Here is a 59836-nt window from a genome sequence, read left to right on the forward strand (position 1 = left end):
GTTTGAGCAGCAGGTACAGTGACAGGCGTGGGCACGGGGCTGTTCGCAGCCGCCCACCGCCTCTCTCACTCCGACACCCGAGGGCGCCGTTCGTCGTCATCGGCCCCTTTGATGTGTGGGGCGACTGAGGCCTTTCTAGGTACCAGGCTCGCTGGGCGAGGAGCTCCCGACACGCCAGTTTGTCGCACCTGCCGGGGAGTGGCAGAGCCCTGGGCGCAGCGCGGGACTGGGCCGTGGGGACGCGATGGCCCTGAGAGCACCGGCGCGCGACCGCTGTGGGTGCGAGCCAGGGCCCGGGGCCGGCTGGCGTGGTGCCTGCGCGCCTTGGCGTGAAACAGGTCATTGTGAAACTTCTGGGAGAGGTGGCGAGTACAGGATGGCGCACGGGCCGCTGTTAACTATGGTTTCCTCGCATGCAGGTAGATTGCATAGACTCTGCCAGATCTGACTTCTGTCCAACTGGAGAACACATGTGGTTTAAAAAATCAATTATAATTGCCCTGGTAGCTAATTTTTGAACACCACCACCCTGTACCTAACACAATGTCCCCGGTGCAGTAGATGTTCTGTAAATATTTGCTGAAGTTAAGGAATGGGTAGTGCTCTCTGTGTAATTTTGTGTTCTATGTAGTTTGCTCTTTCTGATCATAATTACAGCAAACAGTAATTAAATATCCAGATAAAGTCCAGGACACTATTAGGTCTAGAGTCTCAATAATACAATAAGATGAAAGAAAGACAGGACAGATGATGTTATTGTGTTTTCATTTATTTGCTGGATATTCTTGCATGTAAAGAAACCAGAAGAATTATCCTTATTTTAAAGTCTGCTTTGTGACACAAAATAGGGACAGTAGTTTCAATAATTTTATTACTTTTACAGTCTTCTCCCACATTGCCACCTGTTTAGAGTTTGTGAGGCTTTTGTTTTGGCTTCTACTTTAAATAGCCTCAAGACATTGTAAGTAAATAATATATATCTGAAAATTTGCATTTTGCAGCATATGAGCATTTTTTAATTCCATCATCTTTTCATTTATAAACTTACTTTCTCCTCTTCCTTGTTTCCTTGTGATCTACTACCATGCTTTTTAAACTCAAGAGTCATTACACCATCTAGTAAAAGGTCTTTTGAAATTTTTCTTTCTCTTTCCAAAAATCTCATTTCAGGTTTTCAGAGAATCATCTTCTTTCTTGGATCATTAGCATGTAGAAAAAGTAATACTGAAGCATGTCCTCTATGAGACATTTTTCTGACCCAAAATTTGTCAGATAGACAAATAAACCTACCACTTCTTACAGTGTAGTTCCTATTTTGACAGCAATTTATGTTACAGAGTTACTGGCAAAATCATCATCTGTGATTGTGGAAATAGAACGGCTAAACAATAAATGAGAATATATCATAAAGTAGTATTATTTTTCATTTCTTTCCAGTTTGGACACCCTAATTAGGTAGTCACCAGTAACTAATAGTTTTTTTTTTTTTATTTTTATATTTTTTTGGAGAGGTTTTCGCTATAGGGCGCGTGCGATCGCCAGACAGACAGAGAGACATAGAGACAGAAAGCGAGAAATCACCCCCCAGAGGGGATTGTCACGCCGCAGTCCCTTCTCCTCCATTCTCCTCCTGGGATCTTGGGCACGCACGCACACGTGCCCGGCATGAGTTTTAAGCCACCGGGTCCGGGACGCGAACCGCGGTCAACTACGTGGGAGTCCAGTGACATAGCCATTACGCTAACTGCTGGTTCCCACCAGTAACTAATAGTTTTACAAGGCAGTAAATATTAAAACATAATGATCTTGTATTACACAAATTGTGATTTCCTTTGGTGTTATTCTATTGCTATTAAGATTTCATCTTGTCTTCATTTTTTAATTCTTAAAAATTATATACTTGTTTAAATTCTCTTATTTCATCTCATTGCTTTCTTTTTTGTCCTACCCCAGCAGACAAAATCTCCAAAGGTAAATAGTTCAGATTTGGTGATACTAAGTTTAAAACTCTGGAATTATTCAAATTATTTTGAAATTATTTTTCCCCCAGAGTTATCTTTGTTTTCATTTCTATCAAAAACATTTTTTAACAAATTATTTTATTTTAATTTGACTGGGGGGTGGGGAGAGTGAGAAAGCAAGCCACCCGGTCTGGGAATCCAATTGCAGACAGCCATGTTGAAGTCCAGTGCCTTAACTACCACACCACCTGCCGACTTCTCAAATACATTTTAAACTTAAACATAGATCCCATTTCAGTAGGTTAAAGAGGTATTAAAGTTGAATATTTAACAGATCATCTATAATTTGTTGTCTTTTTTCCCTTCTATTTGCAGAAAATTCAGAGCTGTGTAATTCTAGGAAATGAAACATTAGTTCAGAAGAAGACAGTAGATTGCCTTACAAGTACATTTTGCTGTTCACCATGAAATTAGGAAAACCTAAAGGGGGTATTTCTCGGAGCTCAAGCCAAGGAAAAGCCTATGAGAACAAACGCAAAACAGGCAGGCAGCGGCAGAAATGGGGAATGACTGTTCGATTTGACTCAAGTTTGAGTAGGCTGAGAAGAAGCTTGGATGAGAAACCCTATAAATGTACTGAATGTGAGAAGAGTTTTAGTCAGAATTCTACTCTATTTCAACACCAGAAGATTCATACTGGAAAGAAATCCCATAAATGTGCTGATTGTGGGAAAAGTTTCTTTCAGAGTTCTAATCTCATTCAGCATCGACGGATTCACACCGGAGAAAAGCCCTATAGTTGTGATGAGTGTGGAGAAAGATTTAAACAGAGCTCAAATCTCATTCAGCACCAGAGAATTCATACTGGAGAGAAACCCTACCAGTGTGATGAGTGTGGCCGTTGTTTCAGCCAGAGTTCCCACCTTATTCAACATCAGAGAACCCACACAGGGGAGAAGCCCTATCAGTGTAGTGAATGTGGCAAATGTTTCAGCCAGAGCTCTCATCTGAGGCAGCATATGAAGGTGCATGAGGAAGAGAAGCCTCATAAAACCTGGGGTAAAAATATCAGGGCAAAAACTCACTTGGTATCTTCTTGGAAAGCTGGTAAAGGAAGGAAGTCAGTGACAGGTCTCCGCTAAGTAAAGGGCACTGCTTCAGCCCTCTTTAAAAATATGTAAGTAGAAAAATTGAAACTGTCTGCTTTAGAACTGGAGATGCTTTATATGAGAGCATTGAAATACTAATATCCTTCCCTAGCATGGAGACATTGGGAATTTAATGGCATTGGACTGAAAGAAACTACATGAATCCAGCTTTCCTCTTTATGTGACATGGAGCGCAGAACTGAAAATGTGCTTTGAAAGACTATAAAATCTGACCTCATTTGAAATTGCTTCCTGCACCATATTGACAAAAACCATTACATTTTGACAACACAGTTGTGAATGTGCAGACACACCAGTGATACTCAGTTTTAGGACTTCTGTGCAAAGAATAAGTAAAAAGAAATTTCCTTTTTCGAAGTTCTGCAGTAGATGAGAAGATTTTAAGTTTGTAAAGCTTTGTAGCATATTAACCATTGGCTTATGACTCAAGAGTCAGCATATTAGAGTGTATTCAAGTTCATAGATTTTTAATAAGGCCCGTCACTCTATGTTAGCTTTCTTGTATTTCTTTCCTTCTGCCTATATGGATAGCTATTAAAGGAGTAAGGATTTCCCTGTTTGTTTTGTTTTGTTTTTATTAAACCATATTCTTACTAAAGTATTATGGAATCCAAACCAAATTAGACCACAAGTTTCCTATTCCTGCTAATACTGTTCTTCATGATAGTGTTCTGCTGTGTCACTTGTTTTCCAGAAGTTGAGATGGATTTATGTTAATCCATTCCCATGTCTTTGACCTCTTTTTGCCACTCTCTTAAGCTCTGACAAACTGAGCCAGCCTTTTAGATCTACATGAATAAACAGGTTGTTTTTGCCAACAAAATCTTAGCTTGCTTCTTACTGATTAAAGATCTATAATTTACATGACTGCCTGCCATCAACACTGAGCTTTAGATAACCCTTGTTTTCTTAAATGTTTGTCAACAGCAAAAGTCATTTACTGTACATAACAGTGTATTGTATTTTTTTTTTTTTTTTGGATTACCTGAATTGTTTAAGAAGCCTACTAGAAACAAGTTTCTTAACTTCCATCAATGGGTGCCAGGTGTCAGACTTTCTGATCGACCTTCAGCTCAGGTTTTAATTTCTATTGAGTGCTAACATTCTTCCTTTTTTTTTGTATCTTTTATAATCATATCAATCCCTGCTGTATTAAAGACAATAACTCATACAAATAAAAAATGAAATATTTTGTATACTACTGCCTTCAGTTTATTTTTCTCTGGGGAAATTTAATGATTTAGACAATAGATCTAAAATTACAGCTTTTAGTAGGATCGTTTTGCCTGTTTGTAATTTCCTCACACTTGAACTTTGCCTCTCCTGGCCTTGAATTTAACTTGGTTTGAATGTAGGGTCATGGAAGATAACTTTGTTGTCAATAGTTTGATCCAACAGGGTATCAACAAAGTTTCATAGTATGAGGTGGTTGCAGTTAACTTTTTTACAAAAGATCTTTGACAGCTCTGTTGCAGCCAGGTTACTTTTTAGCCAAGGTACAGTGGTTGAACCTTTTGAGGATCTGTCATTACTGTCATTTATAGTAGTAGTGTATTTGAAATAGCTTCTGGCTAGGACCAACACTTTGCCTTGTTTGTTTGTTTTTAAGTTTTTGCCATAGTTCTGCAATTGCCACAGAGAGATTGTGAGAGGGAAAGTGAGAAATCATCCCTTCAGAGGGGATTGGCCACACCTCAGAGGGGAATGGCCACACCATTTTCCCCCTGGGATTTTGGGCACACACAAATGTGCCTTGTGTGAGTTTCTAGCCGCCAGGTCCAGGATTCACGCTGTGGATGACCATGTGAGAGTCCAGTGCCTTAACCACCACACCACCTGCTGGCCCCCCAACACTGCATTCTTAATTTTCAAAGATTTACCTATTTATTGCACACAGTTCTGGAACAGAAACACCTCTGTATATTGTAGGATTTTTTTTTTTTACTTTTTTATTTTATTTTTTATCAATAGATTTACACATTGTTAAAGTTAAGCAAATGCTCCAGTTTGTAATGTATTCCCAGTTTGCCTTGTTTTGCATTTCTTCATAGAGCCCTAAAATTGGGAGCAAATAGATGATTAACGCTAATGGTAGCCTTCTGTGGTAACTAGTGTGGTGCTACAGCTTTATGCTCCTTTCATGTGCGTTTTAATAAGAGAAAAGTCATAGCTACTATAAATAAGTAATATTTCACTACTGGAAGCCAAATAACTGAATCTGGTAGGCTTCTCTTTAAATACAGCTCTGTGTGTGAAAATATGCTGCCTCCTTTTCCTCGTTTCTGTGGGATTTCTATCATAACCCAGGTTTACCAAACTGAATTATTTTTGCAGACTTCTATTAAAACCCCCAGATGTTTTATTGGGGTGGAGAAACTCCAAATTTATTTTTTCTAAGGTATTGCCACATGTACAGCCACAGTTCAAGTCCTGAACCTGGTGGCTTGCTTTCTCACTTTCTCTGTCTGTCTCTGGTCAAATTAAAATGAATAAACAAAAATTAAATATTTTTTGAAAAATAAAGTATTGCTGAATTTATTTTTTACCCTGTACCAGTAAGTAGGTGTTGTTAAAAATCACGTGGCTTCCACATTGTTTTAATCATTTATGGAATCATTCAACAAATGAAGGAAAAAACTGATGTAGACAGTCTCAACTGTAAGGAATTTAGATTTTTTTGTTCGGTTGGTTTTTTTTTTTTTTTAGAGGTTTATGCTATAGGGGGCGTGCACTCGCCAGACAGACAGACAGAGACAGAGAGAGAGAAAGCGAGAAATCACCCCCCGGGGGGGGCGATGGCCACGCCACAATCCCTTCTCCTCCATTCTTCTCTCGGGATCTTGGGCACGCACGCACACACGCCCCGCGTGAGTTTAAGCCACCAGGTCCGGGACTCAAACCACAGTCAACTACATGGGAGTCCAGCGACATAGCCATTACGCTAACTGCTGGTCCCAGGAATTTAGTTTTAAATAGGGAATTCAATTGAAAAATTATGAGGGGACTTCAAAAAGTTTGTGAAAAAAAATATGCATTTATGTTGGTACCAAAAATTTTTGAAGTATATACATAGTTTTTTCATAATACGTATTTTTAATGAACTTTTTGAAAACTACTGTAAACTAGTAAATTAAGCATAAGGTGCTTACATAGAAATGCAAAGAAGGGCCCACTAACTTGTGGTTCTCAAGTTCAAGGAGCATTACAATCACCACAGGGCCTTTTCAAACAGATTGCTGGTCTACCCACCCCCAAGTTGTTTATTTTATAGGAATATGAAATACGGGCTGTGGCCAGGTAATTGGCATTTCAGGCAAACATCCAGGTGTTGGAGATAGGCTCATCTAGGACATACTGAGAACCGGGGCCGTCATCCATTATTGAGTGGTGTTTACGCAAAGTATCTAAGGTACATAATGCTAATTGTGCATAAGGGTAACAAGATTTAATGAACACGTTGGGCCCTGAAGTCAATCTTGGGGTTACATTTCAGTTAATTAACAGCTGGGCAATTTGAATTTTTTCTGGGTTGTAAATTGAAGAAACCCATGATTGGGTTGCTGGAGGAATTAAATAAACTAATACAGGTATCTTAGCATAGAACCTGGTGCACCGTTTAGAATTTATTGTTAACTTTAACATCATAAGAGGCAGAGACGCTATTGAATCAAATCTGAAATGGTTAGTACTACTGGAAATGTAAAGATGTGTTCCCTTTTATTCTGACTGAGTCAATACTGTCGGAGAAAAGGAGATACCGATAAAGGGCAAGAATCCTCTTAATTTTCTAAAGGAAACAGGAATCTGGGTTTTTGACATACCCCTTCAAAATGGAAGGATATAGCCACAAATAATATTTAGTCACCATGTTAGGAAAGCAAAATGTTCTTTGGTTTTTTTGAGGAAATAAAGGTTGAGCTCTGACCACTTGTAAAATGTTGGTAGAGACGGTAAATTGTGTTTTAAAATACAACATTAAAACAGTTGATGAAATACAGTGTGATTGCCATTCAAATTGAGGGCGACATTCAGATTGACTGGAGAGAGGAAAGAGGGGATCTTGAAAGGGATGATCTTTACACTAACTTTGGGACCTAGAAACCCAAAGTCCCCAGAATCTGGGCAGCTTAAAGGGAGAAGGGCTAAAAGTCCCCATCCCCAACACATCCCCATCAGAAAGGTAACACTAATTCAGTTTTGGCCAATTGCTGCTATGCAGAGACTCAGGTCAGGGTATGCTAGCTCTTTGGCTTTAAAAATGCAGGAATCCCGGCCTCTCCAGGCCCCGCGCCTAGACCTGCGGCGGGTCCTGCGCGGGCCTCCCGGGCCCTGCCGGCCCAGCGCCAAGGCGGCGGCTGGCGCACCACCCCCTGCCCTCTCCAGGGCGAACTTACAACCATAAGCAACAGAAAGAATCTTTAGCTATCTTAAACCAATTGAGAAATATACTGTATAGAAGGATTTTCTCTACCTATGGACAGTGAGAAGATGATGGTTACCAGCCCTGCATTACCTCAGGGAAGAACAGGAACTACTCTACCATTCTTAAGGAAGCCAGATACCCGAAGATAAGTCATGCTGCAGATCCCCACAACACCATTCCCGCTAATCACAAGATGGCTGCTGTGCCGCATCAACTGATGGTCATCTCTGCTTACCAGAACCAGTTTCCTGAAACTGTATTCCATGGAGACTCACCTACAGTTGCGGAACTGCACGAGACCCACCCTTGACCCAACCTTGAATGGAATCTATGTTCCCTATTGTTAAAAACTTTGGACTCGTGGCCCCTCTCCCTTTGCTCGCAGGTATCGCATTTTCAATGACCCCTCTGGAAGACAACTGTATATAGCAGAGATAGTGTAAACGGGAGAGGGGGAAAGGGCTGAGGGTCAAACATAGGATAAAAAACATATATATATATATGTATACATATGTATGAAAGTAGAAATGGAATATTATTGGTGATAACATGCTTGATTAAGACACTATGCAGTGTATCCTAGATGGGAAACTACATTTAGTGTGTTGTGATGATGCTCAGGGAATGAGTGTTAGGTAATATAATAAATTTAAAAAAAAGTTGCAGGAGAAAAAAAAAAATGCACATTTGATGACTCCAGTGAGCTGTATGGGCACAGCTGGGTACTACTTTATAGTATGTTCATTCTACTCACTGGGGTTTATGCCTAGGGTCAGATTTGGGTACATGTATAGGTATATGTCAGCTGTGCTAACTATTGGATATATTTAGACTAATTAAGCTCATTAGCAGAACAAATTGATGGGGGGGGGAAGGAAGGCATGGAGGGCAACCATGGATGCCAGGGACAATGGAGGAGGAAGATGGGACATAGCAGAGGGTGGGAGATGGGGAATCAGGGATGGCAAGACAAAGGGCAAGGTATGCAAGATGTAAGAATTGGAAAATTATTTGCTGAGAACATGTATGTTGATGTGCTTGATTGAACCAATGCACAGTGTATTTTGGATGGAAAATTCATTTGTGTGTTGTGATGGTGTATAGTGAATTAATAAAAATAAATAAATTTTTAAAAATGCAGTAATCCCATTTTTAAAGTTTGAGCCCTTATCAGTTTGCAACATCTGGACTCAGTTTTTAAAAATGTAAAGGCTGCATGTGTGACTATGTCTGTGTGTGTGTGACTGTGTTTGGGAGCTGCATGGGTAGAGGGGAGTAGCAGGGGTCCCTAATGGAACGGAAGCTATAAAGTGCAGAGGAAACTGCTCAGAGGACAACAGCAAGTAGCTGTTAGTATTGACAGTCCAGTTTCTCCAGGTTGAGGAAAGGCTGGATTTGGCCTCCAGGAGAACCTTAAATAACAACCTTAAGAGTGAAACATTCCAGTAAGATGGGATACATGAAGGATTTTAGAGTATGGGTTAAAAGGTGACGATCCTACAAGAAATAACCACATTGCACGAAAAGAGTCTTCCTTGGCAGAGAACATACCGGGGAATTGGACCTTCTCCCTTTGGGCCTCAAGGCTTATCTCCTTCTATCTCCTGCCCCAAGTGGCAGCAACTCCACACTGTTGTGTACCTTTGCTTGTTCTGCTTGACCTACCCCTACTCAGAATTAGGCCCCCAGGATGTCAGCCTTGCCATTTCCTTAGATACTCTTCCTTTAAACTGAATTGTAATCATCCATGCTTTGATCTCATTCTTCCTCTCTACTAGACTATGAGCTCTTTTTTTTTTTTTTGAGAGGTTTTTGCTATAGGGTGCGTGTGCTCGCCAGAAAGACGGAGATAGACAGAAAGCCAGAAATCACCCCCCAGGGGGAATGGCCACACCACAATCCCTTCTCCTCCATTCTCCTCTCAGGATCTTGGGCACACACACACACACACACCCGGCATGAGTTTAAGCCACCGGGTCTGGAACTCAAACCATGGTCAACTACACGGGAGTAACATAGCCATTACACCAACTACTGGTTCTGAGCTCCGACTTTTAATAGTCACTTAATTTACATATTCAATGAAGGAAGTGTCTAAAAAAGATTGGCAAAAGAGAGATAAGTTAGCTCTGGAAAGTTCCCAGCCTGGCTGTCAGCTATTATGCCTACCCAGTTGGGGACTTCCTGTTCGAACCCCAACTCCCATCCCTATCCCTGTTGTTATTATTTTTTTTAATTTCTCACAGTCTGGTGGCCAGCAGCACATGACCATGGCTGGTTCTAGTGAGGTCTCTCTTCAGGGTTACAGTTGGTTGACTTCTTGTTGTATCCTCACGTGGCAGAATGAGCGAGGTAGCTCTCCAGCCTTTTCTATAAGAGCACTAATTCCATTTGTGTGGGCAGTGCCCTCATGATCTAATCACCTCTCAAAAGCCCCCTCTCCTAATACTGTCACACTGGAGGTTAGGGTTTCAACATATGGATTTGGGGCAACACAAATCCATTGTACCAGGTTTTTGTTCTACATGTAGACTTCAGACGATCACTCTATTGCTTTATAAGTCTTGATTTACAGTTTCTCCTGGGGAATCAGTAAAAACGCCTGGTGTTTTGGGGAGTTGCAGAGGTGTGCCCCCTCATTGTTGTGGGGTGGGAAGAGGATGATGCAGTCTCCTGTAGAGTAACACTGGGTCATCGGAAAAGTCATGACGCATTTTTCTATGTTTCTATGTAAAAATGTATCATGACTTTTCTGATGATCCAATATTTTAGTAGGACCAAAAAGCTGTTCCAGTCTGGTGTCAGATCTTGGCAGGAGAGGCGATGTTGACTCTGGAAGAGCCGAGCATGAAGCAAATCGCAGTTGCTGCCCCTTCTGCTGGTCCTCTGCCAAGCCAACAGGAGTCAGACACCCAGAGCTACAGGAGTGACAGAGGGACAGGGCTGCACATCCTGAACCTCTCCTCTTTCTCACAGTGAGCACTCCCTCGGAGGGAGGGTATGGAAAGCATACAGCCTGTTAACGAAGGGGAAACCTGTGTGCCATGGTGAATGTTCAGAATGGAAAGGACCAGGCTGTGTGGGAGAGGAGCAAGAAGCCCTGAAACCAGTGATTCTGATTCCATGAAGAATAACTCTAGATAGGAAGACATTAATAACCACTTCCCATGGTTAAGGTCTCCATTGGGTGAGCACCTGACTTCGAGTTGTCCACAGAAAGCCAAAGAGGTGAGCAGGGCTGCATTAAACAAAAATCCCTGCCTAGGCACACCAGTTGTTAACATTTTAAAATATCCCCATGTTAGTTGATAATTGGTGTCATTGCCTCCAGCAGCTCAAGTACTCAGTCCCCAACCCACAGCCACCAACCAGTACCACCATTCTCTTATCCTCCCTTCTGCTGACCACCCTGGCTCCTTCCCAGAATCCCTTGACCTTCAGCAGTAACTTCATCAAGGCTCTCTCCTTCAGAAGAAGTGCACAACACAGTCACGTGCTGCATGACATTTCGTCCAGCAACAGACCACATGTATGACAGTGGGCTCACAAGATGATAATGGAGCTGAAAAACTCCTGTCATCTAGTGACATCACAGCCATTGTAATGTAGCACACACACTCACCTGCCTGCGGCGATGCTGATGTAAACAAGCCTGCCGTGCTGTCAGGCAGAGAAAAGCATAGTCATTCAGGAAGAATTCCAGACGAAGGTGTTGTTATTATAGGAGCTGACAGCTCTATGCATGGGGTTACCCGTGAGAAGTTACAGTGAGACGAGATGGGGAGGCGGGACACAATGATATGATGACTCTGACCATATGCAAGCCCAAGCTAACGTGTGTTTCTGTCTTAGCCTTTAACAAAAAGGTTTAAAAAGTTGAAAATATTTTTAAAAGCTTATAGGATGAAGATATTAAAAAATAAAATGTTTTGGTTCAGCTGTACAATGTATTTGTGTTTTAAGCTATTATAAAAGGGTCAAGTGTCAGCCAGCGGCAAGGTGGTTAAGGTGGCTAGATTCCATATGGCAGACTGCATGGTTTGACTCCTGGACCAAGAGGCTTAAAAAACATGCCCGGCACAAGTGCATGTATGCTCAAAGTCCTAAAATGAGAAATGGCAATGGCGGAGAGAGTTGTGGCTTGACCATGCCCCATGGGGGTGTTCTCTCTCTCTCTCTCTCTCTCTCTCTCTCTCTCTCTTTCTGACAAACACATGCATCCTCTGGCAAATTAAAAAAGAAAGTTAAAACTTTTTTAAAAGTTTATAAAGTTAAAAAGTTACAGCAAGCTAAGGTTAATTTATTATTGGGGAAATACATAAATGTAGCAGAGTCTAGTTTAAAAAGTCTACAGTAACATACAGGAATGTTTTCGGCCTTCACAGTCCCTCATCACTTACTGACTCACCAGAGCAACTCCAGTCCTGTAAGCTCCAGTTATGACAGGTGCTCTATCAAGGTGTACCATCTTTTATCTTTTAAACCATACTTGCGCTGTACCTGTTTATATGTAGATACAGAGCTACTTACCAGTGTGGTACAATTACCTACACTGTTTAGTTTGTAAGCTTCTCTGTACAGTTGGTAGCCTAGAAGCAATAGGCCATAAATCGTATAACATAGGTATGTACTAGGGCCACCATCCAGGTTTGTGTAAGTACACTCCACGATGTTTGCACAATGATAAAATGACTCCTCTCTCAGAACATGTTCTGGTCGAGTGACATATGACTGTAATCCACTCCAGTTTGAAATTGATCAGTTTTTCAAATGAATGATAAGAAGAGATATGAATGAATGATAAGAGACACAATTCTTAGTTGCATTTCTTAAAGTAAAACCAAGACTAATAGCACTCTTGCTTAGAATCACTGCATTTCTTTAAGTATAAGCAAGACTGAATCTTTCACACTTATTTTATGAGATCACTTTTTGTTTTCCTTTTGAGAGAGATTTTTGCTATAGGGTGCATGCACTCACTGGAAAGACAGAGACAGAAAGTGAGAAATCACTCCCTAGGAAGGATGACCACGCTGCAATGTCTTCTCCTCCATTCTCCTTTCGAGATTTTGAGCATGCACACACGCAGGCCTAGCATGAGTTTAAGCTGCCGGGCCTTGGCCTCAAACCACTGTCAACTACGTGGGAGTCCAGCGACATCACCATTACGCCATCTGCTGATCCCCAAGATTTTTTTAATCCTTGATTTACATGTTTGGTAATCTGTCAGAATAAACCCTATAGCATAGTCCTACTAAGAATGGCATTTTATCATTTTAGTGTTATGATATCCGACAGTATTTTATTTAGAGCTTTAGGGTGAATTGACTTAGTTACAAATTTCTTTTTAAGTGTTATCTTTGTTATAAATGTTGCTATTGGTTACATCATAGAGCATTTCAGAAACTGGACCAAGGATATTGTACCAAGTGACCTGTGCAATGTATCACTCTGCCTCTTATTCTGTCAAGAGAGTTCTCAGGCATAGATTGTTTTGTTTTGTTGCTTTTCATTGGGAATGTGGGACAACCATGTTGACTTAAATGTCACTTCTGAAATGAACTTTCTCCTCTGATCACAGACAGCTCCAGGTACATGTTTACATCAGGGAGTCAAAACGGTTTCATCGGACAAAAGAAACCTCTCTACTTGATGAGGGTAGAAGGCTAAATGTCAGATTCGGCAAGTGAGTCAGAAACTGCAATAGGATTATTCTGGGGCAAACAGTTGTGAAGAGACATCAGGGTTCATCAGAAAACCAGAGTTACTTTATATAGTCCAAACATGAAGAGTTTTTTGTTTGTTTGAAGAGGTTTTTGCTATAGGGTGTGTGTGCTCGCCAGAAAGACAGAAAGCAAGAAATCACCCCTCAGGGGGATGGCCACGCCACAATCCCTTCTTCTCCATTCTCCACTTGGGATCTTGGGCATGCACACACATGCGCCCGGTGTGAATTTAAGCTACCGGATCTGAGACCTGAACCATGGTCAACTACATGGGAGTCCAGCGACATAGCCATTACACTAACTTAGTCCTGTGAAGAGTTTTAATGTAATGAATTAGACTTAACATCTCTCAGTCACCTCCCTGTCTCCTTTTAGGCAGTATAATCCCCCAGCTCCAGTTTAACCTATTACCCACGTGTGGTTTTCTCTGAAACAATTGATCTGGTTTCTCTTTTCTTCTCTGGACCTTGACTGACACAGGAGTAAAATAAACAAACTAAAACTGCAAAAACCTACCATTTTTTACACAACAGATCGAAAGTGGAGCACACCTGCCGGTGAGTTTGTGGGGAGCCAGGCGAACTCACATGTTGAGGGTGGGACACAAAATGCTGCCACCCCAGCCGAAGAGGGATTTGGCAACGTCTAGCAGATTTATACAGACACGTACTCTAATCCAGGAATGATTCTTCTAGGACCGAGCGGACGGTGTAGTGGTTATGTCGCTGACTCCCATATTGCCGACCGTGGTTCGAGTTCCAGACCTGGTGGCTTGAAACTGACCCTGGGCTCGCATGTGTGCTTGCCTAAAATCTCAAGAGGAGACTGGAGGAGAAGGGATTGCAGTGGCCATCCCCACAGGAGGGATTTCTCACTTTCTCTCTCACTGCCTCTCTGATTAAATTCTGGGCTATAATATTCAACTCCAATTTTGTCCCTACAATTAGGTTGGCTATACATGCACCCAATAACAAAAAGCTCTCAAAATAAAAATAAATGATTCTTCTAGGAATCGTTCCCAAAGATACAGTATTGGAAATACAAAATAATATACGCGCATGGCAGCACACTTTTATAGGAAAGACTGTTCTGACATTTGGCCTCAGTGTAAACATGTCGTCTATTTGTTCAGGGATGGATGTCCTTTCCATGTGCCCTCATGACTTTGGCTTCCATGGCAGCAGGGCCACGACATTTTTTGTGGATTAGCTTGCCTTCTTTGACATGCCAGTGCTCTTGAGGAGGTTAAGTGTCACCACTGAGGCAAACCACCAGGTTAAATCCCTAGGCTCAGCCTGAAGACCTCCAGCCCTACCAGAGTGCAGGGGAGGCAAAGGGAAGGAAGGTATTCAGCCACGTGGTCTCCTTTGTTGAAAGGTGCTGGGCTTCTCACATGTTGCATTATGTAGAACTGTCACTAGAGGGCAGCAAATGAAATGTAATGGAAACAGGTCTGCAGTTTATTACTACATTCAACCGTATTTTCCTTTGAAAATACCATATTCAAAATGTTAAGTTTATTTATTTCCTTTTTTTTCCTGAAACATTTTTAATTAACTAAGTAATTTACATTAATTCCATGAGTATTATCACAGCATACAAAATGTAATCTCCCATCCGGAATATACTGCATAGTGGCTTAATCATACATGTTATCATCAATAATTTTCCATCACCCTCTGCCATTTCCCACCCTCCTCCCACACTATCTCTGGTGATTACAGTTTTCCATTCCTTTCCCCCCCACATTTTACTGATTCACAAAATTTCTTAAAGAATCTACTTTCAATAGCAAGTTCAGCTGGTATGTACATATCTGTGAATACACGTCTGACTTTAGGCATGAAACTCTGAGTAGAATGAATATACTATAAGGTAGCACCTAGCTAATGCTATATAGCTTACTATGGTCATTAAATAGGTATTTTTTAATTTATTTTTTAATTTCAAGAAAAGCAGTTTTAATTTTAATAAATCAAAGAAATGCTAAGGAATTTTACTTAAGACTTAAAACCAGGAAACAGTTTAGGATTCTGTTTAAGTAGTAGGTACATGAGCCTATCGACAGCTCAAGACAGGACAAAAACTTTTAAAACCAGAAAACAAAGCCTAGAAGAAAATCAGCAATGTTTTAGTCAAAAGTCATAAAATGCTATTTTACCTGTTCAGTCTCATGTACTTAATCTGTCTTCTACTGTGGCTCGATCTTCCTGATTAAATTCTGTAATATTCAATTCCAGTCTTGTCTCTACAATTAAGTTGGCTATTTCTTAGTTTTTGAACTCTTATTTATATGTGTCTGTATTTAATTCTCCTGGTATAGCACTCCCTTGAGAACTTCTTGGAGATCTAGTCTGGTGTTGGTAAATTCTTTCAAATTTTGTTTATCTGAGAATGTTCTTGTCTTTTTTTTCTACCTGAAGGATAATCTTTCTGGGTACAGTATTTTTTGGTGAAAATAGCTTTTCCCTTAGCACGTTGAATATATTTTCCCATTCTTTCTTCACTTACATTGTTTCTGATGAGAGTTCCGCTGTTAGCCTGATGGGATATCCTTTGTAGATAACTTGTCATTTCTCGCTTGCCAATCTTAGAATCTTGTCTTTTGTCTGTGGTTTTGGTCAATCTGGCTATAGCGTGTCTTGGAGAAGATTTTCTTGGGTTGATTCTTTTGGGGGTTCTTTGTATTTCTTGGGACTGGATCTCTGAGTGCCTCTCTAGGTTTGGACAGTTTTCTTCCAGGATTTCATGAAATAGATTATTATTGCCCTTATGAGTCTCTTCGCCTTCTGGGATACTAATTATATGAATGTTTGGACGTTTGATGGTATCTAGTATTTCTCGTATATTATTCTCTTTTTTTTTGGCAATTTTCTCAGTCTTTGTGGTGGATTTTTCTAGGCCAGCAACTCTATCTTCTACATTTGAGATTCTATATGTCTGAGATTCAATTCTCTGTATGATCTAGTCTGCTTTTAATACTTTCAAGGGAGATTTTGACTTCCTGTATTATAGCCTTGATTTCTAACAGGTCCATTTGATTCTTTTTTATTGCTTGTATTTCCTTTTAGATCTTGCAAGAATTTCCTCACCTCCTGGAACTCAAAAGCTCCTTTCTCCTGCCTTTTCTGTAGTTCATTGTCTCTCTTCTCTTCCATCTCTGTTAGCTTCATCATTAGAATATTCTAAATTCTTTATCAGACATTTCCATGATTTCCATTGAACTGTCTGTGAATGAAGAAGAGTTATTCTTTTCCTTTGGAGGAGAGGTATTTTCTTGCTTTCCCATATTTCTTGCGACTGTGCAGTGATTTCTAGTCATCTGATGGATGGCATGTTTCTTAATTCTCAAAACTCTATCTGAGCATTCAGGAGTGTGCAGGAGGAGATGATCTGGAATCTCTTTGCCATTCTGTTTTTATCCCTTTGTGCAGCAGATTCAGTGGGTATTGAGGAATATGTTAACCCTAATAGTATTTGGATGTTTGGCTATGGTTCCCTTAGATCCATCTAGAAACATAGTGAATGGAGATTGAGGAACAGAGTGATGAGGTAAAAGAAAAAGAAAATAAAGCAGAGAGAGAGAGAGAGAGAGAGAGAGAGAGAGAAAAGAAACAGAGAGAAAAAGAAGGAAAAAAATTAAAAACAACAAAGAAAATGTTTTTAAAAAAAGACTCCATGGAGGAGTCTTCATCTGAAGGCCTGCCTGTCCTGGAGGGGAGGGGAAAAGGGGATTATTAGAAAGATAAAGGAGGGACTGAAAGGCAAGAGAATACTTTACCTTAAAAATTTTCGAAAAGAAATAATTACCAAAAATATGAGAAGACAGAGACAGAGGCAGAGAGAGACAGAGACAGAGAGAAGGCTAGAGGGGCTCCCTACCACTATAGTTTGTGGGCTGGAGGCTGAATTATAAGTAGAAAAATCTTCATTTCTCTTTTTTCCCTGAAATCACTAGTTCTCAGGAGCCATGGAGGAGTCTTCTTCTGAAGGCCTGCCCCTTGCCTGTCCACTTGAGTTTGGGGGTTGGAGGCTGAATTATCAATAGAAAATCTTCATTTCTCTTTTTTCTCTGAAATCACTAGTTCTTAGGAGCCATGAAGGAGTCTTCTAATAAGTTTATTTACTTCTTACATCTATGAGTCAGAGGACATGCTCCTCCTCCGGTCTCAGCCAGCCCTAAATCAAAGGTGCATATGTGTCCTGCATCATCAGGGAAGTCTCTGATGGGAATCCAGAACCTTCCCTTGTGCATCAACCATGCAAAGCATCATGTTTTACCACTGCCACAGTTCAGCCTCCAGCATACTGGAAGTGTCGAAAACACGAGGCCACTCTTTGCGGTTAAGTCCACCATTCAGTCCTCATATTCTGCTTTTTGATCTTCCCTACTGGATCTTCATTTTCTGTTAGGAGTAAGTCAAGAAACATTATGATATTTTCTGAGCCTTCGAGTCAGTTGTCCAACATGTACTGTTTTCCTGTACTAGAAAATAATATTAGAGATACAAATCGATTACTGTGGGAGGGATACAAATCTGATTATTGTGGGAGGTGGGCATGAGAGTCCTTAAGCTGGAGAAGACATACCTCTAAGACTGTGTGCTCACAACTGGTTTGTTTAAAACATTCAGACAGTTAAGTAGCCACATCCTACTCAACATATGAGGGGACTTCAAAAAGTGGCACAGCAGTACAGCAGTAAAACACAAGCCTCTACAGGGCTGAACCTTGGGAAGGTTCTGGGTTCACATCCAGAGGCCTTCCTGAGCATTCTGAGCATCTGCATGCCCATGATCCAGGAATAGCCAAGGCTGGGGATGGATCATGGCATCAAGACCCCATTGGAAGACCAGCCCTGTAGTGCAGTGGATAAACACTGCGTATCAGGAGCTGGATACCAAAGGGCCAATCACAGTATGAATCCCAGCAGCTCAGAAAACACACTGTGTGTGTGTGTGAGAGAGAGAGAGAGAGGAGAGAGAGAGAGGAGAGAGAAAGAGTGCATGTACAGATACTGACAGGATGAAGGAGGAAATAGGATCATAGCATAACCAGAGGGTTCTCTTTCTCTCTCTTCCCATCTGTCTCTGTCAGAAAAAGATGGAATTACGTACAGCTTTATTTTGGTGCAAAAAATTTAAAAATCTATGTTTAGTTTTTTCTATAATATGCATTTTCCATGAATTTCTTGAAGACATCTCATAATTTATAAAGTTTTATCTTCCTCCACAACTTTCTACTATGTAGACACCAAGCTGCTGCTCATCACTGCTGTGACTCTGGAAGGGCAGTCAGTGCTTCCTTTTCTGTCTTTTAAGCATCGAATACTGATGAGCACTGTACCACTAGGGCCAGTGTGAGGCTCACTGGGTCATAGCCCCTACTAAAGGAGCTCTCTGCCTAGTGGAGAAGTCAGTCATGAGACAATGACTTGCCTCGGATGAGGACACGTGCATAGTGGAGACCTGCACGGAGAGGACCACCTCTGGCCAGGTGGATCAGGGAAGGATTTGCCAATGTAGCAGGAGAGAGGTGGAGAAGGAGAAGGCATGCCAAGGTAGGAACAATATGTATAGAGACACAGGTGGGTGAAAGAGCATGGAATATTCCCAATGTGTTAGGGGCAGTGGAGGAGATGAAGACAGGAGATAGGGAGGAGACAGATCACGCAGGGGCTTGAACCACCAGCTAAGGGTAGATTAATATTCCTAAAGACACTGTGGTATCATCAGAGGGATTTAATTAGGGGCAAGGAAGAGAAAGATTTGCATTTTGGGGGAAAGATTTGCATTTTTAGTGACTTTTTCTGGCAGCCCTATAGAAAAATGCCTCAAGAATATGCCTACTATATGCTTCACAGATTCTTTCCAATCTCTGTTTGTCCATCTTTTAATGGTGAGAGTATGTTAATCCAAATGACACCATTTGACAATCATAAATTCTTTTATTTCCCTTCTGAGATAAAAAGGGAGATTGACTGGTCTGTGCCTTTCCTTTCTGGAGCTGGCCTTTTAAACCTCCAAAGTCCCATAGACAAGACAAAGATTATGTAATGGATTGAAGGACTTGTTTATTTTCTACCAATATTTATTTTCTGAATATTTAATTAATTAATGCCTCACATGGTTCCAGAAGAGAAGGACCCAAGATGATCTTTACTTTTATGGCAATTGATTGAAATAGGATCCTGCTAATTAAGATAAAGCGGTATGTTAGGAGAAGACTGGGGAAAAGGGAGCTAAGTATGGGTCCCAGTAGGATGTACTACAACCTACTACAACAGAGAGGGCAGGCCTGTGGCAGTGGACCTGGTGCTCGCCTTCTGCTTAAATGAGGGAAGAGATGATCGTCATAAGTGAGAAGGAGAATTTTACGGTGACTGAGACATCTGACAGATACATCCAGCCATCATGAAATGACACTGTAGGAGTAAGCTGATAAAATAAACAAATTGTATTTCTCCAATAATAAGTAAATACCCTGATTTAACTTTCCTCCTAACCTATAATTTCTGCCAATACACCCAAAAAGAAGGCAGAGACTAGAGAACTCTATTGATATAGTCCTTCCTTCCAAAGCAGGGACCAAAGAAAGATATACATGAATTGAGCCCCAAACAGTCATAATACCATCTTATCTTTTTCATATCTGTAATATTTGCAGTGATATTCATGTTTCATTCTTGTTATTAGCCATTTGCATTTTCTTTCTTTCCTTTCTTTATCAGTCTTGATAGGGACATATCAATGTTATTAATGTATCAAAAAAGCTTTTTCTGGGGACCAGCAGGTGGTGTGGTGGTTAAGGTGCTGGACTCTCCCACATGGCAGACCACAGTTCGAGTGCCGGGCCTGGCGGCTTCCATTCTCCCTTTCCTTCTCTCTCTCATTCTCTCTCTTTGGTCAAAATAAAATAAATGAATAAATAAATAAAATTAAATAAATAATTTTTTAAAAAAGCTATTTAAAAAAGCTTTTTTTGTTGAATTTACTGACTTTTTAGTTTTATAGAATTTTAGTATTTTCTTTTTTCTATATTTCCTTTTCCTTTTCTTAAATTTAACGTACTTTTTCTAGCTTATTTACATGAAAGCCATTTACATAATTTTCAGATGTGCTTCGGTAAATATGTTTGAAATCATCATTTTTCCTCTATGTACTATGGTTTAGAGAACATACTTTGAATGAATAACTTTAATCATTTCCTTTTGAGATTTCCATTATAGCCAGAATATGGTCGATTTTCATAAAAGTTGCACTTAAACTTGAAAGGTTTTGTATTTCATTGTTGTTGAATGTAGAGTTCTATACACATCAATTGGGTTATATCTGTTAACATTTTTCAAAACTTTTATACCCTTATCATGTATCCTTTTTAGATTATGTTGTTGATTATTGAGAGAGGTGTATTATAGTCTCTCACTTTAATTGAGAATTCTCCATTTCACCTTCCAGTTTGTCAACCTAATTTTTTTATATTTAGAAGTTATATTATCTGAGGCATATAGATTGAAAATTACTACATCCTCCTGGTAGATTTATCCCTTCAGTATTATGAAATATTTTTCTTTTTATCTAGTAATTCTTTTATTTTTATATACATCTCTGCACAGTTTTCCTTTTTCATTGTTTTCATAATATACTTTTTCCTACCATTTTGCTTTCAAATTTTGTATCATTAAGAAGGTGTTCACTTGTAAGCAGCATTAGTTGGATTAATTTTCTACTTTTTAAATCCAGTTTGGTTGTGGTTTTTACTTTTATTTTTAATTGCCAGATGACATGTGTGCTCACCAGAGAGAGAAAAAGGAAATAAAGCACCCCCCAATGGGGCATGGTCATGATGTAATTCTTTCTTCTCCATTTGTCCCTCCTATTGGGATTTGGGACACACATGCATATACAGATGCCCAGTGGGTTTTTCAGGCCACTGAGACAAGGATTCAAACTGCAGTTGGCCATGTGGGATCCAGCCTTCTATGCACAGGGCTCAACCACTGCACTGTGGGACCAGCCCAAGTTGTATTATTCTTTAATTAGAGTAATTGCTTTATTTGGATTTAACATAATTACAGAGGTATATTTGTGTTTATATTTATTGTCTGTATTAGTTAGGACTCTCCAGAGAGACAGAACCAATCAAATGTAGAAAAAAAAGTTTATAGAGTAAGTATACAAAGAAAAAAAAAATTTTTTTGAGAGAGATTTTTGCTATAGGGCACATGTGCTTGCTGGACAGACAGAGAGACAGAAAACAAGAAATCACCCCTGTTGGGGGACGGCCAGGCCACAATCCCTTCTCTTCCATTCTCCTCTTGGCATCTTGGGCACACACACACACAGGTGCCTGGCATGAGTTTTAAGCCACTGGGTCCAGGATTTAAACAGCAGTAGCCTAGGTGGGAATCCAGCAACGCAACCATTATTCCATCTACTAGTCCCAAGAAACGTATTTTTGTACATGTGTACAATGTGTTTGGGTTTTAAGCTAAGCATTATCACAGAACAGTCAAAAAATATTTTTTAATTAAAAAGATTTATAAAGTAAAAGCACTACAATAATCAAAGTTTGATTTATTACTGAGTAAAGAACATTTCTAAAATAAATTTAGTGTAGCCAAAGTATACAGTGTTTATAAAGTCTACAGTATTGTACAGTAATGTCCTATACCTTCACATTCACTCACCAGTAAAATAAAGGATATAAAGAAAATATTTTTATACATCTGTACAATGTGTTTGTATTTTAAGTTATAAGAAGTGTTTACAAAAGAGTCTAAATGTTTTTTTAAAATAGCTTATAGGGACTAAGGCAGCTAGATCCCACATGGCAGACTGTGCAGTTCAAGTCTCTGATGCAACAGCTTTGAAAAATACACAAGACACATTTGCATGCACACTCAAAATCTCAAAAGAAGGAAGAAATGGAAGAAAAGTGACTGTAGCATGACCATCCCCTGAGGGAGGGTGCTTTCTCTCTTCCTCTCTCTCTCTCTCTCCCTCAAACATACATGCCACCCAGCAAATTTTTTTTAAAAAGTTTATAGACTGTACCAGCAGATGGCATAATAGTTACATAGCTGAACTCCCACGTAGCTGACCTTGGTTCAAGTCCCAGACCCAGTGGCTTAAATCTCATGCCAGGCACATGTGTGTGTGTATGTGTGTGTGTACCCAAAATCCCAAGGAGAATGGAAGAGAAGGGAATGTGGTGTGACCATCCCTTCTTTGGGGATGATTTCTCACTTTCTTTATCTCTGTCTCTCCGGTGAGCATATGCACCCTATAGCAAAAAATCTCTCTCAGAAAAAATTTATAAAGCACAAAAATTACAGTAAACTAAGACTAACGTATCATTGAAGAAACAAAATTTAGTGTGTATAAATTTAGTACCGCCAGGCTGCCAGGAGGCTACCCGTGGCTGAACCAGGAGTGCTGACGGGCTAGCAGGGCAGGTCTTGCCTAAACCTCTAAACATCCTCTGACACCCCAGCCAGCTGCAAATCCAGGTCCTGGAAGATGGTGGATGGGCTTGACCTAGAAAGAACCATCGGCCAGAGGCCACACTGCTCCCTGCACAGAGGATATTCTTCTCTCACAGAGATATGAATCAATCTTTTGATGTCTATGAAAATAAGAAGCCATTTTATCTGTACACAGCCCTCCTCCTTCTTCTTCTTCTTCTACTTCTTCTTCTTCTTCTTCTTCTTCTTCTTCTTCTTCTTCTTCTTCTTCTTCTTCTTCTTCTTCTTCTTCTTCTTTTTTTTCTTCTTCTTCTTCTTCTTCTTCTTCTTCTTCTTCTTCTTCTTCTTCTTCTTCTTCTTCTTCTTCTTCTTCTTCTTCTTCTTCTTTTCTGTAGGGTGCGTGCGCTCGCAGCATGAATTTAAGCCACTGGATCCGGGACTCAAACCATGGTCGGCTACATGGGAGTCCAGCAACATAGCCATTATGCTAACTACTGGTCCTGACAGCCCATCTTCTGAAGCAATACATGTTTGGCACCTTATCCCATTGATTTTCACAAAGTGGCTGCAGGACGTGTTTAACGTGCCCCTGGTCATCCAAATGACAGACAATTAGAAGTACCTGACCCTGGACCAGGCCTGCGGCCACACTGTGGAGAACACCAAGGACATCATCACCCATGGATTCAACATCAACGAGACGTTCATCTTCTCAGACCTCGACTCCAGGGGGATGAGCCCAGGCTTCTACAGGAATGTGGTGAAGGCCAGACGCACCTCACCTTCAACCAAGTGAAAGGCATTTGTGGCTTCACCAACAGTGATAGCATCTGGACCATCCAAGCCACTCCCTCCTTCAGCTCCTCGTTCCCTCAGATCTTTCGCGTGGTGTCAGACATCCAGTGCCTCATCCTTTGTGCCATTGACCAGGACCCTTACTTCAGACCGACAAGGGACATTGCCCCCAGGATTGGCCACCCCAAGCCAGCCCTACTGTGCCTCACCTCCTCCCCCGCCCTGCAGGGACTCAGACCAAGATGAGCACCAGCGACCCCAACTCCTCCGTCTTCCTCAGCTACTCAGCCAGGCAGATCGACACCAAGGTCAACAAGCACACCTTCTCGAAGGCAGAGACACCATCGAGGGGGACCAGCAGTTAGCGTAATGCTATGTTGCTGGACTCCCACGTAGTCGACTGTGGTTCGAGTCTCTGACTCAGTGGCTTAAAAAATTCACACCGGGCGCGTGTGCGTGCGTGCATGCCCAAGATCCCGAGAGGAGAATGGAGGAGAAGGGATTGAGGCATGGCCATTCCCCCTGGGGGGTGATTTCTCACTTTCTGTCTCTCTGTCTCTCTCTGTCTGTCTGGCGAGCGCACGCGCCCTATAGCAAAACCTCTTCAAAAAAAAAAAAAAAAGAGAGACACCATCGAGGAGCACAGGCAGTTTGGGACACCTGGCGAGTGGTTCATGTACATGGCCCTTGTTCTGGAGGAGGATGACAAGCTGGAGTCAATCAGGGAGGATTTCCACAGTGGACCATGCTCATCACGGAGCACAGGAAGGAGCTCATAGAGGTCCTGCAGCCCCTGATCGCGAGCACCAGACCCAGCAAGGTCACCGACAAAGCCATCAACAAGGTCACTGATGAGGTTGTGAAAGCATTCATGACCCCCCTGAAGCTGTCCTGGAATTCATATTCTGTGTCTGAGTGTATGGAGAAATGGTATTTTATGTATACCATGAAACTAAAGAGCACTTTTGGAAATCGAAGTGGGAGTGTTGCTATACACTTGACCAAAAAACCACCCAGCTTTAAAATTACTTTTAACACAGAAAAAATAATTTAATGTAGCCTAAGTCATTGACTCACTGAGATCCTACTCCCATTCTGCAAGCTCTGCTATAAGTGTTCTGTTTAGGTCTACCATTTTTATATGCATTTTACTGTATCCTTTCTATGCTTAGATAACAGAAATACTTGCCATTGTGTTCAGTTGCATACAGTATTCTGGGTCGTACAGGTTTGTTTGCTGCACCATGTAACCTCGGTGTAGAGCAGACCACACGGTCCACGTTAGTGTAAGTACACTCCAGAATGTTCAGACATGGACGAATCGCTAAGCGATGCATTTCTCAGGACGTACACCCATTGTTAAGTGATGCAACACTGTGGAACCTATTTTGCAAAATACAACAAGGGTACTGATTTTGTTAATAATTCTTTGCTTAAACGCCACTTATTTGTGAAACAACGTTTACTACCTGTTAATTTTTAAAATATTTCTAGGGTTTGTTTAGAGTAAATTTTTCAGTGTATTAAATTATGATGATTTTATTCAGCCAGATGATAAAGCCCATCCCACAAATTCCCAATAGCACAGCCTTTATTTCTTTTCATCCCTTTTTTTTCTTTTTAGAGAGATTTTTGCTGTAGGGCGCATGTGCTCACTGGAGAGACAGAGAGAGACAAAGAGACAAAAAGTGAGAAATCAACAACACAATCCCTTCTCCATTCTCCTCTTGGGATCTTGGGCACACAGTCACATGCATCCAAAGTGAATTTAAGCCACCAGGTCTAGGACTCGAACCACAGTTGACCACGTGGGAGTCCAGCAACATAACCATTATGTCATGTGCTGGTCCCAGCATAGCCTTTATTTCAAAAGTAAAAGGAAATACATGGTAAGCTTCTCTATGGTTTCAAGTTGCTTTATCCAAAGAGAGATTTCAGATGTGAAGCTACTTGTGACGCACACATGACAAGCGAGTGGTGGAGTGGTGTCCTAAAGTTGTCTGACTCCCTATTCTCTGTCTTCTTGCCTCTCTGTGTGACTCAGGGTCTCCATATTAATTCCAGCTGGGTTCTACTGGGTTGTTGGAAAAGGCATGATGCATTTTTGCATAAAGAAAAAGATGTCATGACTTTTCTGATAACCCAATAGTTACCTCCTTCACCACACTAAATAAATAGCATTTTGCCTGCATTTTATTTTCAAAAAAGAGAGTCTTGTCACCCAAGAGCCAATGAGGCAGTGGTGGAAAGGGTGGGAGAGGGAATAAGAGGAATCAATTTTAGGTGAGGGCAGAGAAAAAGAATCCCTGCTTTGTGTTGTGCTTAATCAAAGCAAGTGTCCTAATCCTGTAGGCTTCATAGAATCCTGCTCACTGTCAGCATGAGGGTGGGCAATTCCCCAAGCAAAGGGTCCTCTGCATCCTCTATGTCTCTTGGTACTCATTTAATCTGGCCTGTAGACTTTTCTGTTAGTTATCATAATTCCCCTGAACCACCTGTCCCCAGTCTAGTAGGGGAGATTTAACAAAGGCATCTCAGATTCACGGGTGGCTAGAAAACACCCTAGAGCCTCCACGCTCCCTGGAAGCACCCACTGGGAGGCCAACCTCCTTGAGATAACAAAGCCCATAGAGACAGATCACGGCCAGCCTCCCAGGTCCCTATGCTCAGGGCCAGAGCAATCTCTGCCTCCAAGGGCCAGAGGCTTCCTTTCGTCCCAGTCCTAAACTTTCTGGAAGTAATTAATACTCAAGAGAAACAACACTAGACTAGTTAGTCAGAGTTCCAGAAGTTGCCCTCCAGGGTAACTCTGACCCAAGCTGAGGAACACTGGCTTCTCTCCTGAGCTGTCTCGTCCGTCTGTGCCATTTCCCTCGGTACCGCCTCTGAGTGCGGCACCCTGGGAGACGCCAAATACGACGGACCATGTGGGAGAAGTCAGGGGAGAAAAGTTCGGAAATCCCATGTTGCCATGTTGCCATGTGCTTTCATATCGATAACTTATTTGCAAAATGCCTTTCCTGTATATCGGTTTTAATCTCCACAATGGCTGCAAGAATTTGCCAGGGAGAAGGCTGAGTCTGAGATAAAAATCTTTGCACACAGATGTATAGGGGCTTGAAGGGCTGTGGGATAGATGCCCAAGTGTGACTGCTGGGTCAGATGGCATGTTCTAAATGGCAGCAGGCACTGTCAGGTTCTGCTCCACAGGTCGCAGCAATCCGAACTCCCACACTGGAGGGGTGGGGCCTTTTTCCTGGATCTTCTGCTTGTGCTGAGCGTTGTGCTTCTTGTGCATGTTGGCCAATATGGTTGATAAAGTGTAACTTCACGGTTATTTATTATTTTAATTCATATTTTCTTGAGTACCAGCCTGGGTGATATGCACATTTTCTCTTCTGAGAACTGTCTCTTTTTATGGGCTGCTGCTTTTCCTATTGGATTGTCTGAGTTCTCTTAGAAGATATTTGCATATTAAGTAAACGAACCTTTGACAGGTAGTATGTATCATTTTGCACTTGGTTTTGTATGTAGGAATACACATTTCACTATGCAGAATCTTAATAATCTTACATAGTTAAAAATGCAGCTTTAGTTTAGTGTTTTTTAGCTTATGATTTTTGGGTTTCTCCTCTTATTTAATAAGAAGTATGGCGCAATCCTATAAGATGTCATGCACCTGTTTATTGAAGGAAATCACACTTCTCTAAAATCTAAAAAGAAAGTACTTATTTCAAAGTGTTTGCTTGGGTAAAGGGAAAACCAAATATGGCATTTATCCTTCTAATTAATTTAGTTACTTAAAGAATTATTTAATTATTTATTAATTATTATTATTATTACCAGTCTTTAATTTGTTATAGGGCACATGCACTCACCAGAGAGACACACACAGAGAGAAAGGAAGAGGGAGGGAGAATGTGAGAAAGTAAGCCACCAGGGTCTGGGACTTGAACCATAGTTGGCCATGTGGGAGTACAGCGCCACCTACTGGCATCCCCCAAACAATTTTCTAATCAAGTTCCCTATTTCAGATTTTAGTCTATATACATAGAGAACCGGGACTCTTTTACATTAGCTTTTGGGTCTATCGCAGATTGTTGTTAGAAAGTCTCTTGAAGATAAATTCTACACTCTTCTATACATTTGACTTTTTATTGTTTATAACATTAGATATTGATCTATAAAGGAAAAACTCAAAAAAAAGCCCTTATATAAGTTTTACCCTACTTTTCTTGTTCTCTGTAGCTATTGTTTGGCATTATGCATGGTGGAATTTAAAACGTCATTTTCAGTTTCCTACTCAGTGAATTTCAGAGATTTTTTTTTTTTTTTTTTTTTTTTACTATATCTGAGAGAGATTAATTGGTTTAGGTCTAGGATCCCTGGCCACAAATTGTGTAAAGGGATTCAAAATTCCATTATAATGCTTTCTCTTTTCTTTGTGGTTTTAGAAGTCCTTTATTATGGCTCTTTACCACAGCCCTAATGTGACTCTACTGACATTCACCTTCCAATGACTTACTTACCATTAAAAAAAAGGACCAATTTTGGTTTGTTTGTTTGCTTGACAGAGGACATGAGCACTCACAGGAAAGAGAAGGGGGTAGAGAAAGCACCCTCCCGGGGATGGTCATGCCACAATCTCTTCTCCTCCATTTCTCTCTCCTTTTGGGATTTTGAGCATGCACACACATGCACCTGGCAAGTCTTTCAAGTCACCAGTCTGAGGCTTGAACCATGCAGTCAACCATGTGTGATCCAGCCACCTTAGCCACTACGCCACAGGCTGGCCCAGGTGTAGCAATCTCAAGCGGATAGTGACTCGTTAATGCGGTTGTCTTTGGGGAAAGACCTGGAGGAAAGAAGTCTCAGTATGTTTGAGTTCACAGCAGGGCAGACCCTGATGAAGGTGCAGTGAGGCCGAACTGACAACAACTTGAGTAAAACATTTTCTTAACTTTGTTTTTTTTTCCAGAGAATCTTTGAATAAGGCTACAATGAGGTCAGCATTTTGTTCTGAGCCATCAGCATAGCAGGCAAACAAAGCAGGCCTTTGACTATTTGGTACGCTTCCTTCTTCTTTTCCAAAGTTTCTCAAAGGTCCATGTAAGGTCCATTGTCTTTGCCACTATAAAAGTTCCTCATAATGGCCTTCGGGTTTCTAAAGTTAAGAGAAATTACTCTGTTTTAGAGTATATAAGCACAAGACTTATAATTATAGAAGAGCAAATACAAGTTCTGTTTGGGAAAGTCTGATTTTTTTGTGTGTGTTTTGTTTGTTTGGTTGGTTTGGTTTGCTATAGGACATGTGCACTCGCTAAAGAGAGATGGCAGAGAGAAAGACCAAGAGAGGGAAAGTGAGAACCCCCTCCCCCCCTGACGGGGAATGGCCATACGGCAATCCCTGCTCTCCCGGGGGCCTGCTCCACCCAGGGTGGGTTGAGACTTGTACACAAGGAGGCAACGCCGGTGAACAAAATTAGGCTGAAATCTCAATGCTCCTTAGCATGTTCTCAGCCGGCTATAGCCAGAGCAAGCTCAGGACCGCAGCACTAGCGGCTACCAAACACACATACTTATTGAGGGATATCTTACAGGAGTAGGAGGGGTGAGGGGGAAATAAAAGATTTACTCTATTAAACAGAACTCAAGGCCCAGGAGGCTTGCAGGAAGCTTGATAACTTCAGTCCCAGGTCAGCTTGATAACTTCAGTCCCGGACCAGGGCGGCAGCGTTGCTGGCTACAAAGGCCTAGATAGAAATCTTGTCTTGTTAAGTAAAGACACAGTTAATATATGGAATATCTATATTACAACTAAAGGGGGTGAGTCTATTGCCCATATGGGAAGGGAAGGTGATTTTGTAGCTCAGGAGACAACACAAGATGTTTTCTTAGCAGTTTTTCAAAGTTAACAGCACACAGATGAGAAACTCTTTGTAGTTAAAAACTATCTGTTGCTTGCCCGAATTAGATAAGAACTTCCAGCTAAGATAGTTACTCTTCCTCCTGGAGCCTTCAGGTGTGTTTATTCTGTTGCTGTTAGCCAGATCTGTCCTTCCTCTATTAACCCACGATCCCCGTATTTTATTTGCTGAATTCTTTGTCTGTAAATCAGTGAATTTTTGTGCTTTATCTTTAAGTCCCTGTCATGGGTAGATATGCTAATTTTGACTTCACCTGTTCAAACAAGACAGACATCATGTTTTATGATCGTTGTTCCTGTGCCTTGAATTCTGTTTCATAGAGTAAATCTTTTATTTCCCCCTCACCCCTCCTACTCCTGTAAGATATCCCTCAATAAGTATGTGTGTTTGGTAGCCGCTAGTGCTGCGGTCCTGAGCTTGCTCTGGCTATAGCCGGCTGTTTTAGAGTATATAAGCACAAGACTTATAATTATAGAAGAGTAAATACAAGTTCTGTTTGGAGAAGTCTGAGTTTTTTGTGTGTGTTTTGTTTGTTTGGTTGGTTTGGCCTATGCTAATTTGGCCTAACATAAGTTAACTTTGGCCTGCAGCTTTAACAAGGGGTATTTACGTAAAACTAGCCTTAAACTAACTTAGTCTACATATGCTACTAACACTAATTTGTCTTATACTAACTTAACCTAACATATGTTAATTTCGGCTTAAAACAGACAGGTGGCCAGGGCAAAGGGGAGCGGTCGGGGGACTTCTGGGAAATTTTTAATAATCTTTTAATCTTATACTCAGGATGTATAAGAGAGCTAGGTAATTCTTTTATAGTAGCATATCAGGGAGTCAGAGGGGGGTTGCTTCCCAGCAAGGCTACCGCAATCTCTGGAGGGAACATCAAGCAGCCTTGCCAACATGCTGAGTCGACCCAAGCTTTGCTCAAAAGGTCAAAGGCTCAAAACAGATCCTGAGGCCCTACCGGGTCAGACTCCTCCACTACTCCTCCATTCTCTCAGGATTTTTGGGCATGCACGCACATGTGCCTGGCATGCTTTTCAGTTACTGAGTCCAGGACTCAACTCAGTTGGCCATGTGGGATCCAGCCACCTTAACCTCCACAAACAGCCTGCTGGACCTGTTTTGGTGTCTTTACAAGTCTGCTGGCAAAAAAGATTCTTAGTTTTCTTCATCTGGTAACACTATCATTTTGCCCTCCTTCCTAAAGGTACTTTTTGCTAAGTATAAAATTTAACTTGAGGGCAAACTCCATGGCCTGGGGGTTAAGGCAGCCAGATTCTACATGGCCAACTACATGGTTAGAGTTCTGGACCTAGTGGGTTGAAAAACATCCCAGGTATTTGTGTGTGCATGCCCAAAATCCCAAAAGAAGGGAGAGAGGGGAGAAGGAATTGTGATATGACCATTCGCCATAGAGGACACTTTCTTCTCTCCCTCTTTTTCTGTCTGTCTCTCTGTCTCTCCATCTCTCTCTGGTGACCGTATGTGACCTCTAGAAAAAAAAAAGAAGAAAAAGAAAAGGAAAATTATTTAAATTTGGTGAGGTTTTCTTTCTGTTTGTTTGTTTGTTTATTTCCTAACAGTTGAAAAATAGTATGTTATTTCCTTCTACAGTTTCTGGTTAGAAGTCTACAGTCATTTAGTTATTCTCCTACAGGTAATATGTCTTTTTATCCTGGTTGATTTCAGTATTTTTTATGTGTACTTAGTTTATAACGGTTTGGTTATGATTGGTGTAATCCTAGAGTTTCTTGGGTTTATTACATTTAGGGTTCATTCAGTTTCTTGAATCTATAAGTTTATGTGGTTTGCCAAATTTAGAAAGATTTCATCCATTATCTCTTGAAATGTATTTTTTATCATGGAACTCTTTCTGCTATCCTAGATTGATGACAAAAATGCTATACTTTTTGATTTTTAGTTTTCTTTCTTTTTTACTTTATTTACTTATTTATTTATTAATTTTTGAGAGAGAGATTTTTGCCATAGGGCTTGTGTGCAGGCCAGAGAAACAGAAAGCAAGAAATCATCCCCTGGGGAGATGGCTACACCGCAATCCCTTCTCCTCCATTCTCCTCTTGGGATCTTGAGCACACGTGCACACACATACGCACCCGGAGTGAGTTTGAAGTCACCAGGTCCAGGACTCAAATCGTGTTCAGGCAGGTGGGAGTCCAGTGACATAACTGCTACGCCATCTGCTGGCCTCCCTTTTGTTCTTTTCTTTTTTTTACCTTTTGTAAACTTTATTTAGGCATAATTTACATACCATAAAATTCGTCCATTTAAAAACAAAATTCAACAGTCTTTAGTAAAGTCACTGTTACAGGACCATCATGATCCAATTTTAGAACATTGTTATCATCCCAGAAATATCTCCATTTGCATTTAATCCTCATTCTTACTTCCAGCTCTTTTTTTATTTTTCATTTTACATATTTTCACTGGACATCACCACAGCATACAAAATGCAAATGTTTCTTGATATATATATATATATACATTCCACCCTCTGCCATTTCCCATCCTCTTCCCACCCTGTCTCTGGTTTCTGCAGTTGCTTTCCATTCCTTTATTCTTTCCCCCGTTTTTGTTATTTTCTAACAGGCTTCTAAAGCTCTGTTTGTTTGCTTTAAAATCTTTTTTTTTCTTTGATTTCTAAGTTGGATCATTTCTACTAATCTATCTTCAATTTCACCACTACTTAATCTGTCATCTTCATTATGTTTTCAAGCCCCTTCATTGATTCTACATTTCAGTTATTGTATTTTTTCAGTCCTAATTTTTATTTTGTTTTTTACACATATTATTAAGTCCTATTTTTCTATCAAGAGTACCTGCTATTGCTTGTTGGGATACTTTTGAATAATTGGCTTTGTCACGTAATTCCCACATAGGTGCCACCTCGGTGTTTGTGAATATTGATCGTCTTTCCCCGTGAGAATTGAGATTCCTTATCTTTTTCACTTGCTGAGTAATTTTGGACTGGTATATCACATTTTCAAAATTAGAGTCTTTTGGGACCAGCAGTTAGGGTAGTGGCTATGACGCTGAACTCCCATGTAGTCAACCACGGTTTGAGTCCCAGACCCAGTGGCTTAAACTCACGCCGGGTGTGTGTGTGTGCATGCTCAAGATCCCAAGAGGAGAACAGAGGAGAAAGGATTGAGGTGTGGCCATTCCTCCTGGGGGGTGATTTCTTGCTTTCTATCTCCAGGTCCAAAGTTCCATTCCATCTTCAATTAGAAGTGGTTTCAATATCAGTTCAGTCTTCAAAACTTTTGCAGAGCTGTTCAGATCCATCCCACATGTGTATCACCCAGCAGTAGCTTGGCAGGAATCATTCTGTTAGGCGAATGTACAAATCATCATTGTACTGTTTAGTACCAAACCCATTATGTGCAGTTCTGGAGTAAACCTTGGGATTATTTAACAATTTATTAGGGTGCTTTCCTGAGATCCCTCCATCATAATCTTCCCAGAACATTTCTTTTTTTCTTTTTTGGGGGAGGCTATCTTTTTAGATTCTGTAGCTAGAAGCCAAGGCCCCATATTTCTGGGCCCAATGTCACTTTTATGCTCATTTTATGATGGCACCTGTATCTGGTCCAAGATACAAGGAAATGGAACATAAAAACATGGTAAACTCTCCATTGACTTGGTGGGACTTTAGATTCTCATCTTCTTTTCAGTCCTCTTGTGACTATTCTTTTTCAGAGTCTTCTAACAGCTGCCCCATATATTCCAATGCACAGTTGCATGGGAGACAGGGTATAATGTGTTTTCTCCATCTCACCTGGAACTGATTTCTATAATTACTTACTTATTTCTTTATTGTCATTCTTCACCTGCACCCTCCAGTTTTTGAACACCTTCTATATTGCCTCCTTTTTCTTTGTTTCCAGGGAAGCCCCAACACTCAGTCACTCTACTGTTCAATGCGTTAAAAAAAAAAAAGAACTTTAAAAATTTTCATTTAATCACTGTATATCTTTATAATATGCAAAATGTTTTCTTTTTCCAGCATGACTACAGTGTATTTCAATCAACTCAAAGATTTTTCTGTTATAACTGCATGGCCTAGCCCTGCCTTGAGTTCATAGGGCAGCTCACTGAGATACTTAGGGAATACTCAATAACTATTTTCCTCCATCAATTACTTAGCACATCAGCCACATAATGAAGGCAAGATTTTATGATTTCCCATAAGCACATAAGTTTCACAGAAAACATTGCCAAACTGGACTAAACAATGGAGAAACTACTCTCTGAAGAATTACTTATTGGGAATCAGCAGTTAGCGTAATGGCTATGTCGCTGGACTCCCACGTAGTCGACCGCGGTTCGTGTCCCGGACCCGGTGGCTTAAAACTCACGCCGGGCGCGTGTGTGTGCATGCCCAAGATCCCGAGAGGAGAATGGAGGAGAAGGGATTGCGGCATGACCATCTCCCTGGGGGGTGATTTCTCGCTTTCTGTCTCTATGTCTCTGTCTGTCTGGCGAGTGCACGCGCCATACAGTGAAAATCTCTCAAAAAAAAAAAAGAATTACTTATTTGATCATTTATCCCCACTGGAGATGAACTTACCACCGTCCATCTCAAGTCCAAGTGGGCAGAAAATGCTGTGCGGCAGCTCCTTGCTCATAGTGTTCAGGAATGACTGGGTCTTAGGCATTCCAAGAGAAAGCTATCACAGCCCTGAAAATGCTACTTTCACAATTACCACTAATATCTGAAGTCACTTCTGCTCACAACATTATGGCCAGGTCACCATCTGCATGCACACCCAGCAGACTCTCGCCATCCATGACTGGTTTGGCCAAGTCCTAGGCTTGTGTGGACAAAAAGATGTGCCCACGGATGTCCTGGAATATGCTGTGTTTGAAAAGCACCCAATGAACTCCTGTGGGAGCTGAAGAAGGCATGGAAAGTTCATTCCTCCATGGGTACCCCCTATGCTGCCCATCCTTAGGATGGTGATGATCCCTGACCTCCAGCTGAAACCATGGGAAGACTCTAAGAGGCCCAAGGAGAGGCCCATAAAGCCTCAGCTAACCTGAGGGCAAAAATGATGCCTGGGGTAAAGCATGGGTGATGAGGCCGCCAGAAGCTGCAAAGTCATCTGTCTCTATCATGCCCTAGAAGGAACTCCCTTTGTTCCCTCCTCTCCTGCTTAGGTCTTTTCAGCAGACTCATCCTCAACAACTGTGGCAACGGCCAGGCCCTGGTGGGTAGCACAACTATGGCCCTCCTTCTCTTATAAGTCACGAGTCTAGCATCTGAGCCTACATGAAGGGCACTATGTTTCAGAGACCACTCGATGCAGTTTTTTCCACAGCCCAGACAATGGGAGTGAACTGGTAGCATTTTCTTCCTAACCACAGGGCAGGTATCAGAATCAAAAAGGAAATACTGTCAGGGTGTTGGATAAATTTGGGAGGTTTCTGTACATCGCCTAGACTCGGGCTGGGAGTAATCAGCCTCCACAGAGCGGAAGTGGAAGATGAGTCCAACTGTGAGTGACGTGACTTCCAGGAAATCTAGACTGGGGAAGAATAATTAGTGTTTATACAGAATGGTATCATTTAAGAGAGTCTTTTCTCATACACTCATTCACTGATGAATCAGTGTTTGTATTTTATAGAAGAATGTGAATCAAATAATTTATCCCTCAAAAAAGTTTTTAACATAACTCAACTTGCTATATAATACCTTGTTTTATAAGGTTTGTTTAGGAAAAAACCATCATTTATTTCATTTTTGTAAGTACTTTATGTTTTGAGAAAAAAATGTATGTATCTTCTCATAATTTATATAAAAATGTCAGCTTGTGTTTAACATTTTTCTGTTTCTCTTTTTGGGGGACATTATTTACATTTAATAAGAAGCCCAGTACATAAGTTTAAAGTTGGATTTGTTTAAAAGCTTCAGCTGTTCCCCACTCACTGTGTTGTTAGCTACGGGTTTCTCATACATGGCCTTCATTATATTGAGAAATGTGCCTCCTATCCCTCTTTCATTGAGTCTCAATCATGAAGGGATGTTGAATATTAGCAAATGCTCTTCTGTTTCAATTGATATGATCATGAATTTTGGTCTTCCCTTCTGTGAATGTGATATATTACAATTATGGTTTGCGACTGTTGGACCATCCTTGCAACCCTGGGAGAAAGCCTCCTTGGTCACGTGTGTGTGATCTTTTCAATGTGCTGCTGGATTCAGTTTGCTGGTATTTTCGCATCTGTATTCATCAGGGCTATTGGCCTGTAGTTTTCTCTTTTCTTGTTATGTTCTTGTCTGCTTTTGGTGTTAAGATGGTAGAGGCTTTATAGAATGATTTGGGGAGTTTCTCCCATATGGATCTTTAGAAATAATTTGAGGAGAATTGGTGTTAATTCTTCTTTAAAAGTCTTGCAGAATTCATCAGTAAAGCCATTGAGACCTGAATGTGTCCTTGTTAGGGAACTATTACTGATGCAATCTCATGGCTCGATGTTGGTCTATTCAGGTTTTCTATTTCTTCCTGGCTCCATCTAGGTATATTTTACATGTCCAGAAATGTGTCTGTCTCTTCTAGGTGTTCCAGTTTGTCGGCAAATAGTCACTCTTAGTGTTCTCTTATGATCTTTTGTATTTATATAATATATGTTGTGGGACCAGCAATTGGTGTAATGGCTATGTTGCTGAACCCCCATGTAGTCAACCGCAGTTTGAGTCCCAGATCCGGTGGCTTAAACTCACCTGGTGTGTACACACACACGTGTGCATGCGTGCCCAAGATCCTGAAAGGAGAATGGAGGAGAAGGGATTGTGGCATGGCCATCCCCCTGCGAGGTGATTTCTCACCTTCTGTCTCTCTGTCTCTCTCTGTATTTCTGGTGAGTGCACATGCCCTATAGCAAACCCTCTCAAAAAAAAAAATATATATATATGTTGTAATATCACCTGTTTATCCACTGATTTTGTTTATCTGGTCCCGACACCTAAAGCATCTGCTCATCAAAGGTGAGACAAATAGAAGAAGTCCAACCAAAGAGGCCATGATGACCGAAGGATTTAGAGCCTTACAAAATGGCTTCATAATTAACTTCTTACAGGTAGTTTATTCCACCTCTTCCTAACCTACCCACATAATTCAGCTTAATTTATCATCCCATCATGGAAGGTTCATTAAAAAAGAAAAGTTTGGGGCCAGGAGGTGGCATGTTGAGGGCACTGGACTCCCATATGGCTGACCATGGTTCAAATTCTGGACTTAATAGCTTGTTTTCTCTCTCTCTCTCTCTCTTTTAAATCAATTCATGGAAAAATAAATAAATATTCTCCTTTTTAAAGTAATTATTTTATAACAGATCACATTAACTGAACACATTTTAAATAAAAATATTTTTAATTATCTAAATTGTGTATATTGGCATTGCCTAGTTTTATTAGAGTGGCCCAGGAGCAGGGTGGTAAACTGTTATATTCTGCACAGGAAAAATCTATCGATTGGTGTTGTCTTTATTTGTGGTTAGAAAATCATAAATAGGGACCAGCAGATGGCATAATAGTTACATTGCTGGGCTCCCACATAGTCAACTGTGGTTCAAGTCCCAGGCTGGCAGCTTAAAGCTCACACCGGGTACGTGTGCATGCATGCCCAAAATCCCTAGAGGAGACTGGAGGAGAAGGGATTGCAGTGTGGCCATCCCTCCGGGGGGTGATTTCTCACTTTATGTCTCTCTGTTTCTCTGGCAAGCACACATACCCCATAGCAAAAATATCTCTTTAAAAAAGAAAGAAGGAAAGAACGAAAGAAAGAAAAAGAAAATCACAAATAAAATTTTAAGAACTATCTCTTTCATTACTTTAACTGATGAAGTCTTCAAAGCAAAGGAATACTGGAAAGTTTAAAATATAAATAAGATGTCAACGTATCACTAAGAAACACGAATGCCTTGTATCACGGTTGTGAAGACACTATGGAGAAAAGAAATATAGAGCGAGGGAAACTTGAAACAGTTCTTGGTGCCCAGCCACTACTCCCAGCTAGATGGGTCATACAGTTAGTTCACCCCATTTCACCTTGAGTGCTCTCTTCTCAAGCCTTCCCCTCAGACCATGAGCCAGGCCACTCGACTCCCACGGTCCTACCATCACAGTGGTATCAAGACTTGCTCAGGTGAGATAGGTATTTCTGTGAAGAAAAGGGGGCACTGAATAAAATAAAAAATATTAAAACGCCGTACATATGTGCCTTTACCTGGACATTTACATGTATGGCATCGCTTTCTTCCAGCCGCTGTCACATGGTTCCCTCAGTCCTTATCTTTTCCAGCCTTGGCTGACATTATGATCAAAAGGCCCAGGTTTGGCCTGGATTGAAAGCAGACTATGCGGATGGACAGATGTCATGGGAACAACTCTGTCTACTTGTCAGAAGGAGGAACTGATATAAATACTTCTGAAAATTTATATGACATTTGCCTTGACCTTGTAAGACCAAGGTTTTGGGGGCAGACTTGGGCAAAATGAGTCTCCAGACGGGTACCACATGCCCCAGGGTTGCTGCAATTACATGCTGGAGCTCAGTCTCCTTCCCTGACCTGTGACAGGAAAATGGGACACTTCAGCTGCAGCATCCCAGCTGAGGGGCCAGGAGAAGCTGCAGGGCAGACCAACAGTTGCTACTCAACAGCTTCTCTACCTCAGACTTCATCCCATTCTTCCACTTCTACATCTAGAAGGAATCTGGGAATCCACTTCCCACAGCTGCCCTTTTACAAGAAAAGAGCAGCCTCACTGCACACACTGCCAAGATACCACAGGCCGGGACCACATGGAAGGCCCAGGTTCAATTCCTGGTTCAGTCTCAAGGCCAAGCGTGGTGGTACACACCTGTAATCCCAGTGATTTGGGAGGCCGAGGAAGGAGGACCATGAACTTGAGGCTGATTTGAGCAACATGGCAAGAATCTGCCTGGAGGAAAAGAGAGAGAGAGGGAGAGAGAGAGAGACAACTCTCAACTGGGAGGCTGAGGCAAGAGGATCATGGCATAATGAGACCCTGTCTTAAATAAGACGAGAGATGCCACAGAAACCACCTAGCATTCGCTTTTCTTCCCTGATGAGGAAGAAATACGTGTGCTTCTCTTTCTCAAGGAGATTAGGGATGGGCAACACAGATTTTCTGCCGACGGAAGTGTGTGGTGAGAATCGTAACAATGGAAAGAGGGCACTGAGTATCGCCCGTCTCCTTCTTCAGAAATTAGTATCTTGCCCCTAAGCCCGAGGTTGAATCCAGCTCTTTCTTTCAATCGAATCTGCCCATCTAACTTCTGTGCTCTGGCCTCGGTGCACATGTCACTTGCAGAAAAATTTAGTCTGAGGGGCTGGCAGGTGGTGTGGTGGTTAAGGACGCTGGACTCCCACATGGCCAACTGCAGTTCGAGTCCCGGACCTGGCGACTTGCTTTCTCTCTCTTTCTCTCTCTCTGTCTCTCCCTGGTCAAATTAAAATAAATAAATAAAATTAAATAAAATAATTCTTTAAAAAAAAAGAAAAATTCAGTCTGAAAAAAAGTGACTTTGTATTTGGTTTTATGTGTATTAAACAAATGTCATGGAACCAGCAGTTAGCATAATGGCTATGTTGCTGGACTCCCATGTAGTCGACCGCGGTTCGTGTCCTGGACCCGGTGGCTTAAAACTCACGCCGGGCGCGTGTGCGTGTGTGCCCAAGATCCCGAGAGGAGAATGGAGGAGAAGGGATTGTGGCGTGACCATCCCCCCTGGGGGGTGATTTCTCACTTTCTGTCTCTATGTCTCTCTCTGTCTGTCTGGCGAGCGCACGCGCCCTACAGTGAAAATCTCTCCAAAAAAAAAAAACCAAAAACAAATGTCATGACCAGATGTTATTGGAATTATTATTCTAGAATTTATGATTTTTAATTCCTGGCATATTTCTTTGGGTGTGAAATTTTAATTAAAAGTGGTTGAGATAATAACAGTGTTCTTTGAAAGAATATCTAAAAGATTTATAAATGTTTGCAATATCACATGAAGGTTGATTTCTAAAATATGTATTAAAACAATAAAGTATTTATTTTTGCCTAAAAGAAAAGGAATATTTTAGTCTGGGCTTTTACCTTGAATCAATAGCAACATTAAAGTTGAGATTTTAGAAACCCTCAGGAGATTAAGCCGTACATGTGTATTTGTTCTGTGATAAGTTCTGGCAGAGAATACTGTGGACATATGGAGCCACCACAGATAACAGAAAGATAAACAGAGAACTGTGCCAGGAACCGCTGTTCTCAGAAGTGACCAATTAGCTGCCTCTGGGGAAAGAGCCCTCCCTTTATTTTCTGCCCCTGTTCCTTCAGCACCTAATGAGGTTTGGAGCCTGTGCTCTGCTCTCTGGCTGTAGACATCCTGCTTGTGCCAAAATACTAACGGGAAACTATCAACGAGGCCGTGGACCTACATGCTGGAGCCCCTCATCGCCAGTGCAGTGGAGCGAGGATGCTTCTGCTCGTGAAGAGGTGTGGACGCGACGCAGGAACGTAACGCCCATGCTGGGCCTGCAGAAGAAGCCGCCTACAGCCAGTGTAAGAGATGCACATCGATGTTACATGTTAGACTGGGCCGTTGTCCGCTGGGAGAGGCAGAACCAGGTGTTTCATTAGAACCCTAAGTAGTCTCAGAGTCAAGCTGTCACCCAGAACTGGAGGCCCTGAAATGTGGATGTGGTATTCTCTGTGCTCCTTCCTGGGGCTTCAGTAGTCAAGACTGCCGCGTGGCCAACTGTCGTGATGTGAAGTGAGGACAGAAGTCTAACTACTACTATTTCTAAAATTCTTTCCAGAGGGCCTAGAAGAAGTCAGGCCTACAAACATAACAAACCATTTCGACCCATTAGTAACAGGACTCTCCCTGCATACTGTCCGTGGCATAATATCGTGATGTAGCTTACACTGCCGTATCTCTGTTAAAATACATTCCTTTCTGATCTCAGCAAACTTTCTTTTCCAATCACCAACCTAAAAACTATAAAATCCACTATAACCTACAAGCCTCCCAACTTCCACAAGTCCCGCCTTTCAGAGCCAGACCCCCCCCAAAAAAAAACCTCTTCAGGAAATTCCAAACTCTGTCTCTTGCTCTCAAAAATCAAATTTAAAAAGCCCCTGTACCCAACCACCACACAAAAAAAAAAAACACGGTGTTTTCCCTCCTCTCAGGGCCTGGGTCATTCAAATTCATGTTTAAAAATAAACTACATTATTATGATTATCATTATTATTATTTTTACAGTTAGTTATTTCTGTTGACAGAAACATTCTGTCTTCTAGAAAACACAGAGAGGGCTTTGCCACAGCAAGGCTGGGGTCACAGGGACACAGTCACTCCACTCATGGAAAATGAGCTATGGCAAGTGAGTTTTTCTTCTTTGTCCCTTCCCCTCAGCCCAGAGCAAGCTCTCCATTTCCTGGACGAGAATAGCTGCAAGAGGAGGAAGCCCTGCCCTCTTGAGATGCCCTGTGTAAGTGCCTGCCTGTGTCAGCTTAGCATACCTACTGTGTCCCTGGGTCAGACGCAGAGGCTCCTTCAGGCTGCCCATGGACTCTGAGGCTCGAAGGTGAGGGGTTTGGTTGCCTGAGCAGCACGAGGGGAGAACACGGCCCACGGCAGGTTAGGAGGACACGCACACATCACTCTGCAGACACTCAGCTTAGTACTGAGACACTGGAGTCAAACACCATCCTCAGAGAAATGATCTGACAGGACTGCAGTGAGAATAGGGTTCTTCGAACTTGGATGTAGGGGTGAGGGGGAGGAAGATCCTGGGATGTCCTTCCTAAGGGGGCTAGTCCTGTAAACGGCTGTCACTTCCCATCTCCCTTACTGGCCTGCGTGAGAACTCTGAAAAGCAAGGTAGGTCCCGATTTACCAGGTCTTTGTGCAAATCTGACCTTTTAATCATCTCGAGTTCCTTCTGTAAGGTGGCCGTGCTAAACTAGAGGATCTCTAAGGCCCTTGCCAGAACATTGGTTAGTAACGCATTAATACTACTAACTGGAGGACAGAGAAAAGTGAGATATATAAAGCTTAACTGCCATTTAAATTTAAGTGACTGTCAACAATAGATTTTTGTCTTATTAAAATATTTTGTCACTGGCCAGCAGGTGACATGGAGGTTAGGATAGTTGAACCCCACATGAGTGACTATGTGGTTCAAGTCTCAGATCTGGTGGCTTGAAAAAACACTCTGGGCACATGTGCATGCATACTCAAAACCCCGAGAGGAGAATAGAAGAGAAGAGATTATGGTGTGGCTATCCCCCTGGGGAGTGACTTCTCACTTCTCTTCTCTGTCTCTCTCTGTCTCTCTCTCTCTCTCTCTCTCTCCAGCAAGTGCACGTACCCTATAACAAAACTAAAAAGAAAAGAAAATATTTTGTCACAGCATTCAGATAAAGCGTGGGCTTTGGGCTTAAGTCCCAGCTCTACATATCCAAGCTGTTTTCTAACCTTTCTGGGACTCTTTAAACCTCAATTTCTCCTTCTGTGGAAGAAAAAGAAGGAGCTACTTAACACTCATGATACAGTGGAGAGTAGTAGAAATACAGTTTGGGTGACCAGAAACAAGCATTAGTAAAGTCTTCAACCAGTCATACTGATGATGATGATAATTTAGGCTAATTAATTTGTTGCATATAAAAAAACCACTTATTCAAAGAGAAAATGATGTAATATTAATGTTATGTTTTATTTATATATTGATTACATTGTAAAACACTGTTATGGTTTGGATAATGGTTTGTCCCCCAACCGTTCATGTTCTAGGAGCTCGGTTCCCAGTATAATGGAGTCAGGAGGTGCTCACACCTTTAAGAGGCCAACATTTGGATTGTGGCAGCATTGCCCTCATGAATAGATGAATGCTGTCCTGCAAGAGAAAGTGAGTTCTTGGTCTTGTGGAAGGCACTAGTTCCCGTGAGAGCAGGTCGTTAGAAAAGTAAAAGCTGTTGTGGGTTCCTCTCTCTGCACACACTGTTAACCCCGTTTCTGCCCACTGTGCTGTGACATAGGGCCAGAGGCCACTCAGATGCTGGCCCCATACTCTTAGACTTTGCCACCCCCAGAAGTGAGAGTCAAATAAACATCTGTTCTTATAAATCACCCAATCTCAGGCATTTCTGTTTAGCTACAAAATCATGAAGAAAACCACAATAGAACGTTATTCTAAGTATGCGAATGCCAATAACCCTGACTACTGAGCACACTATACTTGATAATATGATAAATTAAAACATTACTAGATGCTGAGGAAAACATAAGGAATGCGGACATGACATGCCAAATGAGGTACGTGTTTTACTTGATTTCATTCTCACAAGACTGTAAACAGGTGGTCTTAACATTTTCTTCATTTTACAGAGAGAAAAGTGGTTCAGTTCTTAAGGCGTAAAGCTAGTACTGAACCCTGGTCCTTCTGATTCAAGCACCGCTCCCTGGTCCACTTTGCTATTCATTTTTTAAAAATTATTATTGTTATTGTTATTCATACATTCAATCACTATACATCATTTAGATTAAAGAGATTTTACCCAACATGACAGACGCCACACGCCAGGCGAGTTGAGAATACTATTCTACTTCGCCTTCTTTGGCGGCACTCAGACAACTTGCTCCTGCGCCCCCCGGGACGCTCCACGTTTGCTAAGATCTCTTTATTACAGGTTAAAAGCGGCGGGCGTTGCTGCTGTGGAAAGAGATGCCTGTGAACGTGGGGAACGGGACAACTGTCCAGGAGTTCATCCTGGAAGGGTTTCCAGCTGTCCGTCACCTGGGCAAGGTGCTCTTTCCGGTGCACCTGCTGGCCTACCTGGCCTCCCTCACAGGAAACGCCATCATCATCACCATCACCTGTGCCCACAGCCGTCTCCAGACACCCATGTACTTTTTCCTCAGCGTCTTCTCCGTCTTTGAGTGCTGCTTCACAAGCGCGGTTATTCCCAAGCTGCTGGTTATCTTTCTTTTAGGCAGTCAAACAATTTCCTTTGCTGCCTGTTTCGTACAAGCCTTTTTCTTTATATTTCTGGGAGCAACAGGTTCGCTCCTCATGGCGGTGATGTCCTTGGATCGATACCTGGCCATCTGCAAGCCTCTGCACTACGCCACCATCATGAGCCTGAGGACCTGCTTCCTCCTGGTGGCTGCCTGCGTTGCCATGGGCCTCACCCTCATCACTGCGCTGGTGACAAAGGTTTCCCAGTTATCTTTCTGTGGCCCCAACGTCATCCCTCACTTCTTCTGTGATCTCGGCCCCCTGATCCAGCTCTCCTGTTCTGACACCGGCTCTGTCGAGCTGTTGGTCTTTGGCCTCGCTTTCTTTATCCTTTTCACATCCCTCATTATAACCGTCATTGCCTACGGCAACATCGCGGTCACAGTCGTGCGTCTCCCGTCGGCCAAGGAGCGCCAGAAGGCTTTCTCCACCTGCTCGTCCCACCTCATCGTCCTCTCTCTGATGTACGGCAGCTGTGTCTTCATCTACGTGAAACCAAAGAAAACCAACAGGCTGGACTCCAACCGAGAGGCCTCTCTTGTGAACACGGTGGTCACCCCGCTGTTACCCCCGTCATCTACACTCTGCGGAACAAGCAGGTGCGCCAGGCTCTGAAGGAGACTGTGTGCAAAATGAAAATATCAAGATAAAAATAATCCCATGGTCTTGGAGTGGAAGGCCTTAGAAAACCATTTGTGCCTATCATGGCCAATATACAGTCCGCAGCGCAGGGTCTCTGGCAAAGCCCGCTTGGCCTCTGCTTACCTATCCCCAGCAAAATGGACAGTTCTGCTTTCTCAAGGCCTCAGTTTACTTCGGTGCATCTGCTGGCGTACCCGGCCTCCATTACTGAATTTTTCTTTATCCCCGATCAAAGGCTTGTGCTTGAAATGACCAAAATATGTTTCTTTCCAATATCACGTTCACTAGTCACAAAAATGGTTCAGTAGAATTACTAGCTTTACCAAATGACACTTAAATAATTAAAATGCTGAGAGAACACATGCAGGGTTGTGACTACGGAGCAAATGATGGACACGGTACAATGTTCAGCTTCACGTTCCCTCCACACCTAGCTCCAGAAAATAACGGTCAGAGTACCCTTCACCGTGGAGAGACGTGTCACATCAGACGAGTGTTCATTGCTGTCCTTGGTCCTTGGCTCAACTACACATGTCTGCATCGCTCTCGTGCTGCATGGAGATACTCAGGATTATATGGAGTCCCAGCCCGTTGCCTAAAAAGAGAGAAGTCACACATCCCAACGCTGACACAGGCGCCCCCTTTGTTCTAGGTTAGTTATTCTAGCCCCAGCCTCTTGGAGCAATGCGTGCTTAGACGAGTTCTTCACCTACAGGGGGTATCACGGGAGGTACTGAGCGCGAGGGGAGGGGAGCACTTGTTCCACATATTTGTGATTTGATCCAAAGATTCAAAATGGCCGCTTGTAAGTTATGTGCTTATCTCTTCATATTAAATGAAAATAACTTAAACAAATAAAACAATTTTTCCTGGTAGACACATGTCACCAGGTACAAGGTTATTTTCCAATTGACAGCCTTTTTATTTATTTATTTGTTTGTTTGTTTATTATTTTAGGTGTTTGCCATAGGGTGCATGTGCTCACTGGAGAGCTAGGGAGAGAAATGAGATGGAAAGTGAGAAATCACCCCCCAGATGGGATGTACACACTGCAATCCCTTCTCTCCCATTCTCCTCCTGGGATTTTGAGCATGCACACACACGTACCCGTGTGATTTTGAAGCTGCTGGATCCAGGACTCAAACCTCAGTCGGTTATGTGGGAATCCAGTGCCTTATCACCACACCACCTGCTGCTGCCTCTATATCCTATTTTAAAACCAGCAGGTTCATTATTCGATGCTTAACCTTTGTACTTTTTAGCTATTATTTGCAAGATAGAAATGTGTCTTTTATTTTCAGGGGAAATACCTCCAAAAATATGAACACTATTTTTATTTTGTCTTTTATTCTCAACCTAACTCCGAGGTTAGATAATCACAAAATTTTATACAAGATTTTATATACCATGATTGGTTCATACTTGGTCTTGAAGTTCTTATTACATCTAGTAATAACAAAAAAGTATCAAAAGTATTCTGAAGGGGCCAATGAGTGGCACAGTAGTTAAGGCACTGGACCCCCACATGGCCAAACATAGTTTGAGTCCTGGACCTGGTAGCTTGAAAGTCATTTGGGCACATGTGTGTACATGTCCAAAAGCCCAGGAAAAGAATGGAAGAGAAGGGATTGCAACAAAGCCATTGCCCCCAAAGGGTGACTTCTCACTTTCCCTCTCACTGTTTCTCTCTCTCTCTCTCTCTCTCTCTCTGTCTCTCTCTCTCCGCATGAGTGCACATGCTCTGTAGCAAAAAGGAAAAAAGAAAAAAACCTTAAAGGGGCCAGCAGGTGGCGTGGTGGTTAAGGCACTGGACACTCCCACATGAATGACCACAGTTCAAGTCCCGGACCTAGCGGCTTGTTTTCTCTCTCTCTCTCTCTCTCTCTCTCTCTGGCCAAATTAAAATAAGTGAATGAGTGAATAAATACATAAATAAATAATTATTTTTAAAGTACTGTGAAAAAACAGATGTCTTACGATTAGCTTCATTTTATAGTACAAAGCTGCGGACATTGAAAAGCTGAGATCAGGAAGGAGAGTGGACACAGAGACTGTTACACAAATTGGGAGAGAGGTAATGATGGCTTAGGGAAATGGTTGTGGAAATGGAGCACAAAGGAACCAGGCCAGACTGAATCGTTTTGTACTGGACAGGCCCCGGGTCCCCAGCCTAATGCTGCCCTCCACTCAAGGGCCAACTTCCCAAAGCACTTAACTCTTTCTACTCATAAAATGTGGAGATTGAGCCAGGTGATCTCTAGAGTTTACTTGATAAAAGACTTATGAATATGTAAGTTAAACATCATGTCACACACCATAAATATATACAGTCTTTCTTGTGGGCTTAAGAAATAACCTCAGCAGGTGGCATGGTGGTTAAGGTGCTGGACACTCTTACATGACCGACCATGGTTCAAGTTCCGGACCAGGTGGTTTGCCTTCTTACTCCCCCTCCTCCCCACACACACCCCTGTCTCTCTCTGGTCAAATTAAAATAAATGGATGAATAAATAAAACTAAAATAAAATAAATTTCAAATACCTCATGGAAATAGCATCAAGATGGAAAATGGAAATATGTTTCACCCTGAGCATTAAGCTACTGAAACACTGTGCTGAAGTGTGTGAGGTTCGGCAACTGCAGGAATAAATCGGGGCATTGTGGTTTGTGGTCAAATTGCTGAAAAGGGTGTAAGCCTCCCCAGGTATTACTAAATATTTGATGATAGTTTATAATAATTAAACTAATAAAGCGCACTTTATCGTACCTTGACAAAAACTTAGATCACTGGCAAAGTCACAAAGTATCTTTCTCTGTTTTTCTATGCAAAAATGCATCATGACTTTCCTAACAACCCAATATGACTTAAAGAGTGATCTTGACAAATAGAAAAATTAAGACCAGAGATCAAAAAGTTGAATCTATATGTCCAGGCTGGTCATTAACAGCCATTAATGGTACGTAGTGAAAAATGAACCCTGACGTGGAGGTTAATACACTAGAACCAGGTGTCACAAAATACTTTATTTAGACAAATAGGCTTAGCTATTCGATGTCAACATTACTACCGATCATAATGTAATATCACTCGTAACATCAGGCAGAAGGGAAATGTGTTTGTTAGGCGGAGAGTCCCTTTTCTCGCTGTGATACCTTCTCTCACCCATTGTAAGAGTCACGGCTTACACTTCCTTAACAAAAGACAGATTAGGAAGAAAAAGTCATAATAAAGTACGTAATCAAATGTCATATGAAACAAGAGCCTTCATAAAGGAAGACCCACAGACCCATGGAACACAATCCATTTTTCATGCTTAGATTCAATGAAGAATGGACAGCCATGTAGAAATGTGATTGGACAAAGGGTATGATCTAATGATAGTAGACTTCCTCTTCCTGAGTACAGGGACAGACCCCTCTGAAATTGGGAACTTATGACTTACTATCAACAAAGTAGGTCATAGAATTACCTTATCTTTTTTAAAAAAATAATTTGCTACAGGATATGAGTGCTGGCTGGAGAGGGAGAATGAAAGTGAGAAAACATTCCCTGCAGGGATGACTATGCTGCAATCCTCTCTCCTTCATTCCCTCTCAAGATTTTCAGCATGCACGCACATGCACCTGGTGTGTTTTTCAAGACACTGGGTCCAGGACTCAAACCATGTAGTCGGCCACGTGGATTCCAGCCACATTAACGACTACAGTACATGACTGTCCTGTTCATGGTAGCTTTTAATGATCCTTTGTATTTTGTGATAACAGATGCTATGTTTTCTTTTTTGCTTCTAATTTTTTTTTTAAAAAAAATTATTTAACTTCTATTTATTATTATTATTTTAATATTTCCAGAGGAGAGAGAGAAAATGAGAAAGCAAAAGCAGGCCTCCAGGTTTGGGACTTGAACCAAGAACAGCCAGGTGGGAATCCAGCACCCTTAACCACCATGTCATCTGCTGGCTCCTCACTTCTGATTTTATTTACTTGAATCTTCCTTTTTTCTCTTAATCAGTCTAACTAAAGGATTTTTATTTAATATTTTCAAGAAACCAACTCTTTGCAACAATCCACCCTCATCCTTCAACCAGCCGTGGAGTATGGGCCAGAGTGTACCTGGCTTATTCAGAAAACCCTCTGAACGTGAACCAGGAAACTTCCCACGTGGGACTGCCTAACAGAGCGTCACATCTTATTGTTGCAGCACTATCCAGCCTCATAGATCTTTCTGATTTTTCCATGTACACATTTATTGCTATAAATTTCCACTTGAAAACTGCTTTTACTGTCTCTCAGAGCTTTTGATATGTTGTATTTTCGTTTGTCTCAAGTATTTTTAATTGAATTTTACTGACTCATTAATTGTTCAAGAATATTAAATTTCTACATATTTACATAGTTTTCAAAGTTCTTTCTCTTATTGATTTCTAGTTTAATTCCATTGTAATAAAAAATATACTTGTATGACTTTCACAATTTTGAATGTGAGAATTATTTTGTGGCCTATCAAATGACCTATCCTAAAAAATTGCCGTGTGCTGAAGAGCAGTGTATATTCTGAAGTTCTTGGGTGGAAAGTCTTGTATATGTCTGTTAGGTGTGTTTAGTTTATAGTTTGAGTCACTAATAAAAAGTCTCCCATCAAAGAAAAGCTCAGAATGTGTGTCTTCATGTTGAATTTTACCCAATATTTAAGGAAGAACTAATACTAACCCTTTCCAAACTAAAACAAAAAGTTGAAAGGGAAGACACTCTTCCAAACTCATTCACAGGCCAACATCACCCTGATAGCAAAATCAGAAAAGGACACAACAAAAAAAGAAAACTACAGTCAGATATCCTGATGAACAAACGTGTAAAAGTCCTCAACAAAATATTAGAAAACTGAATTAAACAAGACATTAAAAAGATCATTCACCATGATCAAGCAGGATGCAAGGATGGTTCAACAAATGAAAACCAATAGGCATGATTCTTTACATTAACAGAATAAAGGACAAAAACCATACGATCACTTCATCAGGTACATAAAAAGCATCTGATAAAATTCAGCACTGCTTCATGATAAATATGGCCAACATAAGAATAGAAAGAACACATACATGACAAACCCACATCACCTATCGCACTGAATGAGGGACAATTGAAAGCTTTTCCTCTAAGATCTGAAACAATCCAAGGGTGCCCACTTCCATCACTTTTATTCAACGTATCACTGAAAGTCCTAGCTGTGCGTAGAAAGGAAAAAGAAACAAAGAGCACCCAAATCAGGAAAAAAGAAAGTTTCATTGTCCCTATTTGCAGACAACATAATCGAATATATATATGTATATATATATACACACACACATTAGAAAAAAAACAGGCAGGGTCTACCAAAAACTTCATAGAACTAATAAATTCAGTAAAGTTTTAGGAGAAACATGCAAAAATCAAAAGAAAAAGAATAAAATCAATTCAAAAAAGAAATAAAGCAATTCCATTTACAACAGCTGTCAAAAAAAAAAAAAAAGAGAGAGAGAGAGAAGAAAACAACAACAAAACACTAGGAATAAATCTGACCACGGAGATGAAAGGGCTCTACAATGGTGAAAGAAATTGAGGAGAAGACAAATAAATGGGAAGATAGGCCATTTCCATGAAGTGAAAGAATCAACATTATTAAAATGTCTGTACTTCCCAAAATGATCAGAGGTCTTAATACAATCCATATCAAAATATAAATGGCATTCTTCACAGAAAAGAAAAAAATCAATACTAAAATTTATATGGAACTATAAAAGAACCTGACTAGATTAAGTATTCTTGACCGAAAAGAACAAAGCCAGGGCATCACACTACCTGACTCCAAAATGTACTACAAAGTTGTAATAAACAAAACAGTATGGTATGCCCATAAAAATAGACATGTAAGCCAAATGAAACAGGAGAGAGTATACACGAGTATGTCCAACTGCTTTTAAAGAAAGATGCCAAGAAAACACATTGGAGAAAGAACAGTTTCTTTGATAAATGTGCTAAAAAGGAAAAAAGAAAACCCAAACCCTGGATATCCACACGCAAAAGAATAAAATTAAACTTCTATCTCTCACCACTTACAAATATTAACTCAAAATAAATTAAAGAATTAAATGTAAGACCTAAAAAGATAAGACTACTGGGGAAAAAAAATAAACCACACAGGAATAGCATCGTATGGCATTGGTCTGGATGGGCAATGATTTTTTTGGATCAGTTCTCAAAAGTACAGACGATAAAAGCAAAAACGGACAAACAGGATTTCATCAAACTCAAAATCTCAAAATCTTCTGCACACAAAGGAAACCATCAACAGAGTGCAGAGACAGTCTAAAAAATGGGAGAATATATTTGCAAACTATGCATCTGAAAAAGGGATAGTATCCAGAATATATAAGGAACACAAACAACACGTAGCAATAAAACAAATAATCCAACTAAAAAACAGTCAAGTGCTGATTCTGTGATGCAGCAACAATGTGCTGCTGCTCAAGAGAACCTAGATCTCACATGGCGACCACGGTTCAAATCCCCGGACTGGTCATCCTGAAACACGCCCCCACGCACATGTGTGAGTACCCCAGAAGCAGATGAGATGGAGGACTGGAGGAAGTGGGTTGTGGCATGATCAGACCACCCCCCTCTTCTTTCCCTTGCTGTCATGTGCACATGCAAATGAACTTTTTAAAATAGAGAAAAACCTGAACAGACATTTCTCATAAGAAGATATACGAATAGACAACAGGTATATGTAAGAAACATTCAACATCATTAATCATCAGGGGAATGCAAATCAAATGAGCTTATCCCAGTTAGAATTTTTATCCCAATTAGAATTGCTATTATCTAAAAGACAAACAAAAAACAACAAATGTTGGCATGAATGTGGAGAAATCGGAAACTTTATACACTGTTGGTATACAGTCATTATAAAAAACAGAATGGAAGGCTCTTAAAATTTTAAAGTAGAGCTACCATATGATCTAGAAATCCCACTACTGGGATATATCCAAAGGAAAAAATCAGTATGAGCAATATCTGCATGCCATGTTTCTAGCTACCTGTTCACAAGAGCCAAGATATGGATTCAAAGTGCTCATCAGTGATTACATGGATGGAGAAAATGTAGTGTATTGTTGCAAGGGAGTACTATTCAGCCATAAAAAAGAGATCTTGTCACTTGAAACAACATGAGTGAACTGCAGAGTATTATGTTAAGAGAATTAAGACAGGCATAAATAGACAGATGCCACATGGTATTACTCATTTGTAGAATCTGAAAACGCTGATCTCAGAAGTACAGAGTAGATGGGACCAGTGGGTAATGTGGTGGTTAAGGCGCTGGACACTCACACATGGCTTGAGTGTTTGAGTCCTGTGGTTTGAGTCCTGGATCTGGTGCCTTGGTTTCTCACTTTCCCTCTCTCTGTGTGTCTCCTTCTGATCAAATTAAAATAAATGAACAAATAAATAAAATTAAATAAATACTTCTTAAAAAAAAGAAATACAGAGTAGAATAGTGGTTACTAGTGACTGGAGATGGAAAGAAGAAGGGAATATGGGTCAACAGGAATAAAATTAAAGTAATATAGGAAAAAAATTCTGGTGTTCTATTGCAGAGTATAGCTATAGTGAAAAATGTATTTTAGATTTTAAAATAACTAGGAGACAGGATTTGAATGTTCTCGTACAAAATAAATAATAAATATTTGAGGTGATAGCTATGCTAACTTCCCTATTTTGATCATTATACAATGTATACATGTACCAAAACAGCATACTGTAGCCCATAAACATGTTCAATTATGTATCAATGACAAATAAATAAAACAACAAAAACCTGACAAAAGCCATTTTAAAACAATCAAAATAATTGTTTTCTCTTGTTGTCAGCTATTGATGAGGAATGGGCACAAGAGAATTTATGGCGAGATGACAATGTTTTATATTTTGAAATAAGTAGTTGGATACATGGCAGTTTACATATTAAAAAATTGAACTAAACAATTAAAAATTTTTCATTTTATACTAAGTTATTCCTCATTAGAGAAAATACTTGGTTGAGACCAGCAGGTGGCATGGTGGTTAAGGCACTAGACTCCCATGTGGTCTCAGACCTGGTAGTTTACTTTCTCATTTTCCCTCTCTCTCCTTCTGTCCTTTATGGTGAATTAAAATAATAATAATAATAATAATTAAATTAAATAATTCTTAAAAAGAGGAAGAAAGAAAGAAAGAAAGAAAGAAAGAAAGAAAGAAAGAAAGAGAGAGAGAGAGAGAAGGAAGGAAGGGAGGGAGGGAGGGAGGGAAAAACCCTAGTACTCATTAGCAGTTACTCCCCTTTCCTCCACCCTTCTCCACTGCACCTAATCCTGGGCACACAATCTACGTTCTGCCTCAATGGATCTAGTGGATCTATCTCTTTAGAACATTTCATATAACTAAAATCACATACTATGCATAACTGGCTTGTTTCATGTAGCATAATCTTTTAAGACATGGGTTTCCCATGTCTTTTCACGTTGTCTATAGTTCTTTTTTTTTTTTTTTTTTTTTTTTTTTTTTTTTGCCGGGGTGAGCAAGTGGCATAGTGGTTATGGCTCTAGACTCACACATGTTCGACTGCAGTTCAAGTACTGGACCTGGCAGCTTGAAAATCATGCCAGGCATGTGTGCGTGGATGCCGAATCCCAGGAGGAAAAGGGACTACACACGTCCACCCCTCCTGGGGTGATTTCTCACTTTCTCTCTCTCTGCTTCTCTCTACTGTGAGTGCATGCACCACAAGGGGGTTAAAACAAAAACAAAAACAAAACAAAACAAAACCCACATTTTTTGCAAGATGTGGGGGTCCAGTACTTGAACCACGGGTCGGCCATGTGGGAGTCCAGTGCCTTAACCACCATGCCACCTGTTGGCCTCCTTCTTAGTTTTTAGGACAGCTTTATCTAAGATTTTTTATTGTTGCAGGACCAGCAGGTGGCATAATGGTTATGTCGCTGGGATCCCATTGTAGTTGACCATGGTTCGAGTCCCAGACCTGGCAGCTTAAAACATGCTGGGCACATGTGTGTGTGCGTGCCCAAGTTCCTAAGAGGAGAATGGAGGAGAAGGGACTGTAGCATGGCTACCCCCCAGGGGAGTGATTTCTTGCTTTCTGTTTCTCTGTCTCTGTCTCTCTCTAGTGAGTGCATGCACTGTCTAGAAAAATCTCTCTAAAAAAAGATTTATATTGTGGCAAATAAAACTAGAAATGAACATAAATGGCTAATATGTTTATGAAAAAAATGTTCAAAATCACTAATCATCACAGAAATGCAAATCAAAACCATAATGTGGCTACCATCTTACCCCAGTTAGAAAGGAGGTCATAAAAAGGACAAAGAGTTACAGAACTTGGTGAGAATGTCAATAAACAGGAATCCTTCCACACCGTTGGTGGAAATGTAAAGTAGTACAGCAACTAAAGAAGACAGAATGGAAGGTCCTCGAAAAACTAAGAGTAGAACTGCCACCTGATCCAGCAACATATTGAGTGTTTAAAAGACAAATTTCTGACAAACAATGTGTATTTTTAAAATAAATTGCATTTCTCCTCAATATATACAGTTCCTATATGCATTGTCAAAGAAGATATTTAAGTTCTAAGGTGGGGGATACTGCTGGCAGCTGGAATTATCTTGGGTCTTTGAGAGGCAATGAGATGTCTTATCACATTCTAAAGCATCTGTTAATGGAGCCAGCAGATGGCTTAATGGCTAAGTCACTGGACTCCACGCAGTCGACCGTGGTTCAAGTCCCAGACGCGGTGGCTTAAACTCACGCCAGCATTTGTGTGTGTACATGCCCAACATCCCGAGAGGAGGATGGAGGAGACGGGATTGTGGCATGGCCATCCTCCCTGGGGGGTGATTTCTCACTTTCTGTCTCCCTGTCTCTCTCTGTCTTTCTGGTGAGCACATGTACCCTATAACAAAAACCTCTCCAAAAATAAATAAATAAATAAATGATCAGTTAAAAGGTAAAGAATAAACATGAAGGATGCGAGGGCCACATGAGGGCCACATGGTCATAGTATTCATTGTCCTCCCAAAGTCAGGGGGTCAGTCTAGCACATCTGGCTCAGCGAAGCATCTTATTGCCTTTTGGCTCTGTCGAGCTGTTGGCCTTTGTCCTAGCTTTTGCTATCATTCTTACATCCCTCATTATAACCGTCATTGCCTACGGCAACATCGCGGTCACAGTCGTGCGTCTCCCGTTGGCCAAGGAGAGGCAGAAAGCTTTCTCCACCTGCTCGTCCCACCTCATCGTCCTCTCTCTGATGTACGGCAGCTGTGTCTTCATCTACGTGAAACCAAAGAAAACCAACAGGCTGGACTCCAACCGAGAGGCCTCTCTTGTGAACACGGTGGTCCTGAACCCCGTCATCTACACTCTGCGGAACAAGCAGGTGCGCCAGGCTCTGAGAGATGCGGTGAGCAGAGTGAAATTGCAGAAATGGAATCACTGATCTTGGACCTTAAATGGATCTTCAATTCCATTTTCTCTGTGGAATCTCCTCGACAGCCTCTGCACACAGTGATCCAACCTATGCCAGTTGGATCTAGACAGGTACGACCTCATCTTCGCTTCATTGCCTTTCACTATTTGAAAACTCAGATTAGTTTTCTATATCGTGCTGAAAACATCGCCCATGATTTTCTACTGTTTGGTCTTAAATAATTCAATTGAAACAATATTTACCGAGAGTTTAATGTACATAAATCAAACAATGCAGTCTTTAAGCTAAGAATCAAAATGTTGGCAATAAATTCCATAGTTGTTCATGACACATTCTTATGCTTTAATATTATCATACTGATATAAATGTAGACAGAAGCCTTTCTTACTCAAAGCGTAGTTAAAATTCCAGAAACAAATTGTTCCTGTGTTGTATAAAGTCTTGACGCCTATGAAAAGTAGTGGCAATTCATGAGTTGTTTCTGTTTATGTCAGCGAATCAGCAGTAATCTTACTTGGTTCTCTCTTTGGGGCTGTTGGTTTTAGAGATAAAATAACTTAGTGTAACTCCTGATGGTTTAAGATAGGCATTTCAACATCTTCTAGCTATATCAAATGTTTTTAATAAAATTTATCCTTAATCCTTTCTTTTCTTAAAAATTTTTAAGAATTATTTTATTTAATTTTATTTAGTTTTATTTGACCAGAGAGATAGATAGATAGAGAGAGAGAGAGAAAGTGAGAAAGCAAGTTGCAAGGTCTGGGACTTGAACCTCAGTTGGCCATGTGGAAGTCCAGCAACCTTAACCACCATGCCACCTGCCAACCTTCCTTAACCCTTTCTTGAAACAAAGTAAAGGAAAAACTTTTATTTTAAAGAATTGCTTATTTAATTGTATTTTTATTATTATTATTATTATTATTCAGTTTTACCAGAGAGAGTCAAATAGAGAGCACGAAAAGCAAGTCACCAGGTGTAGGATTTGAATCTCAGTCAGCCATGTGGGAGTCCAGCACCTTAACCACTATACCACCTGCCATCCCCAGAAAAACTTTCTAAGTTGTGCATCTTTCTCTGTAGATGATATTACCTAGCCCTGGACCCATAAGTTACTGAGAGGTGCTCCCAGTACTAAATTTTCTCCTCGGTATAAGAGAGATTTTCTCTTAATGTGAAGAGTCATAGCTATCACAGTCTTCTGGGTTAATCCAAATTCTGGTTGATATTTTATGTAGCAAAAAACTAACAGAACTCAAAGTTAGAAAAGTTTAAAAGGAAAATGAATGCATTAATAATAAAAAGTAAATTATCATGCTGAATGAAACAAGTCAGGCACTGCAAGACACATACCCTATGTCCTCACTCATTAGCAGAAGCTAAAAGATTTGATTGCATGGAAGTAGTGAAACAGTGGAAAGGAGAGGGAGGCACAGGAAAGCTGGTTAACAGATACAAGAGAGCAAGCAGACACTAACGAGGTCTAGCACAGTAGAGTACTTACCGTGAATGACAATGCAATACACCTTCAAAGCGGAAGGGAGGATTTCAAACGTTCACAGCACAAAGCAAAGTTAAATGTTTGAGATAGTGGATACATTTATTGCCTTGATTTGATCAGTACACACTGTGTGTCCATATTGAAAAACCCCATCATATCCCATAAGTATAAACTTTATATATCAATTTGAAATAATAATTTAGAAAATGAAATGAAACAAATTGAGTGGGTTAGTGTGTTTACATGTTCACTGAATAAATGACTTCTACCTAAAGGAAATTACGTCTAAAGGAACGTAGGTTCCTGTCACCTCTGATTCTACGTAGTGTCCATCCACAGATGCATGCAGAAAGAAAATGTGAGATTCACACACATGGGATGCTATTGAGCCATAAAAAGATAAAACCTTGTCATGTGAGCTAACATCGATGAGCCTAAAGGAACTCATGCTAAGTGAAATAAGTTGGGCTCTGCGGGACTGCTTGTTCCTACTCATTTACGGAAGCTGAATGATTTGCTAGCATAGAAGCAGGAAGTGGAAGATGGGTACTAGAAGTCTAGAAGGGGGAGGGGCAGGGGCGGGGAAGGGAGAACTTGGTGAACAGATACAAATTACAGTTAGATCAAAGAACTGCAGAGTAGCAATAGTTAATAATAATTTAATGTACATTTTATAGTAGCTAGAAGAGAGGATTTTTAATATTTATAACACAAAGTAATAAATATTTCAGATGATGATATGCTCATTGCACTGATTTGACCATTATACATTGTATTCATGGATTAAAAAAAAATCACACTACCCTTGGGGCCAGCAGGTGGCATGGTGGTTAAGGGTGCTGGACTCCCACGTGGCCAACCATGGTCGAAGTCCCAGACCTGGCGGCTTGCTTTCTCACTTCTCTCTCTCTCTCTCTCTCTCACACACACACACACACACACTGTCACTCTAATTAAGCAAATAAAAAAATAAATTTAAATAAAATGATTATTAAAAAATATCACACTACCCCATAAGAATGTATGTCAATTAAAAATCATTTTAAAAACAACTAAAACTACCATGTGATCCTGGTGACATGGTGGTGGCTAAGGTGGCTGATTCCCATGTGACTAACTTGACTTCATGATTTGAAACAGCAGCTTGCAAAACACTCCAGGCACGTGTGCATGCAGGCCCAAAATCTCAAGAGGAGAATGGAGGAGAAGGATTTACAGTGTGGCCATTCACCCTGGGGGGGGGAGAGGGTTCTCACTTTCTCTCTCTCTCTCTCTGTCTCTCTCTAGTGAGATCATGTGCCCTCTGGCAAATATATAAAATATAATAAGTAAGTAAATACATAAATTTTTAAAAGAAAAATAATTATTTTTAATTTAAAAAAAATAAAAAATAAGGGCCAACAGGTGACATAGTGGTTAAGGCACTGGGCTTCCATATGGCCAACTGTGGTTCCAGTCTCAAATCTGGAAGCTTAAAAATCATGCTGGGCACATGTGTGTGCATGCCCAAAATCCCAGGAAAAAATGGAGGAGAAGAGATTGTGGCATGGCCATCCCCCCAGAGGTTGATTTCTCACTTATTTACTATCTCTCTTTCTATCTCTCTGTGGTGAGTGTACATGCTCTATAGCAAAAAACTAGAAGACCCAGACAAGTAAAATTAGAAAATAAAAAGGAATTATTACAGGAGCTATCATAGAAATACAAAAAAAAAAAAAAATCATTAGGGAATACTATAAACAACTACATACCAACAAGCTCAGAAACCTAGAAGAGATAGAGAAATTTCTGGGCACATATAATATATCTAGATAGAATCAGAATGAAATCGAAAGTCTGACTAGACCAATAACAAGTAACGGCATTTGATTAGTAACACTAATAAATGGTCTCCCAGACCAGCTCCGTAACTGGCGGTTAAGGCAGCCATTCTGATTGCTGACCCCGTGGTTTGGGTCTCAGAATAGGAAGCTTGTAAAACAGGTTGAATGCATGTGCATGAATGCCCCAAATCCCAACAGGAGGGAGAAATGGAGGTGAAGGGATTACAACATTCCCCATGGTGGTGTTTTCTTCCTCTTCCTCTATTTCTATCTCTCTGTCTCTGGAGAACACAAACATCCTCTGGCAAAGAAAGAAAAAAAGTCTCCCAAAGGCTGGAAGGTAGCAGGGTTGGTTAAGGTGCTGGACCCCACATGGCCAACTCTGTGATTCGAGTCCTCACACACCTCACATGACCAGGTGTATGTACGTGTGTGCCCAAAATACCAAGCAGAGAGTAGAGGTGAAGGGATTGTGGCATGGCCACCTGTCAGGGGGTGATTTCTCTTTCTCTCTCTCTCTATCCCTGTTTGTCTCTCTCCCATGAGTGTACATGCCCTATGACAAAATCTTAAAAGATAAAAATAGTCTTGCAACAACAAAAAGTACAGTTCTACATGACTTCATGGCTGAATTAGACACATCTCTTAAAGAAGAATTAACATCAATTCTCATCTAGCTATTTCAAGAGATCTAAATAGAGGGAAACTTCCTAAACCCATTTTATAAAACCACCATCACCTTGACACCAAAAGCAGACAAGGACACAATAAAAAAAAGGAAACTATAGGGAAGCAGTTGGTATAATGGCTATGTTGCTGGACTCCCATGTAGTCGACAGTGGCTCGAGTCCCAGATCCGGTGGCTTAAACTCACGCTGGGTGTATGTGGTGCTTGCCCAAGATCCTGAGAGGAGAATGGATGAAAAGAGATTGTGGTGTGGCCATCCCCCCGGGGGGAGATTTCTTGCTTTCTGTCTCTCTATCTTTATGGCAAGCACATGAGCCCTACAACAAAAACCTCTCTAAAAAAAAAAAAAAAAGCAAACTATAGACCAATATCCCTGATGGATATACATGCAAAACTCCACAACAAAACACTATCAGATGAAATCCAACAATACATTAAAAATATTATATCTCATAACCAGGTAGGATTTATCTCAGAGATCCAAGTACAGTTCAACATACACAAAACAATAAACACAGTATATGGCATTAACAAAAGGAAAGACCAAAGTCATATTTTGTGGCTAGAGGGTGGATAGAAGGGGCAAAGGGAAGAAACATTTAACAGACAAAACAATGTAAGTTCTCTGTTGAGAAAAAAAAAAAAGAACTGGTCATATTAATTGATGCAGAAAAGGCATTTGATAAAATATAATATCCCTTCATGATTAAGACTCAACATAATAGGCATGAAGACACATTTCAGAACATAATAAAAGCAACTTGTGACAAAACCACAGAATGGGGAAAGTTGAAAGCTTACTTTATACTGGAACAAGACAGAGAAGTCTACCCTCTCCCCTCCTATTCAACATAGTACTGGAAGTTGGAGCAAATGCAATTAGAAAAGAGAATGAAATAAAATGCATCCATTTTAATAGTGATAGCTAGGGATCCAGTTTCATCTTTCTGCAGGTAGATATCCAGTTCTTCCAAAGCCATTTGCTAAAAAGACTTTTTTTTTCCTCCACTGCATTGTCTTGTACCTTATGTCAAAGATCAGTTGGCTATATGATTTGGGGTTTATTTTTGGATACTCAAAATGAATCAAAGATTTAAATGTAAAGCCTTAAACTGTAGAACTACTGGTAGAAAATGTAGGG

General features: G+C 40.9%; 2 protein-coding genes and 1 pseudogene across 3 annotated transcripts in view; all 3 read left to right on the plus strand.

The window, feature by feature from the left end:
• Positions 1 to 4326, plus strand: part of ZNF22 (zinc finger protein 22) — a 4546-nt gene extending 220 nt beyond the window's left edge. The window contains exons 1-2 of one of the 2 annotated variants that reach the window (XM_014587551.2): positions 35 to 419; positions 2337 to 4326. In XM_014587551.2, the coding sequence (XP_014443037.1) occupies positions 2426 to 3103 (678 nt within the window). In that variant the 5' untranslated portion in view covers positions 35 to 419; positions 2337 to 2425 and the 3' untranslated portion in view covers positions 3104 to 4326. Of the gene's footprint in view, positions 1 to 34; positions 420 to 2336 lie in introns of those variants that run through there. The other variant, XM_014587550.2, reaches the window with a different exon arrangement.
• Positions 4327 to 22800: 18474 nt separating this feature from the next.
• Positions 22801 to 25924, plus strand: LOC102500962 (tryptophan--tRNA ligase, cytoplasmic-like; annotated as a pseudogene).
• Positions 25925 to 33725: 7801 nt separating this feature from the next.
• On the plus strand, positions 33726 to 44143 carry LOC102501373 (olfactory receptor 49). Its single transcript, XM_014587517.1, has 2 exons — positions 33726 to 33753; positions 43251 to 44143. Exons 1-2 carry the CDS (start codon positions 33726 to 33728, stop codon positions 44141 to 44143), a joined length of 921 nt encoding a protein of 306 aa, XP_014443003.1.
• The last annotated feature ends 15693 nt before the right edge of the window (positions 44144 to 59836 follow it).

This window comes from Tupaia chinensis, unplaced genomic scaffold (genome assembly GCF_000334495.1).
Source record: "Tupaia chinensis unplaced genomic scaffold, TupChi_1.0 Scaffold000217_1, whole genome shotgun sequence".
Lineage (NCBI taxonomy): Eukaryota > Metazoa > Chordata > Mammalia > Scandentia > Tupaiidae > Tupaia > Tupaia belangeri.

What these genes read in the sequence shown, in the direction of transcription:
- LOC102501373 (XM_014587517.1), top strand. Translation starts at nt 33,726, where the DNA reads ATGGAGAAACTACTCTCTGAAGAATTAC. An exon ending in ACTACTCTCTGAAGAATTAC is followed by an intron (nt 33,754 to 43,250) that starts TTATTGGGAATC and finishes CTGTGAACGTGG; the next exon opens with GGAACGGGACAACTGTCCAG.